This window comes from Homo sapiens, chromosome 17 (genome assembly GCF_000001405.40).
Source record: "Homo sapiens chromosome 17, GRCh38.p14 Primary Assembly".
In the NCBI taxonomy this organism is placed as follows: domain Eukaryota; kingdom Metazoa; phylum Chordata; class Mammalia; order Primates; family Hominidae; genus Homo; species Homo sapiens.
In genome coordinates, this window is record NC_000017.11 from 15,007,713 (window position 1) to 15,079,801 (window position 72,089).

A 72,089-nucleotide genomic window follows, 5' to 3' on the forward strand; every position below is an offset into this window, starting at 1 on the left:
TTACAAAAATTGGGAGAGTTCTTCAAACAACAAAGAACGCATTTCTAAAAATGTGTGGCTTTGTTGCTCTTGCCTTCTCTTGGGTTCAGGTATGAATATGAAAAGGGATATAAAAGTCCAAAGTCATGGGTGTCCCACCCAAGAAAAGGGTACATGTGGCCCAATCTGCTGAGCCTGTCTTTGAGTCATGCACTGTCTTTCTCCCATTCCCAGTCTGTGGGGTTTGAGAGAGCTGACTCTACACCTGTGCTCCAAGATTGGACGTACAACCTGCTCCAACTGCAATCTGCAATCCCCTGAGCCTTTTGCAGAATTATTGGAAAAGGGCTCCTGAGCCACTTGGAAAGGAACCTTAAATTAGCTGGGCCTATCTTTGGTACCATGGATAGAAGGCCACCTTGAGGGCAAAGCCAATACAGAGAACACTAGAAGTGACAGAGAGCAGCAGAGTCTTGAAAGCACTCTTTGAGGCCCTGGTGCTGGCCATGCCTAATGATTCATCTCTGATTTGATTTTCATGAGATTCCTCTCTTGGCATAAGGCACCATTTCAGACCAGAAGATCCAGACTTCATCATTTACCCCTCAAACAAAAAAATCTGGGATGGAGCCTTGGTTTTTTGACTCCTGTGGCACTCTTGGCTAATCATTTATAGTTTGAATGCATCAGGTATCCTCATTTATTAAACCAGAGGGTAGATCAAGGTCAATTCTCAGTTCCTCAATTCTGTTATCTTATTATGAACTCCATGATCTTATAACCTAACACCATCTTTAAGTTCATATAAATATAATTTCTTCTCTACACTTAATTGCCTGATGATATGGCTCACTTTAAATGTGTTCATTTATCGAAGGAATAAAAAACTTGACCTTGTAAGTTTTAGCAGCATTACTTTTTATTTATGATTAATTCTAATTCCTGTTGGCTAGTAGGAGAAAAAAACAAGGATACTTCCAACGAAACCCATTACTAGAAGCAGCTGTCTTGTCAAAGAGCAAGTAGGGTGTATCTGAAGATGTTTGATTGGGGTCCCTTTTCCTATACCCACATTTAGAGCCTTTTTTTCATCCTTAGACTCAAATCTTAGCCTCATCCTTCACGTATCTTTGAGCCAAGTGGGACAAAAATTCTCTGCAGACACATACAGTAGTGCCAGGAAGCTTTTCTGCCTGTCTCTCACCCAGCTTCTGTGTTCAGAGCAAAAAGATATCTTTTCTGTTCACAGCTTACAAAGTATTAATGTCTACTTGTTTCTTCACCTGCTGCCTCTAACCCTAGAATCCTGGAAGTATATCCTTATTGGATTAGTGGCAGCTAAATGTCTCAAAACGAATAAAATTACCCTAGTAGGAATTGTTCATAGGTAATTTGTAAAATGAGGATGCCCTGACATCTTTTCCCTTGTCATTAGACAGCTGGAGAGACAGACCCTGGCTTTCGTTTTGATAACAAACAAAGCTCCACGCAATTCCTCTAAACACCCTCACAGGAGGAACTAAACAAGCCTATAGACCAGCAATAAATGTGGACTCACGTCACTGAATAGGCCTTTTCCCACGTATAAATCAGAGATAACGAAATTTGCCAGGTTTCTGCTTTAAGCTCCAAATGGGGGTAGAATTGTGGGTCAGGGAGTAAATTGCTGTATCAATGCAATACATTGATTTGTGAGCATTTCGCATTTGGTTTGGGAAAGAGAAAAAGGGGGCTAATTCAATTTGTACTAAGTGTTTTCTTTCTCCTTTAAGTTGATCATTGGAAATTCTGGCAGTTGCTAGGCAAAACTTTGGTGGTTCTGAAAAATCTACCAGGAAGCTAAGGTAAGGAATTGCTGAGTCCTGGGGGAGACAAGTTTGACAACTGAATGTGCAACAAACACTTGAGGTCAGAGCATTTATTCCCTGCTGGGCCGTGGTGTGCAATGGCTGTGTGCCTCTGCCCATGGCCACGTATCTGTGATGTGGGTCCTTCCCTTTTACAGCAGCTCTCTCACTTTGCCCCTTTGCACATAGAGCTGTTAATGACTTCCTGCCTCTGGTCATCCCTGGTGTACTTCTCTCCTCTGTTAGTTCACTCTTAAACTCTTTCTGGATATTTGGACCACCACATAGAAATGGACACATATTAATGACATAGATAAAAATTGTGAGCCACAAAACCCAGATGTAAGAAGTCAAAAGAGCTGTCATTAGTCTGTCCCTCACTATCTAAATTGTAAATGGATCTTTTTTCACCTTCTATGTCTGTAATCTACATTATCAAAGATAGTTTTCTCAATTCCATGTGGTTTCAGCCCCAACACACCTGTGAATACACATGCACACACCCACACATTTCCAATTTAAAGCTGTTTGCAAACACCAGGATGTTTAGTGACACTGCCCACCTCCTCTACACCCTGTAACCCCACCAACGTCAAAGAACAAACACTCTGTCGATTACTAATCTTCCCAAACCTTAGGTAATCTACCACCCTCCAAACCCCAGGTTGCCCCATGCTTCATCCTTTACCCAAAAAGACTGATCATCAGTTTTATGTGTCAACTCCGCCAGATCACAGGATGCTGGGATATCTGGCTAAACATTATTTCTGAGTGTGTCTGTGAGGGTGTTTTCCTGAGAGATTATTAGCATTTGAATCAGTAGACTGAGTCAAGCAGTTTGCCCTCCCTAATGTGGGTGGACATTATAGAGCAAACGGTTGGAGGAAGAGAGGATTCACCCTGTCTCCCTGCCTGACTGAACTGGAATATTGATCTTCTTCTGCCCTTAGCTCTCCTGGTTCTCAGGTCCTTAAACTCAGACTGGAATCTCCACCATCAGTTCTCAAGCCTTCCAACTACACTGCTGGCCCTGGGACTCCAGGTGGCGGAGGGCAGGTAGTGAGACCACTTAGCCTCCATAAGCGCAGAAGCCAATATCTTATAACGAATTTATTTATATGTATTCTATTGGTTTTGGTTCTCTGGAGGCCTCTGACTGGTACAAAGACCAAATGTGGATGTCTCAGGACCCAAAGGACCTGGAGAAGCAGACACAGTGGACTGTGGCACCGTGCTGTAATCACTGCCCCAGACAGCATGAACAGCTCCTGTCAGGGCACAGGAAGGTAAGTGAGGGGGGAGAATAGAGATAGGATAACATGAGACCAGTGGCCCAAAGAGCAGCCTCCATCAAAATTGCCTCTTTGTACTTGGCACCTAAGAGCCAAAGGTAGTGTGAAGATGATGTCTTATTATAAAACCCGATGTCGGCCGGGCACGATGGCTCACACCTGTAATCCTAGCACTTTGGGAGGCCAAGACGGGCAGATTGCCTGAGCTCAGGAGTTTGAGACCAGCCTGGGCAACACGGTGAAACTCTGTCTCTACTAAATACAAAAAAGTTAGCCGGGTATGGTGGTGTGCGCCTGTAGTCCCAGCTACTTGGGAGGCTGAGGCAGGAGAATTGTTTGAACCTGGGAAGTGGAGGTTGCAGTGAGCTGAGGTTGCATCACTCCACTCCAGCCTGGGCGACAGAGTGAGACTATGGCTCCAAAAATAATAAATAAATAAATTAATTAATTAATTAAATATTTAAAAAATAAAGTAAAATCTGACGCCTGCCTAGACTTGCTCTTGGAAGCCAGGAAATCAGATGGCTCGCAGGAGCTGTGGTCTGCAAAAGAATAGAATGGGAAGAGGTGAAGAAAGGTGCCTGCAGAGATGCACCAGAATCAGGAAACAGGATGTGGGACTTAGGTAAGCCCTAAAATTTTCAGGCTTGAAATCCAGTGCTTAGCAATCTTGCCTACGTACACGTCGTAGTCTTTTGTTTCCCTTAGCCTCAATGACCCTTTCCTTTTAGAGCCAACTTTGACTACACATTGGAATCATCCCAGTGGGGAGGCTTAAAAACACTGATACCCAAGTCTCATCCCTCCTCCTCTCAGACTTTAACCCATCTGTGATGTGGCTTTGGATATTTGGATTTTTGTAAGTTTCTTCCGTGTGATCACAATATGCAGCCAAAGTTAAGCATCACTGTGTTAGAAATGTCAGCCAGACTCACCTATACTCAGGAAAGTACAGAAAGGGCTTCTTAGCCATCTTTGTGTAGGTAAGAATAGGTACTACTGGCCCCATGCAGTGGTTCACGCCTGTAATCCCAGCACTTTAGGAGGCCAAGGCAGGTGGATCATGAGGTCAGGAGATCAAGAACGTCCTGGCTAACACAGTGAAACCCCATCTCTACTAAAAATACAAAAAGTTAGCTGGGTGTGGCAGCACATGCCTGTAGTGCCAGCTACTCGGGAGGCTGAGGCAGGAGAATTGCTTGAACCCAGAAGGCGAAGGTTGCAGTGAGCCAAGATCGCGCCACTGCACTCCAGCCTGAGCGACAGAGCAAGACTCCGTTTAAAAAAAAAAAAAAAAAGTATAGGTACTACTATAATCCTTAAGCTGGACTTAATGGCAAAGGGATCAAAATGAGACTATACTGCAGAGGAAATACCACAGTAGTATCTGAAGAATGCCCAGTAATGCTCTTTCCCCTCTGAGCAGATTATTTTCCTTTCAGACAGTGGTTCTCGAATGTTAGCAGCATCCAAATCATCCAGAGGGCTAGGACTTGTCAAAACACAGACTGCTGGGCTCCACCCCAGGAGTTTCTGATTCCGAGAGTTGGAAGGAACCCTAGGAATTGCTTTTCTGACAAGTTCCCAGGCGAAGCTGATGGTGCCGATGCAGGGCCACACTTTGAGAACCACTGCTCTAGAGAAAGTTCCTCTCCATCCATGCCTTACTCTGCCCTATTTTATGTGGTTAAGGGAGCTCTTCCTTTACAGCTCCATGGGAGCCTTCCCACTCTGTGACCACACAGAGGGAAACATCCATCATCCTGGGCCAGAAAAGGCAGCAAAATTTTATCTATTCCCCCAGCAGGTGTTTGCAAACACAGCTGCCCGGGGCCATGCAAACACTCACTGGGAACTAGGGATTTACATGGCTGTCATTAAAAATCTTGGAGCCTACACAGCAAAGAACGCCCATGTGTCAGCAAGAACATTTCTTCCTATGATCACAAATGGTTTCCATTCCTGAAGAAAATCCAGGAAACGTGGGAAGAAAAATTGCCAAGTCTTAGTCCATCCCAAAAATGAAACAGAAAGAAAAACTCTGGAAATATATTGGCTCTTCTCTACCCATTCTTGCACTCCTCTTTGGAATAAATAGATTTTTCTTGTATTTCTCATTTTCAATATTTGCAAGGAAACAGTCCCTTGAGAAATAGGTAGAGTATTTGGAGAAGATTCACTTTTATTAATACCTGAGTAGCCCATTTTTTTTCCTTTCTCACAAACACAAACATCTTATCATTCTCTTTTAATTATTGGTGTTTTTTTCTTTTTATACATGGAAACAAATTTTAGAGATAGAAAATACCAGTGGTGCTAATTTCCCTAGCCTCTGTAGAAGAAAATGTAGCAGCTGGGACAAGTGCATGAATTCTACTGGGCTCTTCCACAGTCACCTCTTTACAAAGGCTCAACTTAGCCACCCTGACCCCCCAGCCCAGGTGAAGGTCACTGTGATGGTTAATATTGAGTATCAACTTGACTGGACTGAAGGATGCAAAGTATGATTCCTGGGTGTGTCTGTGAGGGTGTTGCCAAAGGAGATTAACATTTGAGCCAGTGGACTGGGAGAGCCAGAACCACCCTCAGTCTGGGTGAGCACCCTCTAATCAGCTGCCAGTGCAGCTAGTATAAAGCAAGCAGGAGAAGATGGAAGAACAGACTTGCTGAGTCTTTCGGCCTCCGTCTTTCTCCCGTGCTGGATGCTTCCTGCCCTTGAACATCAAACTCCAAGTTCTTCAGCTTTTGGACTTGTGGACTTACACTAGTGATTTCCCAGGGGCTCTCAGGCCTTTGGCCACAGACTGAAGGCTGCACTGTCAGCTTCCCTACTTTTGAGGTTTGGGACTCAAACTGGCTTCCTTGTCCCTCAGCTTGCAGACAGCCTATCATAGGACTTCAGCTTGTGATCATGTGAGTCAATTCTCCTAATAAACTCCCCTTCATATATACATTCGTCCAACTACTTCTGTCCCTCTAGAGAACCCTAATACAGCCATGATCTCATGTTTCTTTGCATCTCAAACACCTGCTGAAGCTTTGAGTTCACAGGGGCCTGAATCTAAAAGTTGTGACTTACAAATGGCAGGTTGCATCACTGGGTTCCTGAAATTGCTATGCGTATGTGCCTAGGCCGCCGAGACCAGGGATAATGGACACTGGACCAGAACGGACATGGTTCTGCAGGCATGATGAATTACCCCGGGGTAGCCTGAAATCTACTGCATGAAACACTGATGCCATGAATGTCAGCTGTCACTGGAAAAAAAAAAGGGTGCCATGGACACAGAAGTTTGGGAAATACTCATTGAGTTAAAGAAAGTGAATCATACTGGTTTCTTTATTTTAGGACTCCTCAGAACTTTTAAGATATTAATGTGCACGATGAAGTTTCAAGAGGGGATTTATTTGAACACAGGAAATGTATGAGATCAGAGAGTGGAAAAGGGGGATTCTCTTGGGATATTTCTGAGGACTATTTTGGGAAAAACAATATATTAGATAACATCTACTTTGGGGCTGGACACGGTGGCTCATGCCTATAATCTTAGCACTTTGGGAGGCTGAAGCGGATGGATCACTTGAGGTCAGGAGTTCAAGACCAGCCTGGCCAACATGGTGAAACCCGTCTCTACTAAAATTCAAAAATTAGCCAGGCGTGGTGGCATGGGCCTGTAATCCCAGCTACTCGGGAGGCTGAGGCAGGGGAATCACTTGAGCCTGGGAGGTGGAGGTTGCAGTGAGCCAAGATCGCGCCACTGCACTCCAGCCTGGGCGACAGAGTGAGACTACATCTCAGAAAAAAAAAAAAATCTACTTTGATATTTTCTCACATAAATTCTGTGTTCCAAGTTCTAAGTTTCTATGATGTGGAAATAAGTCTTAATGAACCAACAAAACTTAAAGGTGAGGTCTGAGCCAGCCCCAAGTCATGTACTTATGACCTAAGAAGCAAACCATGGTGAAACTTTCTCAGTGTTCCACCTACTCCCTTTCCATCTCCTTGCTGGGCTAAGAAAAGGATTCTGGTAAGAAAAAAAAAAATCCAAGAGAGAATTTTAAAACATTAACTTTCAACTTTTATAGGCATATTTTAAACTTTTTATTTCACTATCTTACATATAAAATATTTGGGTGAGAATATTCTTGCCAAGAGCTCTATGCTGCCTAGAGACCTTTACACAGGCCAATGCATCTTGGTGGAAATCACTTTTTCTTAAAGAAATATGTAAATGGGTATTCAAATGCAAAGCCCAGAATCAGAGACTGAGCTATCTCTTCTATACTAATTTCCCTCGCTGACCTCTTGTGCTGTAGTAATATATCATTTAGTTTGACATCTGATCAAATCCATTAGTGTAAAATGTTTTTGCTAATTAGTTATATTGTTTTCTAACAGTTTAAATGCTTTAATGCTCCAAAATTCTATTATATCATGCTGTGTTAATTGTATCGTATTACCATAATGTTAATTATATAATTCTATCATTGAATTCTCATAATATTACACTTATAAACTAAGTATTGTCAAAGTATTCCCCTTTTATAGGTAAGAAAAGAAAGTCAGAACAAAGTTAAATAATTATCTCAGGTCATACAATTAGTAATGGCTGAAGCCAGGACTTAGATCAAAATCCATCTGAAACCAAAGCCTGTGTTCTTCACCATCACCTTAAGTTGCCTTTCATAATTATTGGAATAAGACTGAGAAAGAGGAAAAATGGAATCTTTAAGATAACTTCTTCAAGTAAATATCAAAATGCCTTTAAACTTAATCATTAAAAATTGGAAATAGATTTTAGTAAATAAATAGTAACACACAAGGACAGATTGAAAAAATACAGTGTTTTATGATCTGCAAATTACATCTCACTTATAATAAATTTTATACCAAATAAACAGCTCTATAGATAAAATCTTATACAATGGGGCTGTAACTCCTCAAAGTGTACACTGTTTTTTTGTTTTGTTTTGTTTTTGTTTTTGTTTGAGACGGAGTCTTGCTCTCTCACCCAGGCTGGAGTGCAGTGGCGCGATCACGGCTCACTGCAAGCTCCACTTCCCAGGTTCACACCATTCTCCTCCCTCAGCCTCCCGAGTAGCTGGGACTACAGGCGCCCGCCACCACGCCCTGCTAATTTTTTGCATTTTTAGTAGAGACAGGGTTTCACCGTGTTAGGCAGGATGGTTTCAATCTCCTGACCTCGTGAACCACCTGCATCGGCCTCCCAAAGTGCTGGGATTACAGGCGTGAGCCACCGCTCTCAGCCCCAAAATGTACACTTTTAAAGATGCATTCCAAACTCTTAGAATCAAGGGATTTAAAAAAAAAAAACAACAACAAAAAAAAAAAAAAACCTACCACCAAATTGGTGGGAGGAGAAAAGAACTTTACAGTTTACAAAATGCAATTGATCTTCAAGTATGGTAAAACACACTCATTTGTACCAATTAACTTCATTATTCTATTTGGAAGATTTCTCTCCCTCTCTGTATTCTAACCTTCTTTAAAGTTTTTAGTCTGAGCAATCTTTACTACCTTATTTCTAGTTAAGATTGCAATAATTTGTCATTGGTGTGCAGGCACTTTCTTAACTATTCCTGTGTTACAAATAAAAGAGCCAGTATTGCTCGGGAGATTATCTCAAGGGCCCTGAAAAGCCAAGCACTATAAAATCGTTAGACATTGAAGATGCGAAGAAAACCCATAAAACAACGCATAAAAATGTGTCTTCCCATGCCATTTATACGGAAAGATGGTGCAGTTCAATCCCTCAAGCCAAAGACTATTTTAGAATTCAAGTTTCAATCAGAACTTTCAGAAAGGAAGAGGTTTCACTCTCTTTGACCCTCTTCCTTTGGTTGTAAAACAGCCAAAGTTAAAATCATGTGCTTTCTTGGCCTTTCCATTGGCCATTTTTGTTTTTTGTTTTTGTTTTTTTTGAGACAGAGTCTTGCTCTGTCTCCCAGTCTGGAGTGCAGTGGCGCGATCTCGGCTCACTGCAAGCTTCGCCTCCCGGGTTTGTGCCATTCTCCTGCCTCAGCCTCCCAAGTAGCTGGGACTGCAGGCGCCCACCACCACGCCCGGCTAATTTTTTGTATTTTTAGTAGAGACGGGGTTTCATTGTGTTAGCCAGGATGGTCTCGATCTCCTGACTTCGTGATCCGCCTGCCTCAGCCTCCCAAAGTGCTGGGATTACAGACGTGAACCACCGCGCCCGGCCTCCAATGGCCTTTTGATCTCTCTCTCTTTCTTTCTCTCTTTCTCTTTCTTTCCCCCTCTCTCTCTGTCTCATGAAATCTGCTTCTTCTAGCGAATATTATTTCTGGAAAATACCTGCTCAATCAGACCTCCAACTCCTGGAGAAAAAAAATACATATTTATTTAGGCAGATTTATAATTAGAAAAAAATCTGATAAATGTAGAGGTTCATACTCACTTGAAGAGCCGTTGAATTAACCATTCAAGGGAGTTGTTTTTTCTTTAAAAGACTAATTCTCTGGGTGCATAATAGATAGTTATCATTCTAGCCAACAGTATTAATTTAGCTCTGCCAGGCAGCAATCAGTGTGAACACCAGAAGAAAAGTTAAGGATGGCATCACCAGGTAGGGAGGAAATCAAATCCCAGGTATCATAGTTTTAATCTCACGATGTCCAAAGACTAATGTGTCAGAGGGAATCAGAGACAGCATCCAGAGGGAGCAAAGGACATCAAAGGTGAGTGAACTCTGGTCCTAGAGCAGAGAAGGTCTGTTTTCTGTCATTTTTTTACACTGCATTCCTTGTTAGTTTTGAACATAGATCATGATGGCCAGGAAGATGGCAATGATTTCCTGGTACGCTGTAGTAGTTGCTGTTAACGCTGTTGGTACTCTTCCCCCTTGTATCATCTTAGCTGTCACCATTTCTGCACACATCAATCTGACAGCTTCCAACCATGAACACCTATGTCTCTTTGAGCGCTTTCTCTAGTTATCTGAACCTGCCCAGAAAGCTGGAAGTGCCAAGGAGTTAGCAGCTCCCCACCGCCCTCAAGCAATAACTGACCAGAGTTGAAACCTCGGAGGAATCTTCCACACTGCCACTGAGAGTTCCCCAGCAGGAAGGCCTCAGTTGTGTGTGGTGTGTATCTGCTTCATTTCCTTCCCTGCCTTATATCCCCACTCTTTACTGATGTTTCTTGGAATCACCTCCCAGATAAACTTCTTGCACTGGAATCCTTGTGCCTCCAGAAATGCAGCTGAAAACATAGGCCCACGCTGATAGAGAAAGGAAGGGAAATCAGAAATTCTAAAGTTATCACAAGATCCTAAAAGTGCCCCAATGTCAATGATCCTATTTTTGTGTCTCAGACATGTTACTACAGATACCATAAAACATATGTAATTCTACAGGAGCTAGGTCTAGTCTGTGGATTACCAAGACCAATTTTCTGAGCCATGCCCCATCCAGGCAATCAGATGAAAAGAGTGTCTTTCTGTCATTTAGGGAAAACCATGATTCATGGAGACCAGCGAGGTCTTTGCATGTGATCAGGATGGCTGGTCAGGATGCCTATCATGCATGCCACGTAAATGTTTCAATTGTGGGGCTCTGCAAAGGGTTTTACGTGAGTAAGTGTGGAATGCATTCAAGAATGAAAATTATCAAGTATTCAGAAGGAGATGGACTCTGGGGCTCTGAGAAATGTTCTTTGTGAGCCCTTTGAGAGTTAGGAGCCAGAGTTTTGAATCCCACACGTGGCTCAGTTTTCAGTCTGAGTAAAAACATCCGTGGGGTGCTAGACAAGATCAGTGCCTGGGAGACTCGGGAGACTCAAAACCGGGACATGAACAAGGTACTTTGTTTATAAGGAAATTATACGGGAACCTTTAGAAAGAAAAATGTGGTCTAACAGTAATTGCATAGTTGGTGCTGGAGTAGAGCACCAGCAAGCAGCAAACCCATAGGAATGGGGTTCATTAAACCTTCTGCAAATGGCAGGTGATGGAGGAAGGTAGAGGATAACACCCTGTGGGGAAATCTTGGGACATTTTCATGGCTGCAGAAACTGCTGGGACATTTGAGGAATATAAAGGAAGTCAATGTGGTCAGAAAAATAAACACAAGGAAACTGACAAAAAATTAGATTGCAAACTAACATAAGAACCAGACATATAAAGACTTGTAAACCATGATAAGGACTTTGGGTCACATTCCAATTGCAATGGGAGACCATAGGGGCAGTTTTGAGTAGAAGAATGATATGCTCACATTTAAATTTTGAGATCACTTTGGCTACAGAAGAAGATTGGCCTGACATTTACCAAATATACTAGAAAATGTGCTTATGATATACTAGATATTGTGCTATACCTCTCAGTGCATGTAATCCTTACTACATCTTGACAAAACAGGTCATTTTTATTATCTCCATGGCTCAGAAAAGATGTGTCTAACCCTGAGTCACCCACTGGTAAGTGATGGAGTTAGGAACTGAATCCAGACAGAGCTAATTGCAAAGACTGAACTCAAAATATACCTCAGAGTACTCTCGAAAGACCATATGCAAATTCCCTCTCTCCAACCCATCACCTAATGCTTGTTGATGTTCTCATGGGTTCAGTAAGTTATATCACAGAATCCACTGTCTATTCAATGGCTGCCCAATATGAACGTGGAGTTTTAATGGAACAGGTTTTTGTTTGGGGGCCCCACTTCTCTAGCGTTACAGGTGTGCCTTCTTCTACACATAAATCTACTGATACTATTACTGAGCTGAATTTAGGTCTGCCTGCTCAGTGCAGAAAAGCCAAACACTGACATTGAGATCTGCAGCGAGAGAAAGTGAGGCGTTTACTGCAGGGAATCAACCAAGGAGAAACCGGCAGCTCATTCTTGAGAAAAGAATTCCCCAGTGGCTTAAATGTAAGGGTGTTTTTTGAGACACAGTCTCTCTCTGTCACCCAGGCTGGAGTGCAGTGGCGGGATCTAGGCTCACTGCAACCTCCGCCTCCCGGGTTCAAGCGGTTCTCCTGCCTCAGCCTCCCAAGTAGCTGGGACTACAGGCACCCGCCACCATACCCAGCTGATTTTTTTTGTATTTTTAGTAGAGACGGGGTTTCGCCATGTTAGCCAGGATGGTCTCGATCTCCTGACCTCATGATCTGTCCGCTTCAGCCTCCCAAAATGCTGGGATTACAGGGGTGAGACACTGCGCCCGGCCACATGTAAGGGTTTTTAAGGTGGGGAAGCAGAGGTTACAGGCAGAGTCATAAGCCAATACATGGAGGCGATCCATTAATTTGACCTAAAAATTCAAGACATCTTCAATCAGGGGCTTATAGGTCACAGGTAGATTCAAAGATTTTCTGATTTGTAATTGATTAAGGAAGTGAAACTTTGTCTGAAGACTTGAGGTCAGCAGAAAAGATGTTAGGTCTGAACCTGTAAGCATGACCTCCTCCAGGCCTCTCGGGAAAAAATTTAGAACAAAGAATGGCAGTCCGGAGTTCAGTCCTCAGTTCCTTCTTACCTGGGGTGTATGCACCAGGGGATCCATTTGGAGGGGGTCTAGGTTTCTAGAAAACAACTCAGGGACATATGTTAAGATGTAATCTTGGTCGGGCACTGTGGCTCACACCTGTAATCCCAGTACTTTGGGAGGCCAATGTGGGCAGTTCATTTGAGGCTGAGGAGTTCGAGACCAACCTGATCAACATGGTGAAACCCTGTCTCTACTAAAAATACAAAAAAAAAAAAATAGCCAGATGTGGTGGCGTACACCTGTAATCCTAGCTACTCAGAAGGCTGAGGCAGGAAAATAACTTGAACCTGGGTGGCTGAGGTTGCAGTGACCTGAGATCTCACCACTCCACTCCAGCCTGGGTGACATAGTGAGACTCCATCTCAAAAAATAATAATAATAATAAATAAATAAATAAATAAAAGAAGAGATGTTATCTTTATGTCCATCAGTGATGGACTGGATAGAGAAAATATGGTACATACACACCATGGAATACTACACAGTCATAAATCATGTCCTTACTGCAGCCACATAGATGGAGCTGGAGGCCATTATCCTAAGTGGATTAACATAGGAACAGAAAACCAAATAGAGCATTTTCTCACTTTTAAGTGGGAGCTACAAACTGAGTACACGTGGACACAAAGAAGGGAACAGTAGACCCTGGGGCCTATTGAGGGTGGAGGATGGTGAGGAATGAAAAACTACCTCCTGGGTGCTATGCTGATTATCTGGGTGACAAAATTATCTGTACACCAAACCCGTGCAGCACACAATTCACCCATGTAACAAACCTGCACGTGTACCTCTTGAACCTAAAATAAAAGAAAAAAAGTGTTATCTTTAGTTTCTGTAGGGAACCAAACATCTCCTGACTCTAACTTCCTTGGCTGTTGTTTTAAAGCCACTGTTACCTTCTTGCTTAATCGAGTTGCTCATTTGCTTCTCAGGGCTGGCTAGGTGTCTAGAATTTCCCTTGGAGGAACTCAAGATTTTCCCTTATTTCCACGGTTGGGGGTTCCACAGGCCCAAGTGGGAGTCCGTACTCCATCTCATTACCTGTTTATAGATGCTACATTCTCACTGAGTTTTGAGGGCGGGCTGGAGGGACAGCAGGACATAGCCTGGGGCCATTGTCACTTGGGGCCCTTGAGTCTCGGGATCTCTTTCAGTAGGCTCAGGCTGGTGCTAGGCTTTTCACTGGGACCTTAGCAGTGTCCTTGTAAAACCCTACAAGAGTCGTAAATGGTTCTTAAGGAGACATTTGCCCAGACCACTTTTTTATTTCTGTAAATGTGAAAGATTAAAGTGCACTTTGGGGCATCTGTCCCTGCTTCCTGCAGACTTGCATTTTTTTTCATCTATTCCTGACAAGCATGTATCAACCCTGTCCTAAAATCTTTACAGAAAGTGATCCCACAAGTTCTGCATTACAGGAAAGTATTTCCATTTGGTACTTACAGAAACATTCCTGTTACCCAGTGCCACTTAGGAATAAGCAAACCCAGATCCACGCTGCAGTTTCTACAGATCCTTGCATGTCTCCCACCACATCCTAGGTGCCCTCATTTACTGTCTTGTTTATTTCATCATCTCAAATTCTTCACAAGTTTGATTGTCTGTAATAACGAACACAAATTGAGACTGCCTCCTGGCTCACAATGATTCTCTCAGTGGTGATCATTCTTCCACCATAGCCTCCCTTCTTATAAGATGTCCTGGCCGGGGGCAGTGGCTGACGCCTGTAATCCCAGCACTTTGGGAGGCTGAGACGGGCAGATCGTGAGGTCAGGAGTTCGAGACCATCCTGGCTAACAGTGAAACCCCATCTCTACTAAAAGTACAAAAAATTAGCTGGGCGTGGTGGCGGGCGCCTGTAGTCCCAGCTACTCCGGAGGCTGAGGCAGGAGAATGGCCTGAATCCAGGAGGCGGAGCTTGCAGTGAGCCAAGATTGCGCCACTGCACTCCAGCCTGGGTGACAGAGCAAGACTCTGTCTCAAAAAAAAAAAAAAAAAAAAAGGTGTTCTGATCCCTGGCCACAAGCGGTAAACAAATGACCCAATCAGAGTTATTCACACTGCCTCACCACCATCCCCTGCCATGGCTCAAGGGATGAATGTGTGATTTAAGCCTGGCCAATCAGCGCACTTTCTAGGAAGTTTTTTTCTAGTTAAATTGGAAGAGGTATCTGGGTGCAGTGGCATGTGCCTGCAGTTCCAGCTACTCTGGAGGCTGAAGTGGGAAGATTCCTGGAGCCTAGGAGTTTCAGGCCAGCCTGGGCAATATAGTAAGACCCATCTCTAAAAAAAAATGAGAGAAGCCTTTTCCCTTCTCCAGACATGGAGATGTTGCCATGCTGGAGGCCATATTGTCAACCATGCAGTTGTGTTGCACTGTGACGAGGTAGCCACAGGAACAGGGAAGCAGAGAAGGGAAACCAGCAGTTTCCTGATGGTGTGTAACTCCCTCGTTACAGAGGTTACTACTCCTCCTCTGGGTTTGTTCATGTGGAACCACTAAATTTCTCTTCCTTCTTTAAATTGATTTGAATTCTGACAAGATCCAACTTTTCATTGGATAGCAAAGAAATAAATTGAAGAGAAAGGGGAAAGAAGCAGCTCTATAGGAAGGGGCACCCTGATGGTGGAAACGATGGTTGATAATCCCACACCGAGAGAGAGAACTGGAGAAGCAAGGAGCAGGCAGAGCATGCACTTCCACAGTGCAGTGCGGGATGTTTATAACTCTGACCCTGAATCTGTGCCAAAAGTTCAATAGACTCTGTGTAAGTGAGGGATAAAATAATAGATATTTTAGAGATATTTTAATCCAAATGGTGAATTCTTTTTAGAGCTCAGGTGTTTGAAGGACTGGATTTGGTTAGTAAGATCTACATGCTGAATTCCAGATAAATAAAGCACTTTAAAAAGGATTTTTACCATATCAAATTCATAATTTTTCCCAACACTCTACAATTATTTTCTCTTACAGACTCTATTTTCTATTCCAAATGCAAACACTTGTATAAACATGGATTTCCTTTCATTTCTTTTCCATTTTCTTTTTCTTGCTGTTTGATTCATTCCCCTTTCCATCATTTGGGCCTGTTGGTCTGCAACTTGCTCTACCTTCAGCACTGGCCATATCCCAGTCCTCAGAATTGAGGTGTTTTTGTTGTTGTTTTTGTTTTTTGTTTTTTGTTTTATAAATTCTTTTTTTTTACTTTGTTTATTTTTTTATTTTTATTTTTTATTATACTTTAGGTTTTAGGGTACCAAAGGTGCATTCGTTCAAAATGCAGGGCCTCTACCTTCTGGTAGTTTATCTCCTGTGCTAGCCCTACGGCCCTACGGTCACGACCCCAGCTTGCAGCCCAGGAAGTGGTAAGGCAGATCCATGAGTTAACAGACTCTCCTGAGTCATGGTTCTAACCAGTACTCATCTTCCTAGGAGAGAGGCTCTGCTCAGCTCCTGCCCATCCCCCAAAGATGTACCTTTGGTAAATTCCACTTCAGCAGCTGAACTCCTGTGCCAACTCTATAGCTCTCCAATTATTGCCTTCCCCTTTTGGGTGCCCCTGCATATCCAGCAGGAGAGCCTCAAAGCGGGGCTTAGCCCACAAAAGTTCTTGGTTTGGGCCAGGAAAGAATTCAAAGGTAAGCCAGTGGTAGGGTGGAAGAAAACAGCTTTATTGAAGAGGCGGTGTTACAGCTCCAGCAGTGATACAGCTCTGTGACTGCTCCTGCAGAGCAGGACTACTCCATAAGGTAATGTGCTGGGAGGAGCAGCTCAGGGCGGTTCCCAGTCATATTTATACCCACTTTTAATTACATGTACATCCGATTAAGGGGTGGTTATGCAAAAGAATGATTGCCGTGGAAAGGGGCGGTAACTCCAGGTGTTGCCATGGCAGTGGTAAACTGATGTAGCACATTGGTGGGCATGTCTTATGTAAAGCTGCTTCCACTCCATTTCTGTCTTAGCTAGTCCTCAATTTGGTCCGGTGTCTGAGTCCCACCTCGAGTCCAGTCCCACCCCCTACCTCACCACCTCCTGCCAAATCACCTGGGTACAACCGGTTTGAGTCCAGTTATTCCTGTCATCTCCCACTAGGTCATACGGACCCCTGCTTACTCACTCGGAGTGTCTTTCTCCTGTTACCCGCTACTCTCCACCCTCTGCTAACTCCCATTAGGGCCCATCTGGGCCTATCATGCAGCTGCTGCTGCAGGTAACATTTCTCTGACTCCAAGTTTTTCTAACTGTGTGCATTTCTACCATCCCACCGACCCCCAAATAGCCATGTCCCACAGGTATTTCTAATCGAGAATCCAGCTTTTTGTCTCCATTGGTGTTGAATATTATATCTGCTCCTTTTATTAGTATAGTTTCCTAAGTATATGATTTCCATACCTTCTGGCATGTGAATCTCCAAGATTTTTTTTTCTAATTCTTCTAAGCTTTATATTGAATTTTACCAATGACTTGTAATTTTTTTTTTTTTTTTTTTTTTTTTGACGGAGTCTTGCTCTGTCGCCCAGGCTGGAGTGCAGTGGCATGATCTTGGCTCACTGCAAGCTCCACCTCTCAGGTTCACGCCATTACGCCATTCTCCCACCTCAGCCTCGCGGGTAGCTGGGATTACAGGCACATGCCACCATGCCCGACTAATTTTGTTTTTGTATTTTTAGTAGAGACAGGGTTTCACCCTGTTAGCCAGGATAGTCTCGATCTCCTGACCTCGTGATCCGCCCGCCTCGGCCTCCCAAAGTGCTGGGATTACAGGCATGAGCCAACTCACCCAGCCATGACTTGTAATTTGTATTGTATTATATCTATGCCGCCACCCCTTTAAGATATCTGCCATTCCACTTCTATCGTATATTTGTGTTTTTGTGTAATATTTGCATATGACTTTCTTCTTTTTCCCTTTTCAATGTTCTTACTTTTTCAACATTCTGCCATTCTTGCCAAATTATGCATCTTGTAATTCTATTTCTTTTGCAAAGAGGGACTCCTACCGTTCAGTGTTTTATCTTAGGTAAATAAAATTTAAATTTTTTGAGAATTTAATAATTAACTGAGAACCTGTCCTTTTCTTGCTACTTAGTTAAACCATAATTTAATCAATTGAAAATAATTGTACATTTATTATTTATAGCTTGCTCTTACTGTTGTTTTCCAGTGGTAGGGATGTGAACTGTCTTTGGGCTACATTATTCTTATTATTTCGTAAAATATTAAAAATAGTCTTCATCAATGAGACCACTTAACTGACATTCAGAAAGCAGCAGAATTGTTTGACCCAACTTGTCTGATATTTTCAAAATCTTTCACGTAATAATTCATCCTCCTCTTATTTTAATTTTTCAATTATTTTCCCATACCTATAATAATTAATATCTATCCATATATCCGATACTGCTGGGTCCTGAGTTTCCTTCCTGTTCCAGCCATTGGACCCTGCGTGTGATCCCTCTTTGCTTTGAGTCACCCGCTCTCAGCTTCACTGCTCAGTGCAGCAGAGGCTCCTATGAGCAGTCCCTGGGGGGGCCTCACCTAACTTTCCAATAACAGTCTCGCCCGGAGCACACAGTGCAATTTATTTTCCTTTCTAGATACGTTTTTGTATTGTGTGAATACAGAAGAAAAAAATGGTTTTTCTTAAGGGAAACAGAAAAAAATGAAAACTGAACAGTAATAGAAAAATGGTCAAAGAACATGCAGAGGTAATTGACAAAAGAAATTCCCATGGACAATAAACATATGAAAAATGTTCAACATCAGATAAAAAATGAAAATTAAAATCATGAGATGCCCCTTTCATCTAACAGATTGGCAAGATTAAATACATTCTCAGTGTCAGAATTTAGAAAACTTCCTAAAACATTGCATTTGAGTTGCCGGAAAAGAAGATGAATTGCAACACTCTAAAAGCTAGCTCAGCAAAATATATCAAATGCCTTAGGTTACAAGTAACATTTATGCATACATTTCTAGAAATTTAACTTCTTGGTTAAAAGGAATAAAGAGTAACAGTAAACTTTTATCCATATGCATAATTATAACAACGTTATTTAGAATAGTATAAAAAGGGAAACAACCTAAATGTCCATCAACTGAGGATTGTCTGTATCAGTTTTATTCTGTCCATGATGGAACATATGAGGCCATTAGAAGTCACACAGTATAAGAATATGAAGAAAAATTTTACTGTATGTTGCTAAGAGAATAAATCAAGTGCGAAAATAATATGGATGGCTTAAATCAAATTATTATAAATTATTTTTGAGAGTTGTCTAGATGCATAGGACAAAATACCAAAAGATGACAAAATGAAAAGTTATTGGAGGCTATTTCTGGGGGTTCCAACATGGAGACTTTTTCTCTCTTGTGCTTTTCTATGTTCTCCAAATTGTTTATGATTTTAAAAAACTTAACTTTTTAAAAAGAGTCAACCTTTGGAAACACTGAAAGTGTCCTATAATTCAATGTCAGCACCTATCTGTTTCCTGTTTCCTCTAATTCATCTTATTTCCCCTAAACAGTAATGCTATGGGGCGGGGTGGCGGGTGGGGATAAGCCATCTACTACTTTTTTTCCTCGTTGTTTTGTTGTTAATACTCCTTCAGTATTGCTCTTTGTTCACTGAAATATGAAACAGTGGCTGAAATAGATCCAGCATCTTGCCAGTTACTAGAACCAAGAATGAGAGCAAACAATCACATGGTGTTTCCTGAGTTCCGGGAACTGTTCTAATAATGCACGTGTGTGTGTGTGCACGCGTGTGTGTGTGTATTTAAATTCTCACACAACAGCTCCATGAGATAGATCTTAATATCATGCCCCTTTTATGAATGAAGAAACTGAGAAGCCAAGTGACCTACCCAAAGTCACACAGCAAGTGCGTGTCCAAGCCTGGATTCAAGCACAGTCAGTGGCCCCAGAAGCTGTGCCCATCATCACCATGAGATGCCACTTCTACAAGGATGCAAGATGCACACAGTATGGCTCTTGTGTTTTCCATTCTTTGCCATTGCGCTATTTCAACCGAGGTCTGGGTTAAGTAAGAATTTTTGGGCTGACTTTGATCCTTAACTGCCATTTATAATATTACTTCTATAGAAAGAAATCACTACCCATTCTAAGCAACTGACCTTCAAATGAAATTTCTGAAAAGTCTATTTATAAGTTGGGGTCTGCCTGTTTATCTCCCAAGGAGATTAATGCCAAGGGAAAGACATGTGTTTCCATCCAAAAGAAATGTCTGGAAATTATTTGGCCTTTGGATCACCTCAGGCCATCCATCTTTAGCCAGGAGTTTACTCTGAAGACTCTTCATCAAGTGCTTAAACCATGAATAAAGACTCTTCGGAATGCTAACATCAAGTCACAGACATGGTTTTGGAAGCCCTAGAATTTTCAAATGGGCACACACATACTTCTGGGAAAAGAGTCCTTCTTGGCCACTTGGCACTCTTGAAGAGAAGGCAGAAAAGCATGAAAGCCGAGCATTTCCTGATCCTTTCAGAAGTAGATGAATGTTCAATGAAGATAAAATATTCTAGAAGAGAGAAAAGGCTGAAGGGCAGGAGAGATTTAAGCTGGCATAATTTTCATTGTTCCTAAATATATTCTAATATATGCTTGGATTTGCCTGCCAGAAGTAGACCACATAATCAACAGGTTGCAAAAAATTGCTTACTGAGCTATTTCAATCCAATTTCTAATAGCAATAGACAGAATACAATTTTGCTCCATTTCCCTTTCCAAAAGGTAAAGCTGTCAGAGAAGTTTACGTAAAAGCAATACAGCAATATCATACTGTATCCTTAGAAAAATGCATATTTGTACACATTTTCTCCTTCATCAGCAAGAGAAAATTGGGAGACTCAGAGGTAACAGGAGAAATCTCCCTAGCTGAGAATTAAATCAGGAAAACTAAAGATACAGTTTAAAAGCTTTTTATACAAAACCATCTCATTTGGAAAACCAAAACAAGCAACCATTCCCAAATTGCAAGGACATGAACCATGTTGTCACAAACTGGAAATTGTACAAGATTAGGAAATAACAAAATCTAATCTCATGGAAAAAGAAATCATAGTCATCTGAAGTTCCACAAAGAATGCTGTCCAGCTTTATTACTCTAAGGAAAAATTCTGAGTAGAAAGTAGTGACATTTTCTGGTCATGGCGATAAAGCTCCTTTACATGTGGTATACATTCAGTGAGTGTTTGAAAACAGATCCTATTATAGGCACATACTTTTGATACATGTGTTTAACACTGATTTAGTTTTTACACATAGCAGACTTGTATTACATCTGGTTCTCAAAGTTGAGAGATTCATAAATAATCTGCATATTGCGTTGTTGGTTCCTTTTGCTCTGTTTGATGAAAAGAAAGCGTGTTTTTACAAGGAGAAAAAGACTTTTTAATCATTCATCAGCTCTGTTAATAAGCACTCTAAATCCTAGAATGTGGGCTTAGATTTCCTGAAGACTTTAATGGCATAATATTTTACAATTATTCTTCACTAAGGTGTCATTTTATTGTATTGACATTTTTTTTTTGTTTCCATGTTTACGTCCAAAGATACTGATAACAGACTAGAACTATAGAACTGCACTTTCCAAGGTAATAGCCCCTGGACACAGATGGCTATTAAGCCCCAGAAATGTGGCTGGTCTGAATTCAAATACACTAGGAGAATAAAATACACACTAGATTTGAAGACTTAGTACAAAAAAAGAAGAATGCAAATCATCAACATCATAATTTTTATATCATTGACATGTTGAAATGATACTCTTTTGGATATACAGTAACATAGAAAATATATTTTTAAAATTCATGTTATCCATTCTCTATTCTCGGTCCTGTCCCCTGCCCCAGCAGGCTGACCTCTGAGGACTGAGTCCCCCAGGCTTCCTTGATGGCAGGTTCCTGGTTGAGTTCAGCCAATGGGTGGCCCTGGCAGAAGATCTGAGTGTGAGAAAAAGGAGCAGGCAAGGCAAGCCTTTACTCTTCTCCCCTCCCTACCTTAGGTCCATGTTTCTTAGAGAAGCTGGGCGTCACGGTGACAACAGCTCTAACTTGGTGGCTCCTGCTCCGGGACTCCACCTTCCCTGGGCTCTGAAAACACAGTGTCCTGCTTCATCACTTAGGGAAGTAACACTTCCCACTGTTACTATTCTCTGGGTGCCTTGTCACCCTTGGTTGGTTTCCTTAGCCCTGCCACTCTTTAGTTCATCCCTGTATTAAAACCTATTAATGCATTAGGCTTTTATGCATTAATAGGTGCATTTGAAGCACCTGGGGTGAATTCTGCCCCCTGCTGGGACCCTGCCTGATACACAAGCCCATTCTTTTCTCCTATATAACAGTAGAAAAAGCCAAGATCCAAGACCCACGAACAAGATATCTTAGATTATGTTAAAATGAGTTTAATGCATTGAAATCAGCATATGTACTCTTTCTTAGTGATCCAGGAGCTCCTTGGTGACACAATAAAGCCAATATGATTTAAACCCTGCCCACAGTGGCCAAGCCACCCTCTCACTTCAAGAATGTGAGCAAATGAGGAAAGTCCACAGAAAACAAAACTGTGCAGCTGAAATAGTGCCCACAGAGCTACAAACACAGTGTTTGAGAGTTTAGAAGAAGAAATGTATGGATGTGGTCTGCATTTCCCACTCAGTCCTGCAATCATTTTTCTAGTGAACAGCAGGAAATGTGAACATTGGCTAGAGCATAAAATCTGGGTATCACGCAAGGTGTTGCAGATCTGTAGTCCTGGCTACTCAGGAGGCTGAGGGGAGAGGACACCCTGAGTCCAGGAATGCAAGGTTGCAGTGAGCAGTGATTGCACCACCGCACTCCAGCCTAGGTGACAGAGTGAGACTTCGTTTCTAAAAACAAAACAAAATACTGGCTAAGGCAGTAGCAGGTGGTCATAATAATAAGTGTAGCTAATGACTATCTAGTATCTCCTATTTGCCTAACATTCTGCTAAATACACAACTATTGCTGTCACTTCTGAACAGTACTTGTCATTTTCCAGGTACTTTTTGTAATAACCACTTTACCTCTATAAGTTATAATAACCACTTTATATATATATATAACCACTTTAACTCTATAAGTTATAAGTAAATTATATAATAGATATATAACCACTTTAACTCTATAAGTTATAAGTAAATTATGTAATATATATATAAAACCACTTTAACTCTGTAAGTTATAAGTAAATTATATATATATATATATAATCACTTTAACTCTATAAGCTATAAGTAACTCATATGATTCTCATAACAACCTTAGAGAAAAATACTATGGTAGTCTCCATTTTACAGATGCAAAACCTGGGGTGCAGATTTTAATCAACTTGCCCAAGGTCCCATAGACAATAACTGCTGGAACTGGAGTTTGAGTGAGGCAGCCCAGCCCCAGAGACTTCATTCATGGCCATTATGCCCTACACCTTCTCGTAGGCTGAGTTAATCTTCACAACACCCCCATGAAGCTCTGAGGAGAGCAGAGGTTCAGAATTGCTTCCCAAACTCAGCCAAGATCATGAGACTAGTCCCCATGACACTATACGGCCTCCCAAATAGACGTGGAAAATGAACTGGGGCCAAACTGTAGAGAGCTTGGATGAATAGTTTAGTGCAAAGATGAATACTGTAGTCAATCTCTCCTTACTCCTTAACTTCGCTCCTCTTCATTGTCCCCCATGCTTCGTGCTCTGGGTAAGCCACCCAATCATTATCTTTGACTCCTTTTCCACATCTCACTCCATTATCTGCCTTCCTCTCTCTAATAGTTTACCTTTCTTCCTCATCTTCCTGCATTCACTTCAACAGTACCAGACATTTCACAATTGGCCAACTGTTATCCACTTTCTCCATCCCTACCTTACATGTGGAAGAATGGAACTAACCCCAACAAGCTTCATCAGCCACCTTTGATTTTCCTAAGCCAATCAGCAGGGCTTATCTACCTATTCACAGGAATTGGTTCAGGGACAGACCTAGCCGACTGCTGGAGCCAGCTCCCAGGGGCTTCAGAGAGTCCACTGCAGGCCCCTCTACCGCACGCTGGGTCCAGGGACATCGCATTGGTAGTTTGAAATCAGCCATGGTGAGAGAGTTTATGCCATAAAAATCAAACGCTGCATGTCAGGGTTTTTTTTTTTTTTTTTTTTTTTCATTTTTACCTCTTTTTCTTTTTTGAGAGAGACAGACAGGGAGAGAGCATTGCTAGACATTCATCTGTACACTACCTGGATGAACAAGACCTAATTTAGGTCCATGAGACGTGAGGAGATATTTAATCAGGGTTTGGAGAAACCATGGAAGAAGAGTCTATTCTTTTGTGTAGGGAGAGTTATAAAGAAATTGGATGTGAGACTACTAAAGCCATTTTGGCCATCAAAGGACCTAACCAGAGGACAGAGTTGACACACAGAGAAGAGATGCTCTGAAAGGATCAAAGAGGTCTGGAGTCAGAGCGCTGAGGGTGTGGACTTCTGAATCCACCCCCAAAGCCCGTATGCCTCTTCACTCTTCAGTTAAATGAGCCAATAAAGTCCCTGTTTTAAAACCAGTTTGAATTGGGATTTTTATGGCCATCAATTGAAAGATGTTGTGGGGATACACAGAGTTATGACTTAGGAGCAAGGCCACCCCTATTGCAGAAGCCCAGGGGCACGATTCACTTTGAAGTCTTTGTAAGGGGGAGTCCTTCCTTGGAGCCGGCAGGGCCCAGCCTGTGCAGCCACATGTGGCAAATGTAATGTTATGCCTAAGAAACAGCCTATTCCCCTCTATCACTCAGCAGGAAGCCCAAATTCCCTGCTAGTACCCCACTGATTCCTTTTATTTCACTGCCGATTTTCATTCATCTCTTATTACCCTGCTGCATGTAAGACACCATTGCCCTATTTTTATTTTTTCACTTCTTCCAACAGCCAACTTTTACTGTTTTTTACCCTTATTCTCTGTCTTCTATAGCCTTTGGGAATTCCTAAAAAGAATAAACAGATTTTTAAAATCCAGGCCAGCTCCATCGATTAATCAAAGTTTTCCCGTCAGTCTTACAAGCATTTATCCTGTTATTTTGCTTTCTGTTCAACCCATGTTGACCAAGCTGGCTCATTCATCATCCGCCAAATATGTCCAACAAGTATGTGTTTCAGCACCTTTGTGTGTGATGTTCTCCTTGCCTTGAATTCCAAGATCCTTTCATCTTCCCATATTGAAATCTCGTTTCCAGCAATTCCCAATTCAAATCCCTCCCCCTTATGATTGTCTTACTCCAATATTATCACAAGAAACAGACTTTTTTCGCCAAAAAAAGCTAAATGTATTTAATAAAAAAAATACAGGGCTAACTCACAGAACCTAAGGCATAAAATGCAGCCAGGTCTCATATGAAATTGGAGTAAGAGAAACCAGAAAATCAGGAATGGAAGTTACTCTGTCCATCTCTGAAGCACCCCGTTCTCACTTGTCTGCTTCTCTATTCATATATGTTTCATTGTTGTTGCTCTCTTCTCATCCGCTCTCTGGATTTTGCATATATCTGGTGGTTTATTTGTTTCATCGATTCCAGAGTCCAGTGGAAACAGAGTAGGTTCTCACTATGTCTCAATTTCAAATGTCTTGGAGGAAAAGCTAATAGCCAAACCAAGCCAATGGGTTGTTTTCCCCTGGGGGTGATGTCCACTCCGTGACAAGTCAACTGTGAAAGAAGGTACATGACTACATGGCACCTTTGACTGTTCCTTCCAGGGACGTGGAAAGATCAGACTCTCTAAAGAGGAGGTGTAAGGGCATGGAAGAAGGGATTGGCATCCCTAATATGGTAATCGTGCCTTACAGAGTGATTCCACATCCCCTACTTCTTACTACACTTATCTAATACTGTTGTAACTTAGATTCATGCCCTACTTTCCCCACTAAGGTACTAGGAACAGAAACTAGTCTATCTGCATCTTATGTAAGGATCACTATTGTAGTTGGATTTTCCAGAAAGCAGACTCCGAGATATAGGTTAGCATGCAGAATATTTATTAAAGAACATCTTTGGTATCAAGTTCTGTAGAAGGAAGGGGAAAAAAGCAGGAATGGTCAGAAGGAAACTGTGAGCAAATTCATGACAATGAAGTCCAAATCCAAATGACAGCCTCAGCCTACCCTATGGGGAGCTCCGGAGCAAACTTAGCATTGTCCTAGTAAGGCTGAGATCACCAGGCCTGCATCCTGCATCTACCAGTCACTGGGTGTGAACTCTACCAGGGATGGGGTCATGTATTTGGGTGAGGGGTCCTTCTGCAGCTGAGGCAATCTGGAAGGGCTAACAGCTGGATGCTGGGTGCTGACAACAAGCTCAGCAGCTGCAGCAATAGGTATTTTAATGAAAGGGGGTCTGGATGGCACACCACAATGATCACAAAGATGACTGCAGCCACCATTGTGCCTTACACAATGCATGTGCTTACACAACTGTTAGCTACTTCAAAGCAGCGGTGGGGGGGGGGAGAATAAGAATAATTGTTAAATGAAAGAGTAGAATTGATTTTTTAAAAAATCCCAAGATTTGAGGCTAGCAATGTATACAAATTCCACATCTGCCTCCTACTTTGACTTTAAACAAGTTACCGAGCTTCTCTGTAACTTCCCTTCACTCCCCTGAGATGATAGCAAATATGCTCCATGCATGTCTGTCCCTAATATTTGTGTGACCCAGAGAAAGAATACAAATGAGGTTCCCACCCCACGTTTGTGTGTAGCTTCTCAACCCACATGCCCAAGTCCTGTTCACGCTCTTTCCCCAGCACGCCTCTTAATAGCAGCTCCTTGGATCACTCTGCCAAACAGACCTGGAAAAGAGGCCCTCGCAGTCTTTGGAAATGGGGTTGAGGCCATTTGCTTAGGGAACCTAATACCCCAGTGTCTGAAGTGGAGTCTAGAAAGAGCAGCACAGCTCTGAGTGCGACTCCCCTGGGCCCCAATTTCTTCACTTCACAAGGAGAAGACTGGGATGCTGAAGTTAAAATAGGTCCCCCAGGCCAGGCGCGGTGGCTCACGCCTGTAATCCCAGCATTTTGGGAGGCCGAGGTAGGCAAATCACCTGAGGTCCAGAGTTCGAGACCAGCCTGGCCAACATGGTGAAACCTCGTCTCTGTTAAAAGTACAAAAATTAGCCGGGCGCCTGTAGTCCCAGCTACTCAGGAGGCTGAGGCAGGAGAATGGAGTGAACCAGAGAGGCGGAGCCTGCAGTGAGCCGAGATCGCACCACTGCACTCCAGCCTGGGCGACAAAGCGAGACTGTGACTCAAAAAACAAAAACAAAACAAAAAAAGGTTCTTTCCTCTCTTTCTTGTCCTCAAGAGTATGCATTAGGTTGGGCACAGTGGCTCACTCCTGTAATCCCAGCACTTTGGGAGGCCAACATGGCTGGATCACGAGGTCAGGAGTTCAAGACCAGCCTGACAAACATGGCGAAATCCCGTCTCTACTACAAATACAAAAATTAGCCGGGCGTGGTGGCGAGTACCTGTAATCCCAGCTACTCAAGAGGCTGAGGCAGAATTGCTTGAACTTGGAGGCGAGGCGGAGGTTGCAGTGGGGGTATATCGCGACATTGCACTCCAGCCCTGGGCGACAGAGTAAGACTATGTCTCAAAAAAAAAAAAAAAGAGAGAGATAGAATATTCATTTACCTCTGTTTCTATGACTTTTTCTGTAAGTATAGTTATCCTGGTTGATGTTTACTGATTTTTTGAGTCTGTAAATTTATGTCTTTTAACCAATTTGGGAAATTATCAACCATTAGTTTTTGTTTTATGTTTTTGTTTTTTTTTTTTTTTTTGAGACGGAGTCTCACTCTGTCGCCCAGTGGAGTGCAGTGGCGCAGCCTCGGCTCACTGCAACCTCCGCCTCCCGGCTTCACGCCATTCTCCCGCCTTAGCCTCCCGAGTAGCTGGGACTACAAGCACCCACCACAACGCCTGGCTAATTTTTTTGTATTTTTAGTAGAGATGGGGTTTCACCGTGTTAGCCAGGATGGTCTCGATCTCCTGACCTCGTGATCCGCCTGCTTCGGCCTCCCAAAGCGCCAGGATTACAGGCGTGAGCCACCGCGCCTGGCCTAGTTTTTTAAATATTTTTTTTCTGCCCCATTATCTCCCTCTTCTCTTCTTCCGGGATTCCAGTCACGTGTAGGTTAAACCTTATGATATTGTCTGTGGGTCACTGAGCCACCATTTTTATTTTTTAATCTTTTTCTCCTTTTATTTTTCAGACTGGAATTTCTATTAATGTATCTTTACAGTCACTGACGCTCTCCTCATTCACTTACATTAAGTCCATCCAGTGATTTTTTTTTTTAATTTCAGGTATTGTATTTCTGGTTCTAGAATTTAACTTGTGGTTTTTATTAATAGTTTCTATTTGTCTGCTGAGATTTCCTTTCTGTTTATTGATTATTTGTATGTCAGCATTGAGCATAGTTATAACTGCTTTAAAATCCTCTTCTGAGAATCCCACCTTCTGAGTTCTCTTAAGGTTGGGCTCATTGCTGTGTTTTCTCTTAAGAATCGATTAAATTTTCTTGTTTCTTTATGTATTGAGTAATTTGTAATTATATCCTGGATGTTGTGAATTTTATGTTGTGGTGACTCTGGAGTGTTATATTATTCCAAAGTATGTAAATTGTCCATTTCAACAGGCAATATACTTGGTTGCTCAAGTTGCAAATTATGTCTCTTGGGTAGCATCTCAAATCTCAGTTCAGTTCTTTAATACTTAAGCCGCATTGAGTCAGTCATACATATCTAGTTGAGGGGGTTAGCCGGAGATATGGGCAGAGTTTATGTGTGAAATTTGGACGACTTCTCTCTGGCTCTCTCTTTTCTTGAATTCCATGTGCCACCCCTCGTCCTTTCTAGTGGCAGTAGTTGTCACAAATTCTGTTCTCTGATTTTTGAGGCCAGAGAGACTGGGTTTTCTCTTGGAATTTAGTCAATCTGCATGACACTGATCTAGCCTACTCACAAGCTAGAAGCCTTGGAAACTCACCGGGTGCCATTTCCTTCCTCCAAGTGCCAACTCCCCTTCCGAATCAGCTATTTTGGCAGTTACTTCAGTGAACCGCTTTCTGTAATTTTTCTAAAAGCTATAGTGAAGATGTTCAGGAGGATCAGTCCAGTGGGAATTTACCGAGCCATGCCAGAAATGGCGCCATCTTCTACAGCTACATTAACAAGAAAAGAAGACTCGCCTCATTTCCTTTTCCCTAGTCTTTCTTTCTCCGTTTTTTTTTCTCTTGGAGTTGTATCTCCCTCCCTATGGAAGTCTGCAGCCTTTTTCGGTGAATCCTTCCCCATTTTCAACAAGAGTAGCTGTTGAACTCAGGTATATATACTTCCTGATATTAGATCCCCCAAGGCACACGATCCTGGTTGGCCACTGCTCTTTTTGTCTCTTTTTACCTGGCTAGGTGATAAGATTTTTATCTCCTCTACTTCCTTCTCTATATATGCCTCCCCGAGCTGTTACACAAACTTCTGTGATCTCTGAACCTTCTCACCAAAGTGGTTAGTGCACCAGTTTTTGTTTCCTAACACTAATGAGAAAAAAGTTTTTCTAGATAAGTACACGTGGGGTAGACATAGGGTATATTCTTTTCTGAATTTGTGTTTCCACCAGTAATCTAAGAATAGCGTTGAGGTTATGACTTCTATTTCATTTCAAATACTCAAGAGGAGTTTATGAAGCTCCTTCCTTTCTAGGTCATCCATGACGACCCAGTACATTTATTCTGCAGGAATTCACATCTACAGAAGGCTGGCAGTCATCTTCCATCTGTAAGTTTTAGAAAAGAAAACAATTCTTTTTTTCTTAGTCTCAATGCCTATAAAATGATTCTTCGTTAGTTATCACATTTGGCTGCCACTTCTTACTCAGGGACTCCGAGCTGCTTCACTGGGGAAAAAGAAACTACTCTGTATATTCGAATAGTAGGAATTCAATCAAGGGATTTGTCATAGAGGTAGTGGAAGACCTGAGATACAACTGCAGGAAGCCACTACAATCTCTGTCTGGAGGGACAAAGAAGGTGGTATTACTAAAGCTCAGGTCCTGCAGAAACTGGAACAAAGCTGGAGCGTGAAGGAAAACACAGACACACTGCCTGTGGAGCTGCAAAGATGGAAAAAGACTCTGGTTTCTACCTGCTTGCCACCCTCCAATCTCTCTTCAACATCTGTCATTAAATATAGCTGCAATACAGAGCAGAGCAAGGGAAGTGTCAAAAAAATGATTTGAAAGCAAATATGAAGATAAATGACCAGCATAAGAAGTATAGCAAATGTCGTAGGAAATTTGAATTTACTTAAGCTGAAAGATCTTAACATGAATCTAAAGTCAAACTGTAGGCCAGACGTGGTGACTTATACCCATACTCCCAGCACTCTAAGAGTCCAAGGCAGTAAGATCACATGAGGCCAGGAGTTTAAGACCAGCCTGGGCAACATAGCAAGACCTTATCTTTAAAGATAAAAAAAAAAAACAAATAAAAATAAATAAAATCAAACTGTAGTGTCTTTAGTTGGGGTGGTTATGGAGGGACAATCTACGGCTAATTTTGGACTGTTTTAGTCTCTCCTTGCTCCTAACAGAAAACCAGGATGTGGTTCCTCCAGCATTCTCTTGGTTGAGATAATCACTTCCATACTTTTTCAAAAACCTCTCAAGTCATCTTCACCTACAGGTGCTATGAAAGAAGAGCCCTCCCTTTCTCTCTTGCTCAGACACCCAGAAAACTGAGCTGTAGGATGTTTGCATTCCCCCTACTCTGGCTCAGAATGATTGCATTTGGTTCAGTCACAGAATCAGAATTCCGGTTTCTAGGCATTGAAAGCACAGGAGGAGTGCACATCCCATTTCTGCATGTCTGTCCTTCCCTGTGGCCCCCGTGTAAATCTGTAGACTTACAAATCCTTAGGGCTGGCAGGGAGTTGAGGTCCTGCTGGAGTGATGGAAAGGGTTGGACTGCACCCCATTCAGTAAGGATATTTGGGAACTTGAAGCTCCTTTAGACTTCTCTCTGAATCAGGAGATGTACTTCTACTCAGATTACCCTGCCTGCCTCAGCTGGGGGAACCCAGGAAACCACTAATCCCATCATACACAGGGTTACTTGGTACACATGGGCTACAAGGAAATACCCAGCCAGGATCTTCTTGCAAAGACCAGGCGATATTCAGAACAAGGATTTCAGCATTGGCAAAGGGCAGTCTTTAGTGAAATTGGGAAACCCTGATCTTCTGGGAGGACAGAGAGTCACACCTGGGAGTACCCTGCAGGCAGTCGGGCACACAACACCACACAGGCAGCCTGAGTCTCCTGTGTCCCGTGTGCCCCTGCCATGTGTGTCAAATGGCTGAACATTTCCGCCTGTCCCGCCTCATGGGATTGGAATAGGTTTACAACAGAAGTGAATGTGGAAGCAATTTGTGAATTCAAAAGAACTGTATGAATGCCAGCACTATTAGTTCCTCGTTTACTCTTCATTAAGGAGCATGAGTCATTATTGAGACATTTCTTTTTCAGCAACTCTAAGTCACTGGTGCTCTTTTTTTGTGTGCTCTTATCTCATTGGAAAATAAGAATAAGTCCACTTATTTACTGGTGTGAACATACTCTCCATGAACAGTCCCCTAAATATTTTGAAAACTGATGTCAAGTCAACCTTTAAGGACTTCTTTATTAACCTTTGGAAGACTAGCATAATCTTGTGGTCATTGTGCCATTTGATCTGAAAGAAGGAAGAAAAGAAGGAAGGAGAGAAAGAGATGGGGGGAAGGGAGGGAAGAAAGGAAGACAGGGAGGGTGGAAGGAATAGACGGAGGAAAGAAGGAAAACAGAAAAAAATTTCAATATACCCTTTATATGTTATCTTTGATTTCCAAGTTGATAATGAAATAGATTTAAAATTTGGATTCTATCTATAGAAAAATAGGATTCTTCCTTCTTCAAAAAGCTGTATTGTCCTTCTCCACAAAATAACTGAGATCACCTTCTGAGGACTGCATTCTTCTGGTGAGCTCAAGGATAGTAATAGGGTCCCTGCCAGGATAGGGCTAGTACCAGGCCCTGTGGATATGTGATGACATGAGTCAATTTGACTTACACATTCCTGAGTTTGTCATCTCAGCAGCTCCCAGGGAAAGCACCTGGAGTTAAATTTCCATGAATCCACCAGAATAGCAGAGATATCAGGAAGTAGGCTGACTGCTTTGTCAGCGCCTATGTATGAAGATGGTATCCCCTCTGTTCCCATATCTACCCTGCCACAAGTCCACAGACTTCTCTAGGCATCACACCCCTTCCTGATATCTCATTATCTGAGGGGTTTAGACCCTACAATCAGGCTACTAGCCATGAACCCACTTAACAGAGACTAAACTCATGTAGTCAATAGAAAAATAAACTAATTAATGTTATTCTATATTTAACAATTTAGTTTAAAATTACAATGATTTAATTATTAGAACAAAGAATAAATCAAATTTTGATTTGTAGGTTTAGGGAGGTAAAATTTCCCCTTAAAAAGCTGAAAGGTAGCGTGCCAAGACTTCCTCACCCAATGCTTAACTTTTGCACATGATTTTTAAAAGAGTTGCTCATTTTTTTTTTGCAAACATATTCAAGGGCTTCATCAATGTTCTCAATGACCTGCCTTTTCAAATGGATTCATATTTAAATCATTCTCTTATGAAGTCCTTCCATGATATTATCCTTGCTTGTTTTCATTTCTTCGGTTGTTAACTGGTTTAAATATTTTAGATCCTCACGTATCAGTGGCTTTGCTTGATTCTGGGAGTTCTCCATTCACTTGATAAAGTCCTGGATATTTTGCAAATTTTGCAACTTTGCTTCAAAACACATTTGTAGTGTATATGACTACATTAACCATTTCATGCATGTATTAACCATGCAAGAAATCAATATCCAATAAGTAGGGCAACAGATCCATTCCTAAAGTTAAACTGGGAGGGGTGTTGAAATAGGGACTGATTTCATGCATGGTTAATACATTGGTGGATATTCTTGTAATACACTTTGTTTCCCTATGCACCTTCAACATGTAGGAACTTGAATAAGATAGCCACAGACAATGAGCACCTTTGGACATTAGATGCTGCCTTTATGTGGATAAAGTGGCTGTTGAACCGGGACGCCCATTCTAGACTAGAAAGGGAATCTTCTAGGGTTAGTTCTCTGCAGCTGCCTTATGGTTTGGGCTAGGAGGAGATATGGATAGGAGCTAAAAGAGAGGAGTTTTTAAAAGCAAATGAAGCAAAACGCTTTATCAGGTAAAGAAAAGGCATCCACATTTCCTACTTGCACCACAAGTAGTACTAGTGAGTCCTACTTGTTAAGATAAACGATAGCCTTGCTTCCAGCAGCCAGTTGTCCCTTGTTTCTAATGAATGTGTCACACAAAGAAAAGACACGATCACAGCCAACACTTGCTTCTGCAAACTGGCAATGTCTGCAGCTAAATTCGAATTTAAAAAAAATATTAGAAGAGTATTGAGAAAAGTAAAGAAAAAAGAAATTGCATTTAGATTTCAACCTCTCGCCAAGTCCATACTTCCGTCTGATGTTGCAATGAATTAGCTCTCTGGGGAATCCCGGGAAAGCCCACCGCCTCCAACTGCAGACACAAAGGAGAAGGTAGTTGCTGACTTCAATTCAAACAGGAAAGTCAACAATTCCTTTTTTTTTTTTTTTTTTTGAGATGGGGTCTTGCTCTGTCGCCCAGGCTGGAGTGCAGTGGTGTGATCTTGGCTCACTGCAAGCTCCACCTCCTGGGTTCACGCAATTCTCCCGCCTCAGCCTCCCGAGTAGCTGGGACTACAGGTGCCCGCCGCCACACCCGGCTAATTTTGTTTTTGCATTTTTAGTAGAGATGGGGTTTCACCGTGTTAGCCAGGATGGTCTCAATCTCCTGACCTCGTGATCCACCCGTCTCGGTCTCCCAAAGTGCTGGGATTACAGGCATGAGCCACCGCATCCAGCAACAATTCATTTTTAAGTGAGCAAACTAAAAAGCAAGTTTACAGGAGACAGGGTGAACGCCTCTCCTTACCTTACCCCTGCCTACCATGCCAACCTATGACTTGTCCCAGTTGAATGAAGTCATTTTCCATTTTTGTGTTAATAAGCAAAGTCTGGGAGCTTCCCCATGCCTGGATTGCCATGCCATGTGAGTCCACTGCATAAGTGTTGGGGTTTGAATTAAATTCTTGGCTCTTCCATTACTGCCTGTTTGATCTTAGGTAAGCTGCCAGCCTCTCTGGGCCTCAGTTTGCTCACGTTGAAAATGCAAACACTATCAGTACTTTCCTTACAGAGTAGTTGTAGGGAGCAAATGAACTAATACACGCAAAGTGTATAACGCTCTTTCTGGCACAAGGCAAGTGCTCAATGAGTGATAGTTACTATGACTAGATAATATGTGGAAAAATACAATATGGAATATATAAGATATGAGAGAGTTAAAAAAAAAAACACTGAGAGCATATCATTTGGGACCTCAGTTTTCTTAAGTGTGAAATAGGGGTGAAAATACCTATTCCAAAGGTGATTTTGATGTTGAAATATTAAATGGGGACAGTCTTTCACTAAATGCTTCGAAGTTATGGCCCTTATTTTTATTGCATTAACTGGCTCTGGAGCATACAATTTTGAACTTGGTTGTTTTCTCTGCTGTTTCTTCACCATCCCCAGTCCCACCGGCTAGGGAGCTGGAATTCCTGGTGTTCTCACACCACTGTGTACAGCTGTGCAGTGCACAACCTCCATGGCAGTTCTACATTTCATCTCAAACCTGGATCTGGGTCTTATTCAGCCCTTCTCCCTGCTCCATGTCCTGTGCCCTCAGGAGAGTAACCATGATCCTCCAGGAACCCCTGGAACTCCCCAGCACACGGTGTGGGCTCCTCACCTATGGGTTCCCCACCTTCCACGCAGGGAGCTCAGAAAAGCCTCAGCCCTGGACTGTGGGTGTGGGAGGGGGCAAGCTGGGGTCCAGGGAGCTTTGGCCCCTGCTGAGTCTGAGTCATTCTCCCTTTCCCTCAATGAAGGAAATGTAAACATGTAAGAAAGAAAGGAACTCAACACCACCCGTGCTATTTGTCAAAACGGACAATGCTACTGTCTATGCAGTAGAAGGTTATTGAATCGGGGGTCCAGGAGGCCTGAATCTTTGCTTTGGCTTAGCTTGGGCCAACACCATAACCTGGAGAAGGCACACAGAAGTACACCTCGCCTTCCTGTCCTCATCTGTGAGATTAACTTACCTCTGCATCCTGTGGAGTATTAGTGTGCCAGGGTACCATTCAGGCCTTCCACAGAGTGTTACTGTGGTATTCCATGGAAAAGAATGTTGTGAGATGGGAGATGTAATTATTCCACATCAAACAGAATAAAACATCTTTCTTCACAGACAGATTTTTCAGAGGGAGGAAGGTTTATCATTGCCCAAACTTACTTTGCCACATTACCCTTTAAATTTTTTTAATGGAACATCTGTTAACATCTTGAAGATGTCCACTGAGGATAGCTTGGGCAATGATGAATTACACCTCTTTATAGTCCCTCTTGGTTTAAAATTACAGTGTCTCCTCAATATCAGAGAAATAACTTCGAAAAGAAAAACTAAAATATGAGTTGGCCTGAGTAATCATTGTATCAATAAGAGTAACTGGTGAAACCTTCTTCTAACCTGTTGAATTAGCATGTGTTTATCATTCGTTGGGTCAAATTAACCTTTTCATGTATAATTTTGTTAAGATATAGTAATTTTTACATTTATACAGCATTTTAGACATGTAACATCATTAAACTGATGACAGGCAAATTAGAAGAAAATCAGACAAGACATTAAATTTGTTAAATAATTAAAGAAGTACCCTATGGTTATATTTTATTCAAAAGTTAATTTCTGATTTGTTATATTTTTTGAAGGTTCTAAGCTAGTGAAAGAGAGTTTGTTACTTGACAGTAGTGAATTACAAATAAAAAATTTCTAGATTACAGATGAAGACTCAAGCCATGCTAGATTACTACAATTCTAAGACAAGCTTTAGTTAAAACAGGGTTCCATCATCATGAATACCTACCTGGGGCCGGGCGCAGTGGCTCACGCCTGTAATCCCAGAACTTTGGGAGGCCGAGGCCGGTGGATCATGAGGTCAGGAGATGGAGACCATCCTGGCTAACGTGGTGAAACCCCATCTCTACTAAATATACAAAAAATTAGCCGGGCTTGGTGGCGGGTGCCTGTAGTCCCAGCTACTCCGGAGGCTGAGGCAGGAGAATGCCGTGAACCCGGGAGGCAGAGCTTGCAGTGAGCCGAGATGGTGCCACTGCACTCCAGCCTGGGTGACAGAGCCAGACTCCGTCTCAAAAAAAAAAAAAAAAAAAAAAAGAATACCTACCCGGGTCGGGCGCAATGGCTCATGCCTGTAATCCCAGCACTTTGGGAGGCCGAGGCAGGCAGATCACCTGAGGTCAGGAGTTCGAGACCAGCCTGGCCAACATAGTGAAACCCCGTCTCTACTCAAAATACAAAAATTAGCCATGTGTGGTGCTACGCGCCTGGTAATCCCAGCTACTTGGGAGGCTGAAGCAGGAGAATCGCTTGAACTTGGGAGGCAGAGGTTGCAGTGAGCCAAGATCACGCCACTGCACTCCAGCCTGGCCAACAGAGTGAGACCTGTCTCAAAAGAAAGAAAGAAAGAAAAAAAAGAATACCTACCTAATAACCCTACACTTGGATGCAGTAGGACACTTCTAACAAAGTATATTCAAATTTCAATTCCAGTTTTCACTCAGTCAACTCTTCCTGCTCCTCTAGCCTCTCTCAGGGAATGGTAGGTACCCAGCGTCCTGAGGCCCAGACCCAGGGAGGAGCCCAGACTCTTCCCCACCTCTCCACACCCACCAAGAAAACACAAAGCCTGGAAATTCTTTTTACCCCCTCTCCAGTCAACCCACCTGTCTCCATCATCGCTGCTGTTTTCCCTGTTCCAGGCACCATAATCTTTACCCTGAAATACAGCTACTTCAGTGATGGCTGCACCTCCAGCATCTAATCCATTTGCCATACTGCATCTAATCCATTTGCCATACTGCAGCCAGGAAGATCTTTCCTACGAGATGATGCAGTCATTTACCTTCCTGTCTAAAAGCCCTTCGTGGCTCCCCGCTGCCCTGAGGATGAAGTCCAAACTCCTCAGCATAACATAAAAGGTCTTTTTTGTCTCCTACTTACAATTGCTGGCTTAAAAAACGAATGCATCGGCCAGGCGTGGTGGCTCATGCAACATAATCCCAGCACTTTGGCAGGCCGAGGCAGGAGGATTACATGAGGTCAGGAGTTCAAGACTGGCTTGACCAGCATAGTGAAACCCCATCTCTACTAAAAATACAAAATTAGCCAGGTGTGGTGGGGGGCACCTGTAATCCCAGCTACTCGGGAGGCTGAGACAGGAGAATCGCTTGAAACCAAGAGGCAGAGGTTACAGTGAGCTGAGATCGCGCCCTTGCACTCCAGCCTGGGCAACAAGCACGAAACTCCGTCTCAAAAAAAAAAAAAAAAAAGAATGCATTACACATACATATTTATTATATAGTATATTCATTCTACAAATAAATATATAATGTATAGGCACACACATTTCCACATACAATTAAGTACAAAGAAAATATTACAGACCCCAATGTATAATGATTTGGATTTCACAAACATTACCATTCTGCCATATTTATTTATATAATTTTAGATACTGTTTTAAAGAAATGAAATATTATAGATACAGCTAAACGTTCTACACCCCAGCCACAAATCCCACCTTCCAGGCCAGACATTGCCAGAGGGAATCTACCTTTACTCTTTTCCATCAGCAAAGTTAATTACCCCAGCATCCTTTGGTGAACAGTTCATCCCTTCCTCACAAATCTGGAGTGCCTTCTCTGTCCTGTATCAGCTGTTTCTCAATGCTTAATTCTATAATTCTGTTCCATTGGTCTCTCTCTTTCAAGACAAGCTTTTCTTTATTATTCTTAAAAGATGACTTGCCTATTTTTGGCTCTTTATTTCAGTTAGATGTTTGTTATTTTTAACAGAACCTGGATACTAATTTAATGGCTTTGCACGTTATGGGTATATTCAGGCTTTCTCTTATTTTCTTGAGGAAATAACTATAGTTATTTTTATTCAAATATGTTCATTTGTCTATGGGTTCATATTTATTAACACCATTTACATTGTTTTATTAACCTCTGTAAGTTTTTCTAGTTGATTCATTTATGCTTTTATCTTTATTATTGCTTTTTATTTACTTTTAGAGAGCTTGTGCTTTTATTGTTTTTCCAACTTCTTTTTGTTTTTTGTTTATGAATACTATTTTTATTGATACATAACAGTCGTGCATATTTTAGGGGTACATATGATATTTTGATACATGTGTACAATGTTTAATGATCAAATCAGGTAATTGAGACATCAATAACCTCAAACATTTATATTTATTGTTTCTTTGTGTTGCGAACTTTCCAATTCTGCTCTTCTAGCTATTTTGAAATATATTATTAAGTATTATCTCCCTACTGTACCATCAAATACTAGAACTTATTCCTTATATCTAACTGTATTTTAGTATGCATTAACCAACTTCTTTTCATCCCCTTCTTAGCCTCTATTAATCACTATTGCTTTTTCAACTTCTTGGGACAAATGCTTAATTGGTTAATTTTTAGTCTTTTTTTTTTTTTTTTTTTTTTTTTGAGATGGAGTCTTGCTCTGTCGCCCAGGCTGGAGTGCAGTAGCACCATCTTGGCTCACTGCAAGCCCCGCCTCCTGGGTTCACGCCATTCTCCTGCCTCAGCCTCCCGAGTAGCTGGGACTGCAGGTGCCCGCCACCACGCCCAGCTAATTTTTTGTATTTTAAGTAGAGATGGGGTTTCACTGTGTTAACCAGGATGGTCTCGATCTCCTGACCTCGTGATCCACCTGCCTCGGCCTCCCAAAGTGCTGAGATTACAAGCGTGAGCCACTGCACCTGGCCTGTTTTTCTTAATATAAGCATTGACAGTATTTAGGGTAATAAATGTCCCTATAAATATCAGTTTAACTGTACAAGTTGTGGTATGAACTGTCTGCAATTTCTATTGTTCTTAATATTTTGTAACTATCAATTTGAATTATTTTTAACCCATCAATTATTTAGAAGTATTTTTAACTTAATAGTGAATAGAATTTCTTAAAATTATCTTTTAGTCATTAATTTATAATCTTACTTCATCTTTGTTAGAAGACATAGTTTGGGTTATATTGTTTTCTTGATACTTATTTAGACTTTGTAATCAAGTATATGGACAATGTTTATAAGTGTTCTTTACTTAAAATATGAAGATGCTTTTTTATTGGAAATGGATTCTTTTATATTGGGTGGACATTCTAAATATGTTCATCATATTAAGCTTTATGAATGCGTTATGTAAAACATTTATATCCTTAGAAAATATTTATCTCCATTTTTCAGTAACTCATAGAGATGTGTTCAAAATTCCACTATAATGTTGGATTCACTTCGTATTCAGGAAATTTTTGCGTTACACATTTTTCGGCTGTCTGATTCAAGACTGTTAGAACTTCCAAGTGACTTGTGTTTATCTGTAAGAAAAGATTCCCCTTATCTCTAATACAGTTGATTTTGTCTGATATTAAGGTCACTATATCAGCTTTCTTTTCTTTTTTGCCCACTGTATCTTTTTTCATGCCACTACTTTCAACTTTTCTGTATCATATTTTAGATGGATCTCTTAAAAATAACATATAATTTAGTATTTTTTTATTTGATTGTTTTATTCCAGTGTGAGAATCTTTGTCATTTGACAAAACAGTGTAATACGTTTACACTTAGAACTACTGGCATATCTGAACACTTTTCTACCTTCTAATTTTTTAATTATCATTCTCCATTTATTTTCCTCCTTTCTTGCTTTTTATTGAATTATGTGGGAATTTTCTTCTCTTCCTTCGATTTGTTCAAAAGTTGTACATTCTTTCCCTATTTCTCAGTTCATTATCCTTATATTTTTAGCAAACATATTCAACATAGTTTTATCAACCTCTCTGCCTTCTTCAAACAATGAAAGGATCTTAGATCTTCCTTTTAATCTTCTTCAGGTGGTTTTTTTGCTATGTTTCTAATTGTCTGGGTGTTAGTTCTCCTATCTGCTGCCTTAATAATTCTCATTCATGGTTTTTTGCTTCTTTGCCTGTATCGTAATTTTCTTATGAGTTCTTCCTTGATGAACCCGCTTTATTGAGGGTTTCTTGAATAGTCTGAGTGATCCTAAGAATAGTGTTCTATTGGTTTCTCCCAGGAGCACAGTGAATTCTGGACCACTTTATGTCAATTTCTCAGTTTGGGATTATCACACCATGCATATAAATTCAGAATTTATACCCATGTTTAGTGCAGACTTGACATTTTGATTTTTCAGAGGACATTGTCTAATTTTTAAAGATTTACTTGGAGCCTGAGACAGACCCTGTGCTTTCTTACAATGTCTCCAAGCCCGGAGACAAATTTTTCTTTTTGTTATTATTATTCTAAACTTGGAGGCCATTTGAGGATCCTGGCTATGTAGAAGGGAGCTCAATTACAGCCACCCACTTCATGCAATGCCAAAGATACACCTCCTTTCCTCCAGTTCCATTAGGGCAACAAAACCTTAGTCCCAGCTCACAGCTGCATTCCCAGGTCTGATGGCCCCAGCCTTCAGCAAGGCTGCCAGAGGCTACTGAGGGTGAGAGGGGTACTATGACTAGGTATCTATTATTATTGGCATCAAGGGACTTCCATCTACTTCTGCTATTAAACTGTATGTGTAGATTCTACTAAGAATTTCTATGTTGTTTAAAAAGGGAGGAAAATCCATATTAGTATACCATAACATAAAAATCAGATTCTGAGTGCATTATTCTGCTTTTCTTGTTTCCTTCTAATCTTTCCTCCCTTTCCACTCCTGACCCAAACTATTTTATGTTCATTCTCTCAACTCCCAGGTCTCCCCTTAGAAGCCAGGTAGAGTAACAGCTCTATGAAGTTTGAGAAAACCTGCCCACTTACTGACTCCTTGTGGTTGTGGTTGAGCCATGTAGCTCTGAGTAGAAAGAAGGAGGAAAAAAAAGATTCAGGCAAAAACGGGGATAGGAAAGAACAAGTCATCAAAGAAACTTACAGATATCATCAAATGTATTTTTCGTGAGTCCTCAGTTACTCAGTAGAGTAAATCTCTCAATAATGTTTCAGAATCAAATAAGGCAACATCTTTGGAATGATCCTGTCAAATTGATGAAAAACCAAACCAACTTATATATGAAAATCAGCTTTGCTTTCTTTCTATTTGAAGGGGGAAAAAAAATCCTTGGACTAAGAATATCCCTCACCAAGAGAAAAGAAGCAGAAAGCACTGATAATTAGGTGCAAAGAACATTCCCCCAAATGTTCTTAAATTTCATAGCCAGATACTTTTCTAAATTTTTTATCACATTTTCTAGGGAAGCATTTTCTGACATTTCCTCCTGTTGAGACAGTTTCCTTTCAGTGATTCTTTCTGCATAACTTTAAGAGGCAGTCTCCAACAGGTTCCCGCTGCATGTGGCTTTCCTTCTTGGGATAATTTGCCAATGGCAATTGCATTCCTTATGCACTCAGTGACCTACCAGTCTGCCCTGGGTCCCACGGACTAAATTCTCAAACTCTCCCCTGAGGATCAGTTTTCTTTCATTTTTAATTTTTAAATCTCTTCATCCAGCTGTATTACTTTTGACCATCAGGTCTAGGTGAGATTGACAGATGCTGACAGTGGTTACAGCTGCTGCTAGCCACTGGTTACCTTAGAAATGGAGGTAAAACAAACACAGGAATTCCAAGGAACCATACCTCACCTCTAGGTTTCTGAAAACATTGTAGAGTAAATAAATCACAACCCTTTATCTATCAGACTGATTCTGTGGCTGAATTTACAAGAAGAAGCAGAGGAAAGAGAGACGGTAGCAGGGGAGGAACAAAAGTCAATTGTTACCAATAGTTCGGAGACAGAAAGCTCTGAGCTTCCATTAAGCAGTTTGATTTATAGCTTCGGATATTATGTGCAAGAGCGCCCACAACCCAAAGTGTTTTGTGTCTTGACCTGCAAAAAATAAGTCTATTAACCCTAATCAATCTCCTATTATGCAGAGGTGCCTGAAATTTAGCAAGCAAAAGGGTGACTCAGGTCTTGCAGCCCAGGAACTAACCATTGTCTTTGGTAATCTGCAGTAGCTGGGGTCTTTGCAGAAGCAAAATTATCATTCAGAGTAAGGTGCTTGGGGGGGTGTGGTTTCATCTTTTAATGAGAAAATGGAGGATTGTTTTCATTTTTAATTGCTGGGGCTAATTAAGGCCTAGGGCTCTTGTGTGAACCTGGACCCTTGCGGATGCGTGTTCACAGACACCTCTGCCTGTGCTTCACCCCAGCTGTGGGTAACCCGCCTGCCCTGACTTCCTGCTGTAATTAGTAAGGGCTTCTATTCCGATTAAGTACTTCATTACAGAAGCTAATTATGAAGTCTAGCTGGTTCGCTGTGCCTTAGGAGGGATTTCCTTGTGCTTTGTGAGGGGAATTCTAAGGGTGGGTGTTATTTTAACCTTTGAAGGGCAAAATAGAAATTGGCACATCACACGGATGGTCAAATGTTAATATGGGCATGGAAAATGGAAATATTTAAATCCACACCAGGAAAACCAAGCAAACAAAGCTTCTTTTTAACTAAGATTTGGAGAGGGGGTTAGAGAGGAAATAAATGCTATAATTCTATCAACACCTACAAACTGTTATAATAGATCCGTATTGGATCCCCAAACAAACCCAGTCCTGGGTTGCAGAATCTGTACTTTGCCTTACATATTGGACCAGAGTGTAACTGTGTAATAGAAGGTTTACGGTAGTGACCACATATTTTTCCTTGCAATATTCTGTTCATTCGTGTGTATGTTGTAAGGATCACTGAGTCTTTCTAACTCAAATTTAAAGCATTATGTGTGAGTGTAGTTGGGATGTAGGGTAAAGTGAGCTAATGATTGAAATAACCCAGCCTGTTCCTTTTACCAAATTTGGGGCAAGAGTAAAGTGGAGACTCCTAGACCTTGCCTTCTGTGGCAAGGAGGACTCTTTCCACCTCCACTCCTGTGAGCCACCTTGGTCACCTCTTGTGCTTTGGGGTGGTAACACTTATAAAACAGCATATCTTTGTGAGGGACGTCCAAGAGAGAGACTCTAGCAGGCCCTAGAAGCAGGCTTGAGGCTGTCTTGACAGAAAATTTCCCAATGTCAGGTACCTGGAGCTGAGTGGGGTGGGGATGAGGGGAGGCTGCTGTAGGTGGACATGAACCTTTGGCCTTGGGGGTTCCTCAGTCCATGAGGATTGTGGCAGGAGGAGAAAGAGTGAGCCTGTTAAATCTCCAGTTACAGGGCAAGACCCTGGGTGCCCAAATCTAAGGGTGATGCTATAAATAACATTACAAATGAGGTTATATATGTTCATTCATTTATTCTTCAAATATATTTTGACTTTCTACAATGTCTTATGAAGTATGCTGGGTACCAAGAATATGCAGGTGGCTAATTATGCAAGATGATGTGAATGCTTTTTAAATAAAATTTCCAGAACTTATACAACCAAATGAATGCAGTTTCTACTGCTTCAATTATTGTGGAACTATTACTCTCTTTAGAAATTTTGCTTCAAAATCTCAAATACATACAAGAAGACTATGTATAGGTATATAATGTATGTGTGTATACATGTGTGTGCATGTGTGTGTATAATATTCAGAGATTTTAAGGGTCCCCCCTTTCTCTTTACAGATGAAGAAATCAAAGTTCAGGAATGGTAAATGTTCTGATCAAGGTTGTTCTGCTGGAGTGGTGGTTGATCTCAAGCTTCCCGCAAGCCTGTTGACTACAGCATTGATCAGTTCGCCTAAGTTTCCTGACTGTAAATATCATGGCTGATTCTAATATCATGCACAAAGCCTGTCATTCAGAGAGATGGTGCTACAAATTGTTTTACAGTTTTAGTTGTGTTCAAATCAACCAAGTATAAATCAGAATGTCATCAAGGCTATGAGCTCCACCTTTCTAAATCTGGGTATTCCACTTCCGAGAAGGGTTTTGTGCCTGAGAGGTTGATATCTGCAACTGTCTCAAGGCTCTAACTTTTCATAAACACTATTGCAAACTAGTTTAGGTTGTACAAGAGAAGACTTTCTTTTAAAAATCAAAAGTATAGGTTTTGATTCATCTTTGCAAGATGGGAGAAAAAAGCAGAAATAAAGTCTAGCCTCCCAGATGACCTCAATATTGGAAATGACCCATGCAAGCACTTTCACTGAGAAGTGAATAAAACTAGGATAAATTGCTGCCAGATTTAGTGTACAACAGGTCTGATTTTGTTGCTTCACAACTTTTTTTCTCATCAAACAGTAGAGTGGACTTCGACATGGAGAAGATCCTGTCAAAACTTCACTCACACTCCCTAATTCAGAGGGGTGAGGGCAGGTAGTGGGGCAAAGAGCCATGATACACAAAGTGCAGGCCACTGCCCCCCACTTCAACCTGACCTAATCCATCATGGGAGTTCACATTGCCTCAGCCAAAATAAATAGAGAGACGCCCTTCTGCACAACGGAGACTTGTCTAGCTGTGACTGCCTACTCGTCACCTCTCAACATCCACTCAAACCCCCAAGCTACTGAATGCCTAATATAAATGCATAGCAAAATGTAAATTTTCTGTTTTTCTCTCATCTGGGACTACAGAATTTGGGCAGGAACACCCCTTCCCACACACCAATTTTTGACAGAACATATTATCATCCTTATTGCTTAAGAAAGGAAAGAACTCCCTCTACAAGAATGGGACCAAAGAAGAAAAATTTAAAGACTTAGAAAAGATATCACATCGGATGAAACTGGAAACCATCATTCTCAGCAAACTATCGCAAGGACAAAAAACCAAACATCACATGTTCTCACTCGTAGGTGGGAACTGAACAATGAGAACACTTGGACACAGGAAGGGGGGCATCACACACTGGGGCCTGTTGTGGGGTGGGGGGAGGGGGGAGGGATAGCATTAGGAGATATACCTAATGTAAATGATGAGTTAATGGGTGCAGCACACCAACATGGCACATGTATACATATGTAACAAACCTGCACGTTGTGCACATGTACCCTAGAACTTAAAGTATAATAAAATATATATATTTTTTAAAAATATAAAAAATAAAATAAAATAAAAAATTTAAGAAAAATAAAAAAACTGTGAGGCTCCTGCACAGTCAAAAAAAAAAAAAAAGATACCGCATTCAAAAAACGGTACCTCACTGAAAATTTGACGCAAATCCTTCTCTGTTAAATAAATTTGCTACAAGAAAGAGCAGAAGGTTTTAGAAAACTGCTAATCTGTGGGCTTAATTTTCAAGTGCCTATTAAATTTATCAATCCTCATTAAGCATTCCTGAGGAGAAAATCATCTCCAAGCAAGAGAGATGGGCATTAAAAAGATTACTGGATTAAAAATCACTATGTTCACTACAAACAGAAGATTAGATTCTGTAGAAAATTGAATTAAATAGATGACAAATCCCAGACATTTATCCAATACTCATAGGAAAAAAATGGAATAGGTAAAAGTGATGAGGGAAAAGGTGAGAAAGGTGGAGGAGTCAGATCTACAAGATCCTACTAGGAATATTAGGACAGACTGAGAAAATTGATAGAAAATAAAATGAGTACTAATGTAGCCACTTAGACATAGCCTCCAAGTTATACTGATTCTATCACTTCCTCCCATTTCTGATGCCACATCTTCTTCATACTTCTAATTTTTTATTTGTTTCATTTGTCTATTGGCTGCAGTACTTTTTCTAGTAAATGCCTAGAATGTGTCCAATAGTATCCCCATCTCACCAGAAACTTCTGTAATGTGCATTTATCTCATCTCCTGGGCTACTGCTGTGTGTCAGGAGCCATACCAAGAGTTGGAACTATAGCCTCAGCCTGGGCCTCCATTTCAAGATGTGACATTGAGTCCCCAGTTTTAATTCCCTCCTCTCCTCCATCCTAAACTCCCACTGATATCTCCAAAAAAACATGAAAACAGGAAAATGTGAATGACAGTGTATTGGAAAAAAAAGATATATGTCATCAAGGGATCCCAGAACTTTGGGGAACTGAGGTGGGAGGATCACTTGAGCCATAGGAGTTTAAGACCAGCCTGGGCAACATAGTGAGACCCTATCTCTGCAAAAGATAAAAAATTAAAATTAGTCAGGTGTGGTGGCACGCACCTGTAATCCCAGCTACTCAAGAGACTGAGGTGGAAGGATTACTTGTGCCTATGAGTCTAAGGCTGCAGTGAGCCATGATCATGCCACTATACTCTAACCTGGGTGACAAAGCAGGATATATATGTGGAGACCATCTGTAAGTTACAAGTAAACATAGGATCAAACTCAGACAGGTACACAAATGTCAGTACATCACAGGAAATACCCATCTGGAGAACAAGCAGACAGCAGTAGCACTCCATCACATGGATAACCAAAACAAAGGAGGGACTGCAACAGCTAAGAGTGAATAACTCACACTAAATGAATCGTTCCAAAGAATAAGGGCCAATGTTCCTTCTATACTTTACTCACTCAAAGAAACAGAAGTGTACTACATACAGAAAAAGGAAACCACCTAAGATCAGAAAAGACTGCCGATTAACAAATTTAAAAACAATGCCAATGGTCATCAGCACATCAGATACAACACAAAACACTGATTAATGGATTACATTGTGGCGAACCCACCATGTTTGACACTAACAGTAAGTCATGTTTTAAGCAGTCCCATAATATAACAAATTATTTTTATTAGTACTCATGAGACAAAACAATGAGCCAGGCACGGTGGCTCACACCTGTAATCCCAGCACTTTGGGAGATTGAAACAGGCAGATCATTTGAGGTCGGGAGTTTGAAACCAGCATGGCCAACATGGTGAAACCCCGTCTCTACTAAAAATACAAAAATTAGCTGGTTGTGGTGGTGGGCGCCTGTAATCCCAGCTACTCGGGAGGCTTAGGCAGGAGAATCACTGGAACCCAGGAGGCAGAAGTCGAAGTGAGCCAAGATTGCACCATTGCACTCCAGCCTGGGTGACAGAGCAAGACTCCGTCTTCAAAAAAAAAAAGAAATAAAACAATGATAATAACTAGAAAATAAATCATAAATCACAATGAAATTATTCTTTTATTTTATATCATATAATCCCAGTAAAAATACATTAAAAATAAATATTATAGTACAAGAAAGGGAAAATGAATTACACATTTTTTAATTACATTAATGCATTTTTAAAGGGGGATAAAACACATGTTTAACAATTCTTATATTGCTATTATGTAAACCGGAATTGAACAATTAAATAAATGGATAGTGGGGCAGTGGGAATCGGGTTTCTTGCTGTTGGAGTGGGGGTTACTAATAAACAAGGGGAGGAGGCTTGAATTATTCAGTAGAGTGGGAGACGTCAGTGTGAACTCATGTTTAGATTTATTTAGATACAGATCATTGCAGACAGAAACAGAAACACTTATATATGTGTGTATATATATATAGGTTATGCATATTCATATTTCCTCATTCTGTAAGGTAAGAGAGCCTAGAAGCAGTGACATCCCTGCAGCAATGAACACACCTAGTGCCCAGATCTTGGTTTCTAATACCATTTTCTAATAAACAAAACCAGTGCTTTTGGGAGAAATTGCTGATTCTAGAACTCAGGCATAAAATATACAAAATGAGCCCAGAGTATATGGTAGTGCGAGAAAGTGAGGACATTCTCCAAAGAAAAATAAATGATGGATGTCAAAGGGATATAGGAGTCCACTGGAAAACAGCTTCCAATGGTCAAAGCTGGAATAATTTGAGCAACAAAATAAATAAAGTAGTATAATATTATAACTCAAAGTATAAAATAAATGTTCATGAGTCAACGCCAATACAAATAAACAAATAAATAAATTACTTGGAAAGAATAGACAAATCTCCCATACATAAGAATTCCAAGTAATTCAGGGAGATAGGGTGGAGCATAACTCCCCACTCCTTAAATAGGGACTGTGTATAGCGTCTTCCTTCCAAAGAGTGCAGTATGGAAGAGGAGAAAAAGAGTAAATTTACCATAGATGAACTTGGCAGAAACGACCTCAGCCACATGATCAAAGTCAACATCAATAGTGATAAGTAAGGTTGAGGGTATCAACAATGATGAGTGAGGCTGGATACGATGTGATGAAAATGGCACTTTACCTCCGTAATTTTTCTCCTCAAAACACATAAACCCAGTTAATCATGAGAAAAGCATCAGAAATATCCCAATTGGAAAACATTCTACAAAATACCTGATCAGTAACCCTTAAAACAATCAGGACTGTCAAAAACAAGAGAAGGCTGAGAAACTGGAACAGCTAAGAGCCTAAGGAAACATGATAACTAAATTTGTTTTGTTGTTTTGTTTTGTTTTGTTTTTTGAGATGGAGTTTCACTCTTGTTGCCCAGGCTGGAGTGCAATGGCACGATCTCAGCTCACCACAACCTCCGCCTCCCAGGTTCAAGCGATTATCCTGCCTCAGCCTCCTGAGTAGCTGGGATTACAGGCATGCACCACCTTGCCTAGCTAATTTTGTATTTTTAGTAGAAACGGGGTTTCTCCATGTTGGTCAGGCTGGCCTCGAACTCCCGACCTCCCTCGGGTGATCCGCCCACCTCAGCCTCCCAAAGTGCTGGGATTACAGGTGTGAGCCACCGCACCTGGCCACGATAACTAAATATTATGTGGCCTCCTGGACGGGATCCTGGAACAGGAAAAGGACATTAGGGAAAAACAGGAAATCTGAATAAAGTATGTGCTTTATTTAATAACAATGTACCAATATTGGTTCATTAATTGTAACAAATAGAACATATGAATAAAAAATGTTAATAATAAAGCATATCGGGTGTGGAGTATGTGGCAACTCTTTGTAGTGTCTTCATAGGTTTAAGTAAAACTAAACTATTTTAAAATTAAAACTGTGTTAAAACACATGAAGAGATAATTTTTAAAAAGACCGCATTTTGCAAGCCTTAAAAAATGACTTGCACATAAAATGACAGAATATAAATAACTCAAGTTCAGTTTCTTCCTCTTCACAATCATTATGCTGCTATTGTTTATTTCTAATATAATGTTTAAATTCAGGAAGAGCCAGTACTATTAAAAGCTGGAGAGACAAAGAAAACACAAATAATTCTGAAAGTCACTACCTAGCTCTCCAAACAAATGTGTATACGGTTTTGCGTATATGTGAAGCTTATACAGTTATGCACTTAATGATGGGGATATGTTTTGAGAAATGTTGTCATGAGGCAGTTTCATCATTGTGTGAACATTATACGGTGTACTTAAACAAACCTAGACGGTAGAGCCTCTTACACACCTAGACTATACAGTGTAGCCTATTGCTCCTAAATTACAAACCTGAACAGCATGTGACCTGAATACTGTAGGCACTTATAACACAACAATAAGCATTTGTGCAACTAAATACAGCTAAACATAGAAAAGACACAGTAAAAAATGTGATATACCAAAGAAATATAAATCATTCTACTATAAAGACTCATGCACACATATGTTTATTGCAGCACTATTTCCAATAGCAAAGACATGGAACCAACAAAAATGCCCATCAATGATAGACTGGATAAAGAAAATGTGGTACATATACACCATGGAATACTATGCACCCACAAAAAGGAATCAGATCATGTCTTTTTTATTTATTTATTTATTTATTTTTTGAGACAGAGTCTCACTCTGTCACCCAGGCTGGAGTGCAGTGGCGCGATCTCGGCTCACTGCAAGCTCCACCTCCCAGGTTCACGCCATTCTCCTGCCTCAGCCTCCCCAGCAGCTGGGACTACAGGCGCACACCACCACGCCTAGCTAATTTTTGTATTTTTTAGTAGAGACGGGGTTTCACCGTGTTAGCCAGGATGGTCTCGATCTCCTGACCTTGTGATCCACCCAAGTCGGCCTCCCAAAGTGCTGGGATTACAGGCGTGAGCCACCGTGCCCAGCCGAGATCATGTCTTTTTCAGGAACATGAATGAAGCTGGAAGCCATCATCCTCAGCAAACTAACATAGGAACAGAATACCAAACACCACGTGTTCTCACTCATTGGGAGTTGAACAGTGAGAACACATGGACACAGGGAGGGGAACAACACATACCGGGGCTGGTCAGGGGGTGACAGACGAGAGGAGGGAGAGCATTAGGACAAATAACTAATGCATGCAGGGCTTAAAACCTAGAATACGGGTTGATAGGTGCAGCAAACCACCATGGCACATGTATACCTATGTAGCAAACCTATACGTTCTGCACTTGTATCCCAGAACTTCAAGTAAAATTTAAAAATATACTGAAAAATTATGGCTTCTGTTCTTATCATAATTTCTTACCAGACAGCAGACTATTTCAAGAAAAAAATAATAACATCGTAAAGTTTGTAACATATGTAGTTGTAAAAATGTGGCAAAAGGTGGTGAGTAGGTAAGTAGAATTATACTGTGCTAGAGTACTGTATTTGTGAAGTAGAAAATAAGAAGTAGAAAGTGTTAAGTTTGAATGAGAGGTGGGAAGTGGGAAAGGAAACTGCAAAGTTTCAGATGTGAAGTGAAAATTAGAAGTATGAAGGGTCACTATGAAATGTGAAATAGTGCCATATTGACTGTAAAAAGACTGATACTTTAATTATACCAATTTTTAGATCTAAAAAAAAACTACATTTTTTGAAGGCATATTTAAGAAGACAATGCAAAAACTAAAATAGAAGAGTAAAAAAAATTTTAAATAACCCCAAAGAAGACAAGAAAAAAGCAACAGAATACCAAAATCAGGAAGGATAAGTGGGGAGAAAAGCAAAATAGCATACTTAACAGCTAATAGCAATGTTACTGTAATAAGTTAAAGATATATATTGCAAACCTTATTGTAAACACCAAAAAAAGAAGTATAGCTAATAAACCAACAGTAAAAAAAATACTCAATCCAAAAGAAAGCAGAAAAAAATAATTAAAAAAAGAAAATACCAATAAGCAAAATAATAGAAAACAAAGAGTGAGGAGATAATTTTTTTTATTCACCTGAGTAGTCCAGGTGAACTTTCATTTATTTAGATTTTAATTTTTTCAAATTCCAACCAGAAGCTAAATACAATTGGGAATTGGTTAGCACTATTTTTGCTCCAAAGGAGTAGGATCATTTAGATTTACTCCAATAAAAGCAAAGCTTTTCTTCATTTAAAAGAAAAAAAAACCTCTATATGGTAGTCTTTCCTGATGTTAATTGCATAAAATAGGAAGGTAAATGTAAATCCAAACCAATAATTTAACATTTCAATTAACATTTAACATTCTCTATAAGGGTAGGGGGAAAAAGACAATACCCAACTATATATAAAATAGTATATGTCATATAACTATATTAAAATATTATGTAATATTAGTTACATATGACACATGAGTAGAAAATGGAGTAACTACAACACTAGAGAAAATAGACATCAGAACAAAGATTATCACCATGGGTAAAAGAGACATTTCATAATGATAAATCAATCAATTCATCAAAGAGATACAACAACCCTAAATTAGCATACATTCAATGACAGCTTTAAAATGCATTTGAAAACTTTAATAACTGAAAAGAAAATAAATTCATAATTTCTGTTGGAGATTTAACATTCTTCATTTAATAGCCAGGTAAGAACAAATAGATCAAAAATCAGTAAGGATATAGGATACTTGAATAAAAAGATTAACCGGTGAATCAGATAGAATTGGCATTTGTAGAACACTCCACCCAATAACTGCAGAATACATATTTGTTTCAAGTACACATGAAATATTCACTAAGATAAGCCATTTTTTGGCCATAAAATGAATCTCAACAGAATTAAAAGTATTTAAATAATATAGTATATTCTCTGATCACGACAAAATTAACTTAGATATTAATAACTGAAAACGTATCTAGAAAATCCACAAATAGGCCGGGCGCGGTGGCTCACGCCTGTAATCCCAGCACTTTGGGAGGCCGAGGCGGGTGGATCATGAGGTCAGGAGATCGAGACCATCCTGGCTAACAAGATGAAACCCCGTCTCTACTAAAAATACAAAAAATTAGCCGGGCGCGGTGGCGGGCGCCTGTAGTCCCAGCTACTCGGGAGGCTGAGGCAGGAGAATGGCGTGAACCCGGGAGGCGGAGCTTGCAGTGAGCCGAGATTGCGCCACTGCAGTCCGCAGTCCGGCCTGGGCGACAGAGCGAGACTCCGTCTCAAAAAAAAAAAAAATAAAAAGAAAATCCACAAATATTCAGAAATTATACAACACACATATAAATAATCCACCTATTTTAAAAGATATTAAAAATAAAATTAGAAAAATTATTGAACTGAATGAAAATAAAAACATAGCATATCAAAATTTGTAGGAAACAGGTAAAGAAGAGATGAGAGGGAAACTTATGTCTTTAATTGTGTATGTTAGTAAAATAGAAACCTCTAAAATCAATATCCTAAACCTCTCCTTTAAAAGCCACAAAAGATAAATTTAAATTTAGTAGGAAGAAGAAAATAATAAAGATGAGGGTAGATATCAGTATAATACAAAATTTTATGAAGAGGAAATCAAAATTGGTTTTTTGAAGAAATCAATGGAATTGATAAATTTCTATCAGGATTAATAAAGAAACAAAGAGATACAACATGAATTTTCAATACCAGGAATTAAAGAAAGAACATGACTACAAACTTTACAAACATTAAAAGAATAATAAGAAAGTATTTTTTAAAACTTCACAACAATATAGTCAACAACCTAGATGAAATGGTCAAATTTATTGAAAGACAAAAATTATCAAAACTAACTCAAGGAGAAACAAAATGTCTGAATATTCTGATATTTACTAAAGGAATTAAATTCATAATTAAAATCTTTCTATACACACAAAAAAAGTCCAAGCCTGGTTGTCTTCACTGGTGAATTCTACCGAACACTTGAGGAAAAAACAAGATCAGTCTTAACACCAACTCTTTCAGAAAATAGAGGAGGAGGGAATACATCATAACTCATTTCACAAGGCCAGTTTTATCCTGATACCAAAACCAGATGAAGATAATACAAGGCAGGACGGGTGCAGTGGCCCATGCCTGTAATCCCAACACTTTGGAAGGTCAAGGCAGGCAGATCACTTGAGCCCAGGAGTTTAAAACCAGCATGGGCAACATAGCAAAACCCTGTCTCCAGAAAATATACAAAAATTAGCCAGGTGTGCAGGGCGCGGTGGCTCATGCCTGTAATCCCAGCAGTTTGGGAGGCCGAGGCGGTTGGATCACGAAGTCAGGAGATCGAGACCATCCTGGCTAGCATGGTGAAACCCCGACTCTACTAAAAATACAAAAAAATTAGCCGGGCATGGTGGCGGGCACCTGTAGTCCCAGCTGCTGGGGAGGCTGAGGCAGGAGAATGGCGTGAACCCGGGAGGCAGAGCTTGCAGTGAGCCGAGATAGCGCCACTGCAGTCCGGCCTGGGTGAAAGAGCGAGACTCCATCTCAAAAAAAAAAAAAAAAAATTAGCCAGGTGTGGTGGCACACACCTGTGGTCCCAGCTATTCAGGAGGCAGAGGTGGGAGTATCACCTGAGCCTGGGAAGGTTGAGGCTGTAGTGAGCAATGATGGGGCTACTGCACTCCAGTCTGGACAACAGAGTGAGAACCTCTCTCAAAAAAAAAAAGATATTACAAGGTAAAATTAGATACCAATATACTTCATTAACATAGATTTTTTAAATCCTCAACAAAATATCAACAAAATTAATACAACAATATATAAACAAGATAATAGACCATGCCCAAGTGGGATTTTTATCCAAGAATTGTATGTTGGTTTAACATTTAAACATCAGTCAGATTTGAAACAACCCAAATTATTTTCAATGGGTGAATGGATAAATAAATTTAATGCATCCATACAATGGAATATTACTCAGCTATGAAAAGAACAAACTATTGATGCAGGCAACAATGTATATGGGTCTTAAGAAAATTATGCTGAGTGAAAAAAATCTCAAAAAGTCACATACTGTATGATTTCATTTATACAATATTATTGAAGCAACAAAATCACAGTGATGGAGAATAGACTAGTGGTTTCCAAGGGTTAGAGTTCAGAGAAGGTATAACTATTAGGCAGTAACACAAGAGAGTTTCTTTGTGGTGATAAAACAGTTATGTATCCTGATGGTAGTGATGGTTACAACAAGTCTATATATGCGATAAATTTCGTAGACCTACACACACACACACACACACACACAAACACACACACACAGAAAAAGAGAGAGAGAGATGGTCGAATTCAAATTCTATAGTTGAATTAGTGTTATTGTACCAAAGTCAATTTTTTTATTTTAACACTGCACTCTGGATATTATCATGAAGGAAATCTGGGTGAAGTGCACACAGGAACTCTTTTCTATTATTTTCTTGTGTCTTAAAGTATTCCAAAATAAAAAGCATTAAAAAGAGCAAATACAACGCTATTAAAAGTAGCTTTACAAAAGAAACCAGTTATAATAAAATGCAGCCATCAAAATATTAAAAATCAAATTTGTGATATAGTAAGAAAACATGATCATTGTATTTCAACATATTAACAGAATAAAGGAATAAAAATTGATTATCTCAGTAGATGCAGATAAAGTAAATGACAGAATTCAATTATAAACAGAAATTCCAGCAAACTAGAAATAGAAATTTCCTCAAAATGGTAAAGAACGTCTATGCAAAATCTGTAGCTAACATTGTATTTTATGACAAAAGAAACTGAACGGTATCTCTAGAGATTAGCAACAAGGCAATTTGAACACTCTCTTCACTATATTAAGGCAAGGTATTCGCCTCTGTTAAACAATCTACTGGAGGCCTATGCTGGTGCAAAAAGGCTTTAAAAATATACAGATCAGAAATGAAGAAGTAATATTATTTTTTTCTCAAAAGACATGATTGTCTGCATATGAAGTCTATTGAAATCTACAAAAAACACGCTACTATAACTGTTAAGTTCCAAGGACACAAGTTCAATGCACAACAAAATCTATTATATTTCTATATATTAGCTCAGACTACGAGAAGCTGAAATATACAAAATTACTACTTACAAAAGTATCAATAAACATACAAATACTTAGGGATAAATTTCATGAAATTCTACAACACCTACATTTTTGAAAACTTTAAAATATTGCTGAGAGAAATCTAAAATCATTTAAATAAATGTAGAGATACAGTATACCATGTTCATGGATGAGAAGATTCAATTGTTAAGATGTCCATTTTTCTCAAATTTTTCTATATATTCAACATAATCCCAGTCAATATGCCAGCAGTATTTTCTAAAGAAATGGGTAAGATGATTGTAAAATTTATACAGAATTTCAAAAGACCAAGAATAGTCAAAATAATTTTAAATATTGAGAACAAAGTTGAAGTATAGAAAATCAATAAGGGTATAAAAGACTTGAATATGACTATCAACCAACTTGATGTAATTGATTTTTATAGAATAATCCAGTCAATAACAACAGAATATACTTTCTTTTCAAGTAAACAGAACATTTAGGAAGGCAGACCATATCCTAGGCTAGCCAACAAGTCTCAATCAATCTGCAGTGATTTGACTCATGAAGTATTCTCTGACTACAATAGAATTAAATTAAAAATAAATAATAGGAAGATAACCGGAAAATCTCAAAATATATGAAAACAAAATAGCACACTTCTATATAATTCATGTGTCAAATAAGATACCAAAAAGAAAAGTATAATGTTTTTGAAACTTTTGCGAAACTGAGATACTTATTCCTATTTTACAGGTGAAAAAACCAGTTCTGAGACCTTAAGTGTTCTGTTCAAAGCCACATGACTAGAGTTTGCCAGAGCTGGAATTCATATTCAAGCTGTGGTGGTTCCCAAGCCCAACATGCTATCCTATATAACTAGTCACTAATATATAATTGCTCCTAGAACCCAGGATATATCAGAACTTAATTGGTAGTAGTAACAGCTAACAATTATTAGGCAATTAATACAATAAGGCATTTCTTGCATAGTACCTTATCATATAGCACTTTGCCTGTATTGATTCATTTATTACTCAGTACAACTCTATGAGGATGGTACTATATCTATTGTCATCTTATAAATGAGGGGACTGAGGTGCAGAGAAGATAAGTAACTTGCCTAGACAGTTAGTTAAGGTAGAACCGTGACTTAAACCCAAGCAGTCTGGTTCCAGAGTTTGCATCCTTAACCAGGATACTGTATTGCCTTCAGATTGTATGTGTATGTGGTGAGAAGGAGGAAGAGTGAGAGACAAATTGTGTTTTTAATGAAACTAGTGTCACATTACATTTGTCAAAATAAATTTATAATTTATGTGTCAAAATAAAGATTATATGTAAATTTAAAATATTAGAGACATGAATAAAAATATCAATTTAAAGTGTCAAATATATGTGACTATCTGACAGAAGAAAAGAGGTCTATTCATAAATATTATTAAAAAATCAATATCCAGTCCTTCAGTATTCATGAGGGATGCATTACAGTACACCCACAGATAACAAAATCCACAGATTCTCAAGTCTCTGATATAAAACAATGTCATATTTGCAAATAACCTACGTACAACCCCTTATATACTTTAAATCATCTCTAGATTACTTATAATACCTAATTATAGTATTAATGAATGCTGTGTAAATAGCTGCCATGATGAATTGTTTAGGCGATAATGACAAGAAAAAAGCCTGTACATGTTCAGTATGGATGTGACCATCCTTTTTTTCCCACCTGAATATTTTCAGTTTGTGATTGGTTGAACCAACAGATGAGGAACCCATGAATTCGGAGGTCCAACTGTACAAATAACACTAAAATTTAAACTTTTGAAACACAGAAAATGAAAAGATGTTTTTTGGTTAGAAGATTAATAGCTATAATATATAAATAGGCCTTATAGAACAATCAAAAAGAACACTCATTTATTCTAATATAAAAACAGGCCATGAATATAAACAGACAAAATAACAGAAGAGTTAGAAGAGGCCACTACACATAATGCAAACAAAAAGAAGAAATTCCAGTAAAGACAGAAATGCAAATTTAAAACAAATATCCTTTTGTCCACGTTTGTATGGCAAAGATAATTCTGTATTTGTTTTCAATAAGTCCTTTTGCTTTTGTTGTTGTGTTCAAATAATTCTTTTATGCAATGGAAGAAAAAGTATGGCCTTACTCATATACTGCTTACAGGCTTGTCAATAATATAATTTTTCTAGTGTTTACATTGTCAATATGCATTTTGAAAGCCTAAAGGCCAGGCGTGGTGGCTCATGCCTGTAATCCCAGCACTTTGGGAGGCCAAGGCAGGCGGATCACGAAGTCCAGAGATCGAGACCACCCTGGCCAACATGGTGAAATGCTGTCTTTACTAAAAAATACAAAAATTAGCTGGGCGTGGTGGTACATCCCTGTAGTCCCAGCTACTTGGGAGGCTGAGGCAGGAGAATCACTAGAACTTGGGAGGAGGAGGTTGCAGTGAGCTGAGATCAAGCCGCTTCACTCCAGCCTGGCAACAGAGCGAGACCCCATCGCAAAAAAAAAAAAAAAGCCTAAAACATATTATATCTTCATATCAGTAAAAACTTTATGAATTTGTAATGAATAAATAATCAGTGTTGCACACCAAGATTTACATGGAGAGATGTTCTTGGCATAATATATGATAGAAAAATAGGAAATAATCTATATGTACATTAGAATATTGGTCAACATGATCAAATACGTACAGAAATTTAAAACCAAATTTTACAATAAGTTTTGGAAATTTTTAAAGAATGAAAAAATGTGCAGGCTATCGTATGCAAAAACTTAGCTTAGGTAGAACATGAACACAATTGTTTATATATAAAGCCAAAAGGAGACACATTTTTAAATGGAAAGAAAGGCAAAACTCTAACATTTATCTCTGGGTTGTGATATTTTGCAGTATTATTATTATCATTTTTCAGATTTTCTATCATACTCCTTTGTTATTATAATCAGAAAAATTATAAATTCTTTCTTAAAATCTCCACTTATACCCTCCACCTGGGAATGGTGTGCGATTCTTTCCCTCTTAATATTAGCCTAAAAAATAAAACAGCTGCAATGCATTTATGTTGTCATTCCTGACTCCAGCCAGATTGAACCTGGCCTTAAATTGACAATGATCTTGTAGGAGTAAAATTTCACCTGTATTCCTTGCCAGAGGACCAGAGCTTTTTAGAAGAATTCCTTAGAAAATGAAAAAAAAAAAAGATTCAATAACTTCTTGAGACATGTGCATTCCTTCCAGAGCATTTGTGAGGAGTGTTCAGCTGCTGCAAACATCCCATGAATCCTCAGCTACTTGGAACAGGTGTACAACTCTGAGCCACGGTGGGGAGGCAGACTAGCAATAAAAGAGGGCTACAGCAGCCTCAGCCCCCATGTCCATCCAGCCAGGAATCTCCAGTTGAGGTTTGTATACACCAGGGAAAGAAACTTACCATCAGTCATGGATTTTGTTTTTAGTGGATAACCATTTTATCCATTTTTGAAAATGCAAGAGTCTTCAGACAGTTGGTTTCTGGATGAAATGATAACAAAAGGGACAGATGGATGCAACTGGATCTCAGAGGGCGAAGTGTTGCTACAAGATCTTCATCGATTTGCTAAGTGTGTTTAGTGACAGGCCCTCCTGCAACCAAACAGAATGAGAAATGGAATCTATTAGTGGAGTTGTTAAAGCATCCTTGATCTCTGTGGATGACAGCCAAGTGTGTGCCTTTTTCTATAAACATTAAATCATTCTCACATGAGAGAGAAGGGTTAGGGGAGGATGCGAGAGAATACACACACTACTGGAAAAAGTCTGAACAGTGATTGCTTTATTTTGGAGATGACATTGAGAACACCCGAAGTTCCAGTTAGAAACACTTGGAGATTTATTTTTATGAGTTTTCATCCTCAGGAATTATTTATAGGGCAACTCCTGAGACAAAGTAATAATTCACCATGGACCATGGGACTGTGTCTATGTTCTGAAGCCTTGATAATAAAGTATTCATTTTTTACTATGTCTATGGCTGTGAAAATGAATGCTCAAAGTTAGTGATCAGTAGGAACTCTGTCATATTAATTCATAGGCTTGCCAGTTCCAAAATTAATATGGCTTCGCCTGTGTGCGTAGAGCTTCCTGGGTTCACCTATATTAACATTGCCACACCTTGTACCATGCATCACATCAAGTGGAGAACATAATTTTATATTGGATGGATGAAAAAGAAGAATGTGGTCCTTCCAGTAATTATCTTAGTGCCACTGATCCTTGTAACAAACCCGAGTAGTGAAGCATGCCCCATCAGTAAATTAGGCTTATGGGTAATCAGTAAATTAGAGTTAGTCATGCTGAGATGGTATTTGACAATGATGGAAAAACTTCACTGCCAGACAAAGACAAATGCATTTATCATTTGTCAGGGCTTTGATCTCCAGACCCTTGCTATCTTCAGACACACATGCCAATCATAAACTTCTAGACTTGGTGTCAAGTCAAGGCAGTTTAATTTATCCAGCAGTCCTCAGATCATTCAGATGTTCCAGTTAAAAGTAAATAAATTATACTATTTCATCACAGACCCATATTGGGTCACAAATATAATTATCAGATTATGATTTCTTCCAAATCCTTTTATGTTTCCAATAATTATTATTTTTGTAAAGGCTGCACAATGACCACATCGCACAGGTGAGCTCCTCCTAGCTAACATTCCAGGAGCTATAGCATTTCACTTGCATATTATTATTGATTTTTGTTCCATGTGCATCTCTGGCTCTTATTGTTGGATTGCATTCTATTGTCAATTCACAAAAATAGATCAACCACTCAAAAGTCAACGATTGATCATAAAAGCATTTTGAGTTTTCTTTAGCCACATGAAAGAATTCTTTCTACTACCAAGTCTGGATTCCAAGTTTCTTTTCAGATAGAGTCTTGCTTTTCTTACCCTCAATATGAATGGCTACATTTACAGTTTGAGATATGCCTGTCCAGAGCTCAGAAAGTAATCTCTCAGACCTGATCATAGTGGATTTCTGGTTTCTGTTACTTGCATTTCAGGGTTTTACACTAAGAGGTCTCACCCAGTGCAAAAGTCATGCTCTCCCCAGTGGGGAGAAAAAAGGTGTGCATGTGTAGTGTGGAGGAGGTTTTGCAAATGCAGAGTGAAAACATTTGCGGGGGCAGTATCCTAATCTGCTTTGTGCTGCTACAACAGAATACCTAAGACTGGGTAATTATAAAGAACAGAATTTTATTTCTCAGTTCTGAAGGCTGGGAAGTCCAATATCAAGGCACCAGTTGGTTCAGGGTCTGGTGAGGGCTGCTCTCTGTATCCAAGATGGCATCTTGTTGCTGCATCCCCCAGAGGGGAGAAATGCAATGACCTCACATAGCAGAAGGTGAACGGCAAGCTGACCCAAGGCTGCGTGAAGCCTCTTTTACCAGGGCTCTAATCCTAGTCAGCGAAGAAGCCCTCCGACCTAATCACCTCCTTTTTGGGGGGAGGGGGGCAGGGTTTGGGGGGAATGGAGTCTCACTGTGTCGCCAGGGTGGAGTGCAGTGGCGCGATCTCGGCTCACTGCAACCTCCACCTCCCAGGATCAAGCAATTCTCCTGCCTCAGCCTCCTGCGTAGCTGGGACTACAGGGGCACACCACCACACCCAGGTAATTTTTGTATTTTTAGTAGAGGCAGGGTTTCACCATGTTGGCCAGGATGGTCTTGATCTCTTGACCTTGTGATCCGCCTGCCTCGGCCTCCCAAAGTGCTGGAATTACAGGCATGAGCCCGGCCTACTTCTTAAAGGACCCACCTCTTAATATCTTTGCATTGGATATTAAGTTTCAACATATGAATTTTAAGGGTGGCACATTCAGACCATAGCAGGTAAGATATAAATCAAACTATTAACAACAGTTAACTTTGAGGAGTGGAACTGAGAGTGATGTGAGAAGAGAAGAAATTTGACTTTTCATACAATTTTTGTACCATTGTCACAATTTATTCATTCAGATGCTGTTTACTGAGCCCTTGCTGTGAGCAGGTGTGAACATCCACAAGAAAGACAAAGGCCTCTGCTCTCAGTGACCTACCTTCTAGTGGGAAATAAAAGGAGTAGACACATAAACAAGCACATTTGATAAATACACATTGGAAATAGCACCATGAGAAAAATAAATGTTCCACAGGGACCTGCTTTGGAAAGAATTGATCAAAAACATCTCTGCTATCTCACAGGAGATAACATTTAAGCTCATTTTGTTCAATAAGGAGACATCATCATTCCAGGGAGAGGAATAATCAACAGAGAAGGAAGAGCAAATGCGGTGCCTAGAAGTGAAAATTGGTGGAGTGTGTGAGGAGCTGCAGGAGGCCAATGTCCCAGAGAGTAGAAGGAAAGGGGAGAGAGATTGACACAAGGTGGGGAGGTGGGTCGGTGGGTTGGGAGCAGCTCTAACACAACCTTCTGGGACATATGAACAGTTTGAATTTTATTCAGATAACACATATATCCTTTAAAAGATGCCTTTGAAGAAAAAGAGAAAGACACCCAGCCCCAGGTGTGACCTTGGACCTGAAGCATTTGTATTGGCAACCCCATTCCTTGGGAGGGATCTCAGTGTGGGGGTGGTACAGACCACAAAGCTGGAGACAGCAGGGCCTCCATTCATATTCTGGAACCCAAGGAGAGGCCAAATTCAGTGGGTGATGCAGATGTGGACTCCTCCAGGGCAGGGGATTGGTTTGGCCATCCGGGCATGCCCCGTAACCACTGCTGTTCTTGATCACACTACATGCTCCATAAATGTTGCCCAAACTAAATGAGAATGACTATGGTATTTTCTAACCTGTTTAGTGGCATGAAGAGGCCCATGATGATGCAAGCCTCAGTTGGAAGGTGAGTTCTTTCACCTACTTTTGTGAAGACTTCCTGAACATCAGGGGTTCAAACTGACGACAACCCTCCTTCTGCATGAAAGTCCTTGGAGCCATTAAGTGTCAGGATCATTTTCCTATTCATCCATTCACTGACTGACTACAGATCTTAGCAGGGAAGCCAAATGCCAGTTCCATTTGAAGAGATTGGAGGACTATAGGGACTGGCCACAGGGGAAAGGCTCTGGCTTGACCTGACCCTATTCCCCACTATACCCAAAGGCTGGAGCAAGCATAAAATTGAAAGTTTCTGCTTCATGGCGCCTCTCCCAAGTGGAGGCAGAAGTGAATTCAGACCCTACGGCAGCTCCACAAATGAACCCTGGATGGTGCAAGACAAGCAGGATGGGAAGGTTTTCCTCTCACATGAGGGAAACCTCTAACCCATTTGAGGGCAGTGGAACCAGCTAGAAGCTGCAACCATCCATGTTGAGGATAAGTGCAACTTGAAGATAAAGCAAATGTCCCATTCTCTCACTGAAGTTGACGGTAAAATGCAAAAGGCAAAGTCAGCTCTTCTAAATAAGCCAGAAAGAGTCATAGACTTTGCTCCATCATGCTACAGGCTTGCAGGCTTGATAAGGCTTTCTGTCACTAACACCTTGTGTGAATGTATGCAGGTCACTAAAATACTTGGAGTGTTGAATTCATTGGCTATAAGACAAAAGAAAAATCACCCACTGCTCCCTGTCTCCTAGGGTGAGTCCTAATCTTCAGGTGATAAAACGTCAGGCAGGTTCCTGGGACCCACAGAGGGCGGTGGCTCAACCTAGGAGTATCTCTCAAGTGAGAATCTCCCATACTCTAGATAACACAGAGCATCATGGCATCCCTTGTTCCTTAGGAAATGGGGTCAGGGAAGAGGCAGCTATAGCTAATGCCCTCTTTTGAACACAAGGGGACAACTGCATGAGCATTCACAAATATTTGTTATGCACGCTTGGATCCATAAGGGCTATGCTGTGTTCTCAAGGCAAAGAGATAAGTCCTCTACCTTCTCAAAGGTCACTTGTGTAATAGGGACACAGGAAATGAACACAAAAGGATGAATAACATAAGGTGGCCAAGAGTCGCAGGATCAGACAAGGAACAACCATCAGTGTTGGCTTCATGGAGGAGGGGAGCGTGTACAGGGGCCTGGAGACAGGCTGGGATGGAGACAAGAAGAAGGCTGGTGATGAAGATGAGGCTCAGCAAGACCAGGGAGATACATCTTAGGGAAGAGTGGTGTAGTAGAAATCAAAGCATCAGAGTGAAAAGGTGTGAGAGCTGGGATTGGAGATGTGGTGCGGGCCAGGCTGTAGAGGGCTTTGAATGACAGAGTGACATGCTTCCATTTTATTCTGTGCACAAATGGAAACCACTCAAAGGCTTTTTGATCGGAGATGGTGATGTGCGTCAAGTCGAGTTTTCTGTTTGAGAGGGACAAGTCTGAAGACATGGAGTTCTGGCACAAGACAATCTAGACTGGAAGTGGACAAGGGTCTTAATTAGAGAGGGGTGGGCTGGATTGGGAAGGGAACCATCCAAAACATATGACTTAGGAGTGATCTTATTTGCTAGTAGTTTAAGATGTATTAAGTTTCCTACCTGAAAATGTAGGAAAGAAGCCAGGGATCAAAGAGAACATTGAAATATCAAACCTGGATGACTGAAGTGGTGACACCTAGGCAGGAAGTGGGAAAATGCAGAGTGGGAGAGAGACTGCTGAGGAGCATCTAAAATAAGGGACACACCAGCTACAAGCCCAAATACAGGTACGGAGGGGGACAAGGATACCCTGCAGGGTGAAGAAGACATGCTGTGAGGTCAGAGACCATCAGGGCTGAGTATTTACTGCATTTTTTTGTTTGTTTGTGTTTTGTTTTTTGAGACGGAGTCTTGCTCTGTCTCCCAGGCTGGAGTGCAGTGGTGCGATCTCAGCTCACTGCAACCTCCGCCTCCCAGATTCAAGCAATTCTGCTGCCTCAGCCTCCCGAGTAGCTGGGATTACAGGTGCATGCCAGCACGCCGGGCTAATTTTTGTATTTTTGGTAGAGATGGGACTTTGCCATGTTGGCCAGACTGGTTTCAAACTCCTGACCTCAGGTGATCTGCCCGCCTCAGTCTCTCAAAGTGCTGGGATTACAGACATGAGCCACTGTGCCCGGCCTTTACGATGTGTTAAATGACAGACACCACATGCACGCAGACAGTCTTGGCCATCACAGAGGACCCTGTCTAGTAAACAAAAACACAGACCGGGAAAGGTGAGGAATCACAGAGCATCATGAAAGCAAATGCCCCCAAGTTCATGCTCTCCACTAGAAGGTAAACTCCATGAGGGCAGGGACCTGGGTCTATCAGTATGCATCACCAACATGGAGAACGGTGCACAGCACAGGACAGTGCCCCATAAACCTGAATTGGACACATGCAATGCAAGGATAATTGAGCAAAGGGAGTGAAGAGAGAGATGGCTTTCTGAAAGGAAGGAATTGAGAGTCGACTCATGAAGGGGACTCTGTACTGGGATAAGATGGGGTACAGAAAATGCTACCTTAAAATATACCTTGGCATACTGAATATTTTAAGCTGAAGGAAATTGCAGAAGCAGAAAGATCTCTCTTACCTTCTCCCACCTCCTCTTTTCTGAAGCAGGCCATATAAACCGGCATTTCCCATGCCCCTTCTTCCCTGAAGCAGGCCAAAAACCTAGGAAGGTCTCTCTCTCTGATCTTCTCCCTCTCTCCTTCCCTGAAGACCCTGATGTGGCAGGTATCCTGCTCCATATCCAGAAGGAGGGAAGGTCACACAGAGAGGGCAAGAAGAATCTGAATAAACAGGCCTTGCTAAGTTGCCCTCAGTTTATTACCATTCAATCATACCTTTTGTCCCCCAGTTATACTTCTGCAGGGCTGCCCATAAAAATACATGATTTTCCCTGGATCTCTAGGTCTTCGTTTCTTTTTCTATTTTTCTTTTTTTTTTTTTTTTCATTTTTCAACTTTCATGTGAAACTCTTGGGGTATATGTGTAGTTTGGTTACATAACTATGTTGTATGATGCTGGGGTTTGAAGTACAATTGAACCTGTCCCCCGGGTCGTGAGTATGGTACCAAATAGGCAGTTTTTCAACTCTTGTCTCCCTCTCTCCCCTGTCTTGTGTTCCGCCATGTCTGTTGTTCCCATCTTTATGTCCATGTGTTGGGTCTTCATTTCTGAAGTTTCCCGTGTCATGTACAGCTTATGTTAAATAAATGTGTTATGCCTTTCTCTTATTAATCTATATTTTGTGACAGGGGTCTCAGCCGTGAGACTCCTGGTGATGGGTAAGAAGAAGATATTACTTTGTATCCCCTACAGATAGGTAGCATGAAAGGAAGAATGCATTCCATGTAAGGGTAGTGACTTCAGAGATGACACAAACATAGACTGCAGTAAGCATCAAGAGAAGGAAGGGAAGAGGGGAGGAATATGATCTGCCCAGAAAAAGGGACTTATAAGACCCCCAAAGTCAAGGTTTCCTTCAGAGTGACTCAGAGAACTTACTGTCATTTTGAGGAGGTGCATATTTTAGTTTAAAGTCTCCCTAAACACAAAGATTCCGGTACAAAGAAGAAAACTGGGCTAGCTGAGCGTGAAACTGTTCACTATCTCATCAATTGCACAGTGATCGTCCTATTAGTGTACAACCTGATTTCTCATCTTAATAAACCTTGGCCAAGAGAAAAGACTTCTGAAATTCTGAGGTGTGAGACCTCAGGAAAGCTTCTTGATCTCCATTTTCCTCAGAAGACCTGCACACAAAGAGAACATGAGAACAGATGGCAACCAAGCCTCCCCACATCTCTGTCCTGTCCTAGAATCTCCTTTGTCCAATCCTGGCTGAGCTTCCTGAGCTCAAAGCAGAGAATGAAACCCAGCATCTGGGAGGTCCTGGAGAGGAAGGGCTTTTTAACTGCCGTTCCTCTTACAGTGTTATGTTTGGAAAAGAGACTCTGTGAAAATGATACCATTGATTTCACCTATTTATTTTCTCTGAAAGGCTTTCATATCAAATTTGCTCCCTCTTCAGATCAAACATGTCTGTGGGAAGCAAGGCTTAGAAAAAGAAGTTACAAAAGTCTGCCTCTCTAAAGAGTGGTTCTCTGATACAAAGAGAGGCCCACGGAAAAGGAGGGAGAATGGTCACTTTGCCGGTGGGCTGGCTTCCCTTAGAACACGAAGAGAACCAAGACGCCACCCCAGCCCAAGTGAAGTTCTTCTGCAGCCTCATCTTCAGAGAATCTCAGGGAAGCATAAAATGGCTTTTGATGGCAATTGATCTACTTCATTCATTTGGTAAAGTTTCTGACCCCCTCACGACTCAGAACGTCAGCTTTCCCATAACCACACTAATGGGTTGATAGCTGACTATCTCTCCCCAGCATTGCAGATTGCCCATTTCTCATAATATCCTGAGGTTCAGAAGGAAGAAATATGTTAATGTTCACACTGTCCAAAACATAGTAGCAAATGAAGCCTTGCTCTTTCCAAAATCTGTACTGTTAATGGTGACACCTAAGTCACCGTTCTATTTATTCTATGAAAAGTTGCTTAGTTAAGATTTGTTTTGTATTATCAAAATAAAAACTAGAGACAATGAAATACCTTACACAGTATTTCTTCCGGCCCACCTCTGGCCAACCTCATCCACCTCTACCATGATAGCCCCCTCATCGCATCTTGCAAAGAATGACTGAAGGTCTTTGGAGCTCCCAAACTTGCAGGATTCAAGTCCCTATATTCAGCTCATCTTCTGTTCCACTCAAGTACTTCTGAGCTGCAGAGGTTATTGATTGACCAACTTTCGCCGACCTGTATTTTGCAAAAGTATATGGACCACTTTATGGATTAAAGGATTAGAGAGGCCAGGCTCAGTGACTTACACCTATAAGCCCGGCACTTTCAGAGGCCAGGGCGGGAGGATCACTTTAGCCCAGGAGTTCGAGACCAACCTGAGCAACATAGTGAGATCCTGTCTCTACAAAAAAAAAAAAAAAAAAAATTAATTAGCTAGGTGTGGTGGTGCGTACCTATAATTCCAGCTACCAGGGAGGTTGAGGTGGGAGGAAGACATGAGACTAGGAGGTCCAGGCTACAATGAGCCATGATACTGCCTCTGCACCCCAACCAGAGTGACAGAGCAAAACCGTATTTCAAAAATAATAAAAAGAATAATAAAGAAGTCCAGGCCAGGCATGGTGGCTCACGCCTGTAATCCCAGCACTTTCGGAGGCCAAGGTGGGCAGATCACGAGGTCAGGAAATCGAGACCATCCTGGCTAACACGGTGAAACCCTGTCTCTACTAAAAATACAAAAAATTAGCCTGGCGTGGTGGCAGGCACCTGTAGTCCCAGCTACTCGGGAGGCTGAGGCAGGAGAATGGCGTGAACTCAGGAGGCGGAGCTTGCAATGAGCTGAGATGGCGCCACCACACTCCAGCCTGGGCGACAGGGTGAGACTCCGTCTCAAAAAAATAAAAAAAATAAAAATAAAAATAAAGAAGTCTGGGAGCAGTAGTTCATGCCTATAATCCCAGAACTTTGGGAGGCCAAAGCAGGTGGATCGCCTGAGGTCAGGAGCTCGAGACCAGCCTAGGCAACATGGTGAAATCCCATGTCTACTAAAAGAAAATACAAAAATTAGCCAGGTGTGATGGTGGGCACCTGTAATCCCAGTTACTTGGGAGGCTGAGACAGGAGAATCACTTGAACCCGGGAGGTGGAGGTTGCAGTGAGCTGCGACAGAGCCATTGCACTCCAGCCTGGGCAACAAAAGCGAAACTCCATCTCAAAATAATAATAATAATAATAATAATAAATAATAATAATAAAGAATTAGAGTATGACTTTCAGTCTTGGCCAAACAGCCAAGACAGAAGTGCTTACAAAATGTGTCTCCTGCAATGGCCAGGACACAGTACCCAGCTGGTTACTTATTGAAGAGAACACAGCACAGAGGTTTGACTGGAGGCTTTTTGAGGAAAGCAGGATGCTGGGAAACTAGAACTAGAGGCGCAACACTGTAATTCTACAGCTGTCTGACTATTGGCTGAGAAACAGGCAAGGAACCCGCCTTTACAGAAGCACGAGTCCTTTCTCATTCTTTATATGGGTCTGGAGGTGTAGTAGGTGTGGACCAGACCTGTACCGTGGGAAGACTGAAAGGCAGAAGCACCAGACAACCCTCCCCATAAATTTCAGCATTTAAACACCAGCATACATGTGCTGTTAGAGGAATAAATCTGACAAGCATCATGTAGAAACACTGGAATGTGACCTTAATGAATCCTGTAACTTGTTTCAAATTTGAGAGATAAGTTACAGTTTCTGATTTTGCAGGACTGTTTCCAAATTAGGACCAACGATGTCCTAAGAATGGTTAATAAGGACACATTCTGGAAAATGTTTAAGGCAGTTCTGTCCAACAGAAGCAAAATGTGAGCCACCAATGTATGCTACTGATGTCATTTTTAATTTTCTAGTAGCTATGTTAAAAATAGTAAAGACAAACAGGTGAAATTAATTTTAAAAGTATATTTTATTTAACACAATATATCCAAGATATTGTCATTTCAACATGTCAACAATATAAAAATAATTATTATGGGCTGGGCACAGTGGCTCACACTTGTAATCCCAGCACTCTGGGAGGCCAAGGTGGGCAGATCACCTAAGGTCAGGAGTTCAAGACCAGCCTGGCCAACATGGTGAAACCCTATCTGTACTAAAAATACAAAAAAAATCAGCCAGGCATGGTGGCAGGTGCCTGTAATCCCAGCTACTTGTGAGGCCGAGGCAGAAGAATCTCTTGAACCTGGGAGGCAGAGGTTGCAGTGAGCCAAAATCACACCATTGGACTCCGGCCTGGGCAATAGAGTGAGACTTCATCTCAAAAAAATAATTATTATATTATTATGAAATTTAGCTTTCCTTCTACTAAGTTCAAATCCAGTGTATATTTTACATTCCCAGCATATCACAGTTCAGACCAGTCACATCTCCATGGCTCAGTAGCGAGAGGTGGCCAAGGGCTATCACATTGAAGATTGTATTTCTAATCTGTTATCAGTATCATTGGACTTAATAGCTGAAACAAACAAACACAAATAGCTGTCAATATAATAAAGCGTAACACTGGTACAGAATAATTGTTTGAAGATTAGATTCTCCAGAAGGTCCAATTCATGTTCTGAGGTTTACAGCCTTCATTAACAGAGCTGATGAAAAACTAAAAGGACTTTTCCTCACCCAAAAAAAAAAAAAAAAAGACACACTTTTTTTTTCAGTGTACAGAACAAAAGGAATCAGCTACCATTTGTTAGGATAACTCAATGCAGGTTATCCATGGACCTCTCAACTTGAAAAATCAGATGTAATTGCAGGTCTGTTATGTGTAAGAACTGTCAGTGACAAGCACTCATATCAGAAGTATGGGCCTATTTTAGCGAAGCACTTCATGAATGCGTACGGCATGTCTACAATGAGTTTCTTAGCCATTACCAGTAAAGGTCACTATTTCCTAATTCAGAACCAGAAGATGACTCCCCAAGTACCTCTTTGGGAAGAGAAGGAAGACAAAAACAAAGAAAATCCCCGGAGCCCAGTAATCACAGCCAGAGTCAGGAAGGCCTGAAACACATTGTTTGGTTCTCATCTTACCCATTGTGGCTGTGCAGACAGGGACAGCCCAGTATTCCAATGGAAGGGACACAGATGCACCAGACCAGATTGTATGAGGCTGTGTAAACCCAGTACCAAGTGTGACCAGACAATGCCAACACAAGGGTCAAAACACTGGTAAGTCAACACAGGGCCGTCGTAACAACCCATTTGTGCTAATGTAATCAATGAATGGCTAACCTGGTGCCAAAAGAAATGTCATTTAACTGCATGGAAAAACATAATTCAATTTAAAAAGTGATGGATTGAGGAGCCAAAGAAATACAGTTTAGCCATGTATTCAATAGTTTCAGGTAAATGAAATAGAGTAATTGGCAACTGACTTTACCAGGGCACTGTTATTCCTAGACCCCTGCAGTGAATGGCTTTGTACTTGTGGCCTACTTGTCGATGCTCCCTGGTCGCATGGAAAACTTTCCTTTCTAGTTGACCCTCATTTGATTTTCCTTAATCCTAATACAGATCCCTAGCAAGTCCCGTAGTACCTTTACACCTGCAGAGGATAAAAAATGTTATTATTATTATTTTGTCTTTTTATCAGTGGCTCCTGATAAGTATACTGAATTTTAAAAGAAAAAAAATGCAATTCAAAAGAGACAAGGAAGTAGAAAAACTTGAAGTATCATGGGAATCTCAATCAGTTTAAATTGGATATGGTTTTGAGCAAAAACATTAAGTTGATCAGGAGGTAAAGAGGTTGAAGTATGCTTCATATGACACTACTCTGAGGAATTTAAAGAGAGAAATTTAGAAAAAGTGGTGCTGAGAAGGTATCCGAGAGAAGTTTGGGGATTAAATTCTCTTAACTGGCTGTGATGTAAATAGGGATATTCTGAAAGAAGCAGTATAGAGGGGAATATGACTTACAATGATATACAATGTAAGTGGCATTTAAAGTAGAAGAAGCTGTAGTGTAATAAGATCCATTTACACCTGAATAAAGTTTAAACAGATAAACCAAGACTATGAAAACTGGGTCTCAAATAAGATCAACATTGAAAGCAGATGTGAACCGGGCACGGTGCTATGCACCTATAGTCCTACTTAGGTACTTAGGAGACTTAGGCTGGAGAATCCTTTAAGCCCAGGAGTTCAAGTCCAACCCGGGCAATGCAGGGAGATCCTGTCTCAAATTAAAAAGAAAAAAAAAAAAGCAGATGTGCTTTATAGCCATATGTTAAAAATGCTGAAAAGCTAACGTTTTAGTTGCTGTTTGTCTAAGTAGTCACAGTCTGTAAATGCACCGGTAGAAGCAGATGGTATCCCTGGATGCAAAGCTCACATGGAAAACACTCCTCTCTACGGTCATCCCTCTGTTCCTGGAGAGTGGGATTTGCAGAGCAGATTATTCACTGTAGTCACTGGCTTCCTAGATCCCACATCTGTTCTTGGAAGCCCTTAGAAGAGAGGTCTTGAAATTTGCGGGTGTTCCAGCTCCTCTGACTACAATTGGCACAGAAGCTTTCTTCTTCCTGCGAACTTAACACTTGTGTTATTTATATTTCTATGCATTCATTAAATAACTATTTATCAACTCTGTCCTGTGTACTCTACAAGGCACCAGGGGCTAAAACAAAGAACTCCTCCTTTCCTCTTGATCTCCTTGATAGAGAAGGCAGACATTAATTAATTAAAATATAAAATGTAACTGTGACAAAAGTTTGCAAGTAAAGAGTTGGTGCTATAAGAGAGCCTAAAAGAAGGGCCTGCCTTGCTCAGGGGTATGAGGAAAGACTTCTCCAAGTTGCAGTGCAGTGGAGTGGTCTGGAAGGTGAACAAGCTTAACTAGGTGAAGAGCAGAGAAATGAAGATTTCAGGTAGAGGAAACAGGATGTGCAAGGACTCAGATAGGAAGACGCATGCTAAAAGGCAAGAACTAAAAGAATGAAGTGTGACTAGGAGGGAAGGCGGGAATTCTGGAAATCTGGGCAAAACAATAGTGACCTAGACCCATGTAGTAGCAGACTTGGAGGAAACACGAGGGGGATTGGAGAAAGAATGGAGGAGATTTGATGATAGATTAGCAGGAATATATATATTAGTGAGGGTTCTCCAGAGAAACTGTACCAATAGGATATAGACAGAGATAAATAAGACAAAATTTATTACAGGAATTGGCATATCAGATTATAGAGAGCAAGAAGCCCAATGCTATGCCATCTGTAAAGCTATAATTCAGTCCAAGTCCAAAGGCCTGAGAACCAGGAGCTCCACTGTCCAAGGACAGGAGAAGATGGATAGCCCAGCTAAAGAATAGATAGCAAATTTGCCTTTCCTCCACCTCTCTGTTCTGTTCAGGCCCTCAACAGATTGGATGATGCCACCACATTGGTGAGGGTGGATAGTTGTTCCATCTACTG

At 40.7% G+C, this 72,089-nt stretch overlaps 2 long non-coding RNA genes across 2 annotated transcripts; both read left to right on the forward strand.

Moving 5' to 3' along the window:
- Positions 1–7,092: 7,092 nt before the first annotated feature.
- On the forward strand, positions 7,093–44,564 carry LOC101928475 (uncharacterized). The gene is made up of 2 exons (NR_135638.1): positions 7,093–7,146; positions 43,643–44,564. It is a non-coding gene; the product is annotated as an uncharacterized LOC101928475 (long non-coding RNA).
- CDRT7 (CMT1A duplicated region transcript 7) lies at positions 23,263–24,245 on the forward strand. The gene is made up of 3 exons (NR_033371.1): positions 23,263–23,389; positions 23,504–23,780; positions 23,883–24,245. It is a non-coding gene; the product is annotated as a CMT1A duplicated region transcript 7 (long non-coding RNA).
- Positions 44,565–72,089: the final 27,525 nt, after the last annotated feature.